Source organism: Schistocerca gregaria, chromosome 1 (assembly GCF_023897955.1).
Source record: "Schistocerca gregaria isolate iqSchGreg1 chromosome 1, iqSchGreg1.2, whole genome shotgun sequence".
In the NCBI taxonomy this organism is placed as follows: domain Eukaryota; kingdom Metazoa; phylum Arthropoda; class Insecta; order Orthoptera; family Acrididae; genus Schistocerca; species Schistocerca gregaria.
Window position 1 is genome coordinate 1,129,994,329 of NC_064920.1, and position 72,089 is coordinate 1,130,066,417.

The 72,089-nt window shown below is 38.9% G+C and overlaps 1 protein-coding gene across 3 annotated transcripts; it reads left to right on the top strand.

Annotated features, from left to right (window-relative positions):
- The first annotated feature begins 908 nt into the window (after positions 1-908).
- On the top strand, positions 909-53,048 carry LOC126283986 (SREBP regulating gene protein-like). Of its 3 annotated transcripts, none has more exons than XR_007551421.1 (5): positions 909-1,140; positions 10,970-11,129; positions 25,127-25,278; positions 46,389-46,765; positions 52,430-53,048. XR_007551421.1 is itself a non-coding variant. In XM_049982499.1 (5 exons), exons 1-4 carry the CDS (start codon positions 1,039-1,041, stop codon positions 46,611-46,613), a joined length of 639 nt encoding a protein of 212 aa, XP_049838456.1. In that variant the 5' UTR covers positions 917-1,038; the 3' UTR covers positions 46,614-46,628; positions 52,430-53,048. The 3 variants fall into 3 exon arrangements, 2 of the variants coding, with proteins under 2 accessions (XP_049838445.1, XP_049838456.1); XM_049982499.1 differs by having other exon boundaries at positions 917-1,140; positions 46,389-46,628; XM_049982488.1 differs by lacking the exon at positions 52,430-53,048 and having other exon boundaries at positions 46,389-48,894.
- Positions 53,049-72,089: the final 19,041 nt, after the last annotated feature.

The following is a 72,089-nucleotide window of genomic DNA, read 5'->3' on the forward strand; positions in this document are numbered from 1 at the left end:
TAAATCGTTTGGGTTTTTCTAGCCTCTCACAAATAATTTATCATAACGAGCGCCACCATTGCACATTCGAAATCTATCGTTTGAAGCTCGCGGTTTCGATGGGCAAACATTCTTGGAAATCACCATAAAGGGTGTCTGCTGTCATGAAGAGAGGTAAGAACATTATGCAACACCGCCTAAATGTCTCTAGGTTATGTACTATGCAAGGAGGTTAGAACCTGCTTGGTACTACGTCATTATGAGCATAGCCTAGAACAATACCGTATTGTTTATTCTTCGATTTCATTTTTATTCGTTGACTTCGTATATTCTGCAGTAAACTCGAGGTGTTCGGATTGTTCGTTCTCGCGTGTATATTAAAATGTTATTAATAAAGTGCTCGTACTAAAACTCAATGGGAAAAAATCTTTCATTTCAGATAGTAACGCATTAACGATTTATTAGCGTTTTAGCAAATTCCAGGTTGTAGTGATTAATAATACCCATAAAATTCGTTCAGACTTACTCCGAAGAACAAGATGCCTTCAATTTTGTGTAAGAAAAGTAGACAGTTTCGTTGTGTTTTAAAAATAGAAATATTAGTATCTGTATACCATTATACGCGTTATTATCGTAGAATAAAGAAGCTTCGAGTCACTGAAAACTAATTAGGAAGATAAACAAATGTACAGTACCTTTTTATTCAAACTGCAATTGCTGTATATCGTCAATGACATTTTTAATCATATTTTCACAACCACTCATAATAGTACTTTTATCCGTAACAAATAGGAAGAGAGAAAAAATCCGCAGTTAACACGCCCATGAATTATTTACGTTTTTGTACATTGTTTATATGCTATTGTGGCCAATAACGTACACGCGTGGAAGAGCAGAGGTCGTGCGTTGCCATTTGAAAAAGGCGCCTTACAAGTACAAGATCGAAAGCGCAAACCGAAGACGCAAAGCGATGCGCGGAATGGAATAACAAAAACATTTCATAATGTAGGCGCTGTTAAGTTTATCTTGCTATTAGAGGTGAGGAATATATGATCGAACATGTGGACAGCATTTTTAATGCGTATAATAAGAAAAAGAATTGTGCTAGGATTGATTTTCGCCGTCTCTTTTACTTACTGCGTGGTAAGCTTCGTGAAAGAGGTACGTTGTTAAAGGTTAGGACATCTGATTCTTGATCAATTTCATTTCCTACAGCGGAAATGTATGTATGTTTCTTGTTTAGTGTTTAATCTATTTGTGAGAGCAGATGGAGGCCGTATGATCAGGGAGAAATTGCTGTTTTCAGTTGTGGTAATGACGCCTCTCAGAAATCAGGAGAACTATGAACCATTGTGACCGGTGCCAACACATGCCGAATACGTCTTCGGAACTTTGTGACGATTGTTACATTAATAAAGAGAAAAGTTTATTTGCAGTTCATTTGCAGAGCTCCGTTGCCTTGCCTCTTGTAAACAAAATAAACGTAATTACTCTGGCAGAAAAGTATGTGGTTTTGTAGTCTTTATTACCACTTTGTATCATTTGTGTACGGCAAGTAGGCTGCATTATGATATTGAACTGGTCATTTTTTATGACATAGGAATAAAGCTGTTCAATTTGCCTTATGCAATAATATGGAATGCATGCAATCATTTCACAGAAGCTATACAAATATTGAGCTATAATTATATTAATCCGATAATAATTTACAGATTTAGGTTTTAACCTTTTGTCAGGTACATAATACTAATACTTTTGGAGTAGTTAGGCCTGAACATCTGTTTTAAATGCTGAAATGCCTTGATAATTTTTGATGTCACAAAGTAAGTACTTGTACAGCTTGTTTCCTGGTTGGAATGGTCCACTTTGTCTTAGTTTTGTATCTGAATATTCGACATGTATATCTTGGTTTCCACTTGTATTACATAAGAGAATATCTTGGTTTTTAACTACAAACCGTTAATCATCCTCTTAAGATTTTCCTAATGAAAATACTTGAAAAAAATGTAAACAAGGTAATGGAAAGACTTGTAAGTCATTAAAAAAGGGGGAGAGAGAGAGAGAGAGAGAGAGAGAGAGAGAGAGAGAGAGAGAGAGAGAGAGCACTTGAAAGAGTTTCTGGAAGCTGCACCTTCGATGTCCCATATTGTGAAACAACTTTTGTTCACTGCCACTTGAGTTTCACCAGATTATTACACTGTATCACATTAGAGATTCTGCTTTGGCAAGAACATCCTTTTGGTTTTCCTTTGAAAGCTTGAAAGAATTTTTATCAGTATTAGATGTCAGTTTATTGGTTGCAATTTATAGTGTAGCTTATGTTTAGTGGGTTACTTAAACATCATTATAAGGTATTTGACACCTACTGTCACATGTATATGTTCATGTTGGTCATGTGTGTTTTCTGAAATTATCTACCCATCTTCTGTCTTATTTTGTGGAATTTAGCAAAGAATTTCTGTCAGCTAGCCACTGTCCATTTGTCTGTCTATGGGTCCTGCCACTTCTTTTTGATTATCATTACAGTTTTGATTATTCCTTCCATGCCATTCTGTTTCCTGGGCCCTATGCTTGTTTTCCTACTTTCCTAGTGATTTCAAACGTGCATCTCCCCCCTACCTGTGGAGCAAACTTCTGCTTTTGAATGGTTTTCATATGTAAAGTCCATTACCTGCTGACAGTGATTCAAAACTGATCATACTCACTTGTTACTAACTTTGCCTTTCAGAACACTGGAAGTTTAATTTAAGGAAATCTAATCAATTCACCCAGCCATATTTACTCCTCTGTTCATTTCCTTTTCTGTCCATCAAGCCATTGTCTTCAACTGCCCAGAATACAAAAGCCTGTCTGCTTTGTTAATTGTTTATTTGTTTTGTTTTATATTCATTGTGTGTGTTTTGTGTTACCTTTCTGTCAGTTAATGCTGTTGAAGTCTTCTGTCCATTATAGAAATTTATCAGAACCCGGTAAACACTAAGAACTAGAATGTTAATGTGTTCCCTTCTTCATTTTTCCCAGTTTAAGGCTCTGAAAGCTTATTGATTTTAAGGTGTGTCCTCTCATATTTAGTTGAAAACATGTCAAAAACATTCTTACAATCTATGAATCTTAGACACAGTGGCTAATTCCTACTAATTTGATCATTGTATTATTTCTTTTTGACTTAGATTATGATTTGGGGCTCAATATTCATTCCCCAAAGAAAATACAAAGAACAGACAAAAAGTTAAAGTGTACAAGCAAGGAAGCAAATTAGTTTGGAACAATGTACAAGAAGAGCAACAGGAAATAATTAGTATGTAACGATGGACTAGAACCAAAGATTCCAATTCTAGTTTGTTTTTTGTGATGAGCAGTTGCTTACCAATGACCAGTACGGAGAGAGATACTGTAAAAGATATAATAAAGAGTAAATGTAAATGAAAGATCTGTTCATTCGATGAACACTGTTCTGTGAATTGCAGAGTAACCGTAATTTATTTGAATGAAATTTTATTGTCTGTTAGCTATTACAGAATTGGAAAAAGTAAAGTTACATATATACAAGTTATACAGCATATGTACATGGGTTGAAGATCAATATGTCACTCTTGGTTTTCCATATAATACAATATTTAAAATCAAATGACATGAAAAACATTGCATCATAAATCACTCAGTTAAAGAAATTATGTTGTACTCTCCAGACCAGTACCACTAAGATATTTTACAGTCATAAAATTCCTGAAGTGAGTAGCAAGGATTTGCAGCTAACCAACTGAATAATTTGTTTTTAAATAAATCAAATGGAGCTTCTACCCATTCTAGTGGCAGTTTGTTAAACATCTTCATACCCACAATTTCGTAGCTGTTCAGTGACTTGGATAATCTGTAGTAAGGTATGTTAAGATGGTTACTATTTCTGGTTCCATGAGAGTGTTCATCTCGTCTACACTGGTATTCTGATAAGTTGCTCTTTATATGCAGTAGGGCAGTGTAAATATACGTGTTTATAACAGTTAATATTTTTAAGTTGATAAACAGTGGTTTGCAGTGGGCCAGTTTATCACCGTTTGTGATAATTCAAATTACTTTCTTCTGGAGTACCAAAATGTTGTGAAGGTGTGAGCTATTGCCCCATATTAAAAGCCCATAAGATATCATGCTTTGAAAAAAAGCAAATTAGGCCGATCTTGCTTAGGCCGCAGGAACATGGTTTTTTAATTTCTTAGCAAATACACCACTGTAGACAGCCTTGCACTAATGTATTTAATATGTGGCTCTCAAGTCAATTTCCTATCTATAACAACACCTAAGAACTTTAAACACTATCCATGAATTCTGCTACTGGCAGAACTCTTAAACTAAATACAATATTTTGAGTTTTACTCTCAATAAGCAGGAACCCATTAGCCTGAAACCAGACTGATTCTTGTGATATTGTGCCATTTGCCACAGTTTGCAGCAGATCCGTGGCTGGGCTGATATTGAAAAAAGTGGTATCATCTGCATGGAGAATGGAGTGAGTATTTATGGAAGATGGTAGATCGTTTGTCATTAGGATAAATAGCAGAGGTCCTAATACTGAGCCTTTTGGCACACCACACTTACCTGCAGCTAGCTGTGATCTGTGTTTACCAATACAAACAATTTTGTTTGCAGCTGCTGAGGAAAGATTCGAAAATGTTGTCAACTTCACTGTTTGTGTTTCCGTAATAAACTTGTTTGTTGAGGAGTGAAATATGCTCCACACAATCGAAGGCTTTGCTAGGATCACTAAAGGTAGCCTGAGCAAATTTTTTTTTCCTTCATAAGAAGTAAGCACTTTTTTAATCAAGGAGTCAATAGCATTGACTGTGGATGTGCCCTACCTAAAGCCAAATTGTACCGCAGTAATAATGTTATTACAAGTCAGATAATCACACAACTGGGAGTTGATGATGGATTCCGAAACTTTAGATAAAATAGGTGTCAGAGATATTGGGCGATAGCTAGATGGGCAATTTTTGTCTCCTTTCTTGTAAATGGGCACTACTCTGGATAATTTTAATACTTCTGGCAATACTCTTTCAATTAGACATCTGTTTGTACATTTATTTATTATCTTTTTTAACATATTACAAGAAATACCATATATATCTTCACTGTCAGAGGGCCTAAAATTATTTACACTGTTAAAACAACATCTGGTGTGATCTCTGTTAAAAGGAATTTATCTTTCAGGTTGTAGTCTACATTATGATATTTAATGAGATCAGCTACAGTTTCGTGCGGCCTCCCAGTGCTTTCCCAAATTTGGTTAACAGATTTTATTCAGTAGTTATTAAATTCATCTGCTGAAATTTCTACCTCAGTTTTGTACTTGCTTTCGGTCACTGAATTTATTATAGTCCGTGCATTTTTGCTTTTATTTTTTGATGCCTCAATGCTGACTAGGTTATGTTGTTTTTTGGCCTCATTTGAAGCATACTTATATTCCTTTTGTGCTCTTGAGTACCTCTGTTTAGTCGTATCAGTTTTCTGAAGTCTGTAAGAATCTCCATACAACAACAATCTCCTTTTCATATTGGCTAGTTGAGTGGTATACCATGGATTCTTATCCCTATGTATATTACTGTTACTTTTAGGATTAACTTTACATTTGTATTGAGGGCAGTTGGTCTCGAATATATTTAAGAAAGAATGAAAAAATCTATCAAACAATGTGTTGTCAGAGCCCTGGGCGTTATTGTTAAACATAGGTGACCAGCCATAATTACTGAGTGAGACCATGAGATTCGACAATTTTTCTTGCATTATTGGTCTTGTGATGACTATTTTAGGCTCTTTAAACTCCTTATATTAGGCCTATCTGTACTTATTTTTACCCAAACTGAGTCATGGTCTGAGAAATCGAAGACAGCTACCTCTGAAGATAGTAACTGCCTATTGACATTTGTAAGTATGTTGTCGAGATAAGCGGACTGTCTTGTGAGTTTGCAGTTCATAAAAATAAAGTTGAATTGTCGTAACAGGTTTTTAAATTCGCCTTTGTTTACATCACATGTGGCATTGATGTCACCACCAATCACTGTGCTATATTTCTTCCACTGAGGACTAAGAATGAAATTTAGTAAAGTATCAAGTTTTTCTAAAAATAGTTATGTAGATAAATAAAAATTGGAGCAAAGTGTGGGGAAAAAGATTTGGGGAGCTCAGGTATTAAAGGAAGAAAAAAAAAGATAATGTACAATATAAATATTGAAGTAGAAGAGTGAAGCCTAATCAAAATACAAAATAGAACTAGATAGCTTAATTAAAACTTGTGGATAGCACAGTTCGAAATTATAGTAGAATATGTATAAACACTTGGACTGCCATTGATTAACTTACATCATTACTAATATTCTGTCTAATAAATATAAATTCCTTGTAAAAGACCTAATTTTATCAGTTCACAGACAGCAGAAATAAAAGAAGTAGGGAAATTAGGTATTCTCAACTTTATCTGCTACTGAGATATTGGCAGTTCTAATATAACAGACCTACAGATAAAACTACAAAATGAAAAGATGTTCAGAAATGTACCTCTCTGATAGTGTTAATAAAAAATATAACTGTCTCGTAGTCTATTTACAAATTACTGAAGCGTGTTTGCCATGCAACACTAAACCACTAAGAAAAAAGGGGGGAAATCTGCCATGGCTAACAAAGGGATTGTTACAGTCCTGTAAAGCTGAAACTTCTTCACGCAATTTGGAAAGTTCCAGATAAGCCTATTCATTTAGTTGAACATTGTTGTTGTTGTTGTTGTTGTGGTCTTCAGCCCGAAGACATTTATTTGATGCAGCTCTCTTTGCTACTTAGTGTCTCACATTCTCATCTGATTCCCTCAGCGTCACCTGATGTGATTTACCACCACTCCATTACCCTCGTTTTGTTTTTGTTGGTGTTCATCGTATATCTTCCTTTCAAGACAATGACCATTCCCTTCAATTACTCTCCCAAGTCCTTTGCTGGCCATGGCAGAATTACAATGCCATCAACAAACTTCAAAGTTTTTATTTCTTCTCCCTGAACTTTAACTCCTAAACCAATTGCTCCTATGCTTTTTCTTTACTGCTTGCTAAATGTTCAGAGTGAATAATGTCTGGGATAAGCTATGGCCATGTCGCATCCCTTTCTCAACCAGTGTTTATGTTTCATGTTCCTCAAGTGTTATAAAAGCCGTCTAGCTTCTGTAAAAGTTGTAAATAGCCTTTTGCTCCCTATATTTTAACCCTGCTACCTTCAGAATTTCAAAGAGAGTATTCTAGTCAACATTGTAAAAAACTTTCCCTTAGTCTACGAATGCTATAATCACAGGTTTGCATTTCCTAATCTGTCTTCCAAGAGAAGTTGCAGGGTCAGTACTGCCCTCGCATGTTTCTGTATTTCTACGGAATTCAAACTGATCTTTTCCGAAGTCAGCTTCTACCACTTTTTCCATTTTCCAGTAAAGAATTCATGTTAACAGCCTTTTAGTAATTGGAATCATAGTATTCTTTTTGAAGTTAGAGAGTATTTCACCTGCCTTATACATCTTGCACACCAGATGGAAGAGTTTTGTTATGGCTGGTTCTTCCAAGTGTATCAGCAGTTTTGACAGAATGTCTTCTACTCCTGGGGCCTTGTTTCGACTTAGATTTTTCAGTGCTCTGTGAAAATCTTCTTGCAGTATCGTATCTCCCATCTTGTCTTCTACGTCCTCTTTTATTTATGTAATAATTCCCTCCCTTGTACAGATCCAACCACCTGTCAGGTTTCCCTTCTTTGCTTAGGACTGATTTTCTGTCTGAGCTCTTGATATTCCTGCAGCTGCTTCTCTTTTTGCCAAAGACCTCTTTAATTCCCTAGTAGGTGTTATCTGTCTCTCCCCTAGTATACAATATTAGAGAAGGAAAGTGGCTAACCACCATATAGCGGAGATGCCGAGTCACGATAGGCACAACAAAAGGATTCACACAATTATAGCTTTCGGCCATTAAGACCTTTGTCAGCAATACACACACACACACACACACGTCTGCAGTATCAGACAACTGAAACTACACTGGCTTGTTTGAGACTGCAGACATATGTACAGGTTGTGTGTGTGTGTGTGTGTGTGTGTGTGTGTGTGTGTGTGTGTGTGTGTGTGTGTGTGTGTGTGTTGTGAGTGAGTGAGTGAGTGAGCGTGTGTGTGTGTATTGCTGACAAAGGCCTTAATGGGTGAAAGCTATAATTGTGTGAATCTTCTTGTTGTGCCTATCGCGACCCAGCATCTCCGCTATATGGTGTGTACCAACTTTCCTTCTCTAATATTGTTACATTCCATCCTGGATTTTCCATTGTTTGATTTTTCCTCTAGTATATATGCTTCTAACTCTTTATATTTGCCCTCTAAGCCATTCTTGATTAGCCATTTTGCAATCTCATTTGTTAGATGTTTGTATTCCTTTTCACCTGCTTCATTTACTGCATTTTTATATTTACTCCTTTCATTAATTAAATATCTCCTGTGTTGTCCAAGGATTTCCACTTGACTTTGTCTTTTTACCTATTTCATCCTCTGCTGCCTTCACTATTTCATATCTCAAAGCTATCCATTTGTCTTTAATGTCTTTCTTTCCCATGTCCTTGTCAGTTGTTGCCTAATGTTCCCACTGAAACTCTCACCAACCTCTGGATCTTTCAACATATCAAAGTCCCATCATCTTAATTTCCTACCTTTTTGCAGTTCTTTATTTTTAATCTACAGTTCATAACCACTAAATTGTGGTCAGAGTCCACATCTGCCCCTGGAAATGTCTTACAATTTAAAATCTGCTTCCAAAATCTTCGTCTTATCATTACATAATCAATCTGGAACCTTCCGGATCTACAGTTCTCTTCCATTTGTACATCCTTCTTTCATGATCCTTAAATCAAGTGTACCAATGGTTAAATTATGCTCTGTGCAAAATTCTACCTGGTGGTTTCCTCCTCCATTTCTTTCCCTCTGTCCATATTCACCTACAGTTTACCCTTTTCTTCCTTTTCCTACTATCATATTCCAGTCCCCCAACTTTATTACATTTTCGTCTTCTTTAACTGTCTAAATAATTTCTTTTATTTCACCACACATTTTTTCAATCTGTTCATCTGTGGAGCTAGTTGGCATATAAACTTTTGCTAGTGTGGTGGGTGTGGGCTTTGTTTCTACCTTGGTTGCAGTAATTCATTCACTGTGCTGTTCATAGCAGTGTACCTACATTTCTATTTTTTTATTTATTACTAAAAATACTCCTGCATTACCTCTACTTGTTTTTTTTTTTAAAAAATTATAACGCTGTATTCACCTGGCCAGAAGTGTATCTAACATTAACCCTTCCATTTCCCTTTTTAAATGTTCTAAACTGCCTCCACGATTCAGGGATCTTAACATTCCACACTCCGATCCATAGAACACCAGTTTTATTTCTCTTGATGTTGATATTCTTCCCACCCAGAGATCCAAATGGGGACTATTTTGCTTCCGGAATATTTTATCCAAGAGGATGCTATCATCATTTAACTGTGCAGTAGAGCTACATGTCTCCAGGAAAAATTATGATTGTAGTTTCCCCTTGCTTTCAGCTGTTTGCAGTACCAGCACAGCAAGACCATTTTGGTCGATGTTACAAGGCCGTATTTAAATCAGTTAATTGATTAAAAATGATGATCAAAGTCATTTCAATGAAGATCTAAAAATTAAAAAAAAATTACTGCTCCTGGTGATATTCAAATCCACAACATCCTGCATATGAACCTTCTGTCCTATCCATTACAGCATGCTATCAGACTATTTCGTGCACACTATTTTAAAGCTATTGAGCATCACACGAAGTTCCGAGTTTTTTTTTTTTTTCGTCAATTACTTGCTAGTGAGGGCCCATCAGGTTGAATGGCTGCAACGTATGACACCTGGGATCTTAAACTACATAACCATATAGATGGTTTCAAAAAATTGATCCCACCACTGGGGACCTCTCCTTGTTAGAATGTGTGTGCCTTATGGCTGTCTTGTGCCTTATATCTAAAATGACTTAACCTTGGTACAGAGTGATTGTTATTAAATTTTCTTTCATTTATGTATTTAAAATATGTGTGCCTCATAAAATCTTTTAGCCTTACTTCTCTAAAATTATGTAAATTTACAGAAGTAGTATCGTGGCAAAAATTTATTAGTTACCTAAGTAAATCTGCAATATGAATCAGTAAAACTAATGTTCTTTTAATGTAAAACTGACAAAGGAAATAAATACTTGTCCCTGCTCCTTAGATATGCTTAATAAATAAAGAAGGTAGGACCCAGTCAAGGGAAGAGACTGCAGTGAATTCAAACCATATGGGCAGATAGATTCATTTAAAACTTTCCCTTTGAATACATTTCCTTTGTTAGCTTGTGATTTATTTCTAAAACCAAATGGTAAATCTGCCAGCAGATTATCAAACAAGTGAGTTATGTTCTACATTGCAACTGCAGGCAGCTGCAAGAACAGCCGTTCAAACACAGTTAGACTTACTGACAACAGGCATATAGTAAATCAGCTCTTCATCTTTGTACATATGGTTGAGTTGAGTTCACAACTTTTTATGACCTTTCTTGACTTATTTTGGGAAGGATATAATCATTGTCCACCTCAGATGTACAAATCATCTTTATTGTGTTTATTTTCCAGTGCTGAAAGGATGTAATGTATTTGGAGCAAATATAACTTTCCATTACTTTATCCTAGATGGAATTTACTTGTGATCTGTAGGTTGTAACAGATAATAATGTTCAATAATAACCTTGTGACAACTCTTTGCCTTGTAGAAGAATTTCTTAGCAAATGGTGTGATATATATATATTATGACAATTATTTTTTGTGTTAGTTTGCAATTCTCAATGCTCCTTTGTGATTCACTTTCTTTTTCTCCCCTTCTATTAAAGGAAATTTAAGGGAACTCTTATGTATGACCATCAGTATCATTTTATTATTACAGAATAGCTCCCAGAATAATGAAATTGAATCCTTGCCTGTGAGAAGATTTCAGCAACCATTTCTGTGGCACTCTCCAAAAGATGATTCAAATGGGACAGATGTCAAAGTTACAACTTGCAGGAATTCTGTGCAAGGGAAGGTGCTTATAGTTGATGACAGAGGTATGTATTTCTGATTTCTATCGTTTGCTTATTATCATTATATGTAGTGATGTAGGAAAGTTGTGTGTAGCTCCTGCCTAAATCTTTTACATGTGGTAACGATAAAATACCAAATCAAATATTGGCTGAAAATATTTTGATATAGAAAAAAGTTAATATATTTATTGTTACTCTTAGAATAACAATCTAAAAATGGATTCCAACTTTGTAATCCTACCTGCCAACAAAGGCTCAGCCACTGTGGTTATGAACTGCAGAGATCACCTTGTGGACTCCACCAGCTATTACAAGCCCTGCCACAGTGACCCCATTCCAGAAATCCAGCAGGTTCTCCAGCCCTTCCTCAGGTCCTTGGGTCCACCCGAGGTCCGTAAAAAAAAAAAAGAAAAAAAAAGAAAAAAAAAAAGGTTGAGCAGTAAGCATTCTGTCCTGCCATTGGCTGAGGCTGTGACGTCACGAAGGAACTGCCGCTGCCTCTGAACAGCGCTACAAGACGCAGCCCGCGTATTTAAGCGATGTATTTGTGAAATGTTTCAGTTTCTACAGAAATAGTAAAAGGTAAATTGTTATTCTGCTATTTCAAGAAAGTTACTGCTATATTCTGTAATTTGTCCAGCTTTTAAACAGACACTGCTGAGTGCTGACTTTAATAAAATCAAGCCTGTATAGATCAAACTATACAAAAATAAGTGCAAAGTACAGTTTGTTTTGCAGTTCTCTGCGAAGTAAACGTTCGAAATGAGCATTCAATTTTCTAACTTTGGCTCTGGGAATAGCCTTAACTTGTAGACAAGCTCTATGTAACGCTCATTTATATTCTGTTTACATCATGTCTACAAAAACACTGTCATTTTCACTCAAGAAATTATGCAATTGCCTTATTTGTAGGAAGCATTTGAATTACCTACCTGAACTGCCACAAACACACACACACACACACACACACATTCTTAATTTTCTCACACCTCAAACCTTTGGCTTATATTTTTATCAAGGTGGCTGTATAATGTTTGCCCTCGTTGTTAAAATTCACTTATATAAAAGGGCACTGAATCCAAAAACGTGCTGCAAAATATGATTTACAAGAAGTAGTGGTAAATTAACTTAGCGAGTCCGCCGTTCAGCAAAGTTGGTATGTAGTGTGGGAAGCAATAAGCCAATCCTTGACACTGTCAGTGTAGAGTCTTGCTAGTTGTGAAACACACAGTTAGAGAACCTTCACTTCTATCACTAAGTTTATATATTATTTAACTTTCACAAATATTGTTTATTTACATTCTAAAGCAATGACAAATACCACTTCCTTGCTTTCCGTTGCTGAGCGGCAACTGCTTTCTTCGACTTGTCCTTTGCAGACAGCCAATGCAGTCGGATAAATGTTCTCATCCTACCGTAAATCTTAATGATTTCTGGGTGAATAATGGGGAATCGCTCGGTAAGTATAGTGCACAGGTTCTTGATGACACCAGTTTCCCTGGACAAACTGTCGTATCCATGGATCTGGGCAAAAATTAATTCAAATCTGCTAATTGTTTCGAGCCACATTTCTGAAGGCACAAGCAAACCCCCACGAGAAACCATGCCCAGCCATCCTCTCGATGTCTCCTCAGGCAGTGTCAGTTAACTCTCCAGTTGGTGTTGCCAGTGATCTGTCATACTGTCTGCATCGATAAGCTACATATCCAGCAAGATATCTCCTTCAACCATTGCCAATGCCTCAGACATATCAGGCAGGATATTGCCAAAAACAGTTGCAGTCACGAATCTTCCTTCTTCATCTGGCTCAACAGACGATGCATTTGAAAGTGGAATATCATGAGCGTTTGCTCCCAACAACAGTCTTATCTGGCTCGTTACCTTGACTGGCGATGGATGATCATAAAAATGTCCAAGGCCTCTTATGAGAGAAAAAAAGTTCTCCAAGCAGTCTTGATTTAATCTTGCTTTGAGAATATATTCAATATTATAAACAGCTAAGTCACTGAACAGACCCAAAAGTGATCGAACAGTTTCCAAAAATCCTTTCTGGAAGGGTAGGAGATGCTTTGAGTTGCCAAGACGCATCTTCTCACAACACTTCGAAAATTTACGTAGGCGCTGTTCTTGGGCTTTAAAATTGACACCAAATCCACAGGCTAGTGATTTATTACTTTCTTTTGTCCTTCAATTAAGTACATCGAAAGTCTCATCCACCATCTGTATGAAATCACTGGCGTGTCCTTCTTCAGGCATCAAATACCTAATCACCTGTGCAGTTGTATTAGATAGCAGCTGAGCTGCTAAGCGTACTCGCTGTCGCTCTCTGCCCTTAACAGTAATGTGTTGCTGAGATAACTTGGGACATATTTTCATCTCGCCACTGTCCAGAACTAACAGTTTCTCGAACACAGTTTTTGTCACAGCCTTGTTTTCCAACATTATTCCCTGATCCAGCAAGTGGTTCCTTAAGAGTTTGAGCAAATGGGGAACATCAGCAAACACCCACACACGTCTCAGAGAATCACCCGGGTGTGGAAAACGTGTTTTCATGAGTAATGCCAAGCTCCTTCCAGACAGAACTATTCTTTGCACCCATGTCTGCTACTGCAGCCACAACATTGTAGCAAATGCTGGCCAGGGAAACAATTACTTCGTTCAAGAGAGCTGCTCTCATCTGAACGTCAAAATTGAAATAGACAGGCTGCTTCCACGTTGCAAACAAGCCTCGGACCATGACAACAAGGACATTACTGTGAGGTCCAAGAATCCTGTCATCTTGCTGATTGTAACAAATTCTACTGTCAATTTTCATTTCATCAAATGACAAAACACAAATACGTTCCCTGTCAGTCAGTGTTGCAGCCTGCATTTTCATCATCACTAAAACATCCTTCAAAATTCCTGGTTGGCAACTGAAACTGCGATTAATCCAAGAACGCAAGGTTGACACTGCAGGTAGAGGATATCCGAGTTTTTCTCTGAGGAAATTGTAACTCTTCTGTGACAGATCACATAAAGTAATAGACTTACAAATGTCTTCTTTGCCCCATGGAACCCGTTTTGAACCATGCAACAAACTTCTAATTTGATTGGGTAAAAATATTTTGCCCAGTATTTGATTAGTTTCACAAGACACAAGTTCCTTTTTATCAAATTCTTCTTCGTGCAGACGTCGTTTCATTGAGGACAGCTGACCTCTAAGATCTTTATTACATGCTCGCAATTTCATGCACATGTTCCTTAGATGAGCATTTCTCCTCTGTAGCGACACTACGGAATTCTGTAAAGTGACTTTATGTGAATCGCTACAAAGAACTTCATCTGTAAATGTATACTTGTCAACATTCCTCTTCAATGGTGAGGGCTTCTTTAAAGTCTCTAGGCTTCTTCTATGAATTTCACGTATGTTAAAACGTTCTTTCCTTTCTTCTGTTGCAATCGGTGTGTTATCACTGGCGCTACTACCACAAGGCAAATTGCGAGACGGATATGCATCACTCTTACGGATTAGTTTCCGCGGTAAATTTAACAGTTCTGAACATAAGTCCCGGATATAATATGTTTCCTTGAAATGACGAGAGCATATTCTAGCGATCCCTATGTTCACAGGATCTTTTCTAAAGCATTTTGAAAGCCAAACCTTTTGCAGACTTTCATCACGTGGGAAACAATGCAACACTATTTCAGTCCCTTTTGTATTGTGATTGTGAGAGTTACAGCCAACAACAGCACAACCTGGCATTGCTTCCACACACTCAAATACTTCAGACAAACACTCACTGCACAAAGATAACCAAACGGAAACGACAAAACGCACGAAACACAACATGGACGAACCACGATAACACAAAGCTCAGACGTACACTTCGCGTGTGCCAAGAGCTGTTCCTCAGTGACGTCATGCGCAGAACATCAGAAATTGGTTTGCTTCTGCGCAGCAGTAACTGCTCCCTCGTGGGTCCACCCTAGAACTTCCCCCTTGAGTCTCTCTCTCTCCTCATCCCAAACACTCACTTTACACCTATCTTCTAATTGTTTCTGAAGTTTATAAACCCAACCACTGGGATGTCCCAATTGTGGCTGATAACTGTGCCCTCACAGATTCTCTACTCTTGTGGTAACATCTTCAGCCTATTACCCACACCTGTACAAAAAACCCAAACATTTCCTCCACTGACTCATCACAGTTCTTTTTCCTTTATCACCCAACACCCACCCAGACACCGTCAGTGACACCTCACATCCCCAATGTCCTTGGCCTTGCCTACTCTACCTTTCCTAGTGCCTGACTGATGCCAAACCTATAGCCTCCTTCCTCGTCACTATGTCCAACTATATCCCCACCCATAATTACTTCTCCTTTGAAGGCAAAACTCACAAATGAACCCAAACGGTACAGCAATGGGCTCCCCCATGGCACCATCCTTTGCTAACATATCCATGGACCATCTAGAGGAATACTTACTAACCACCATGTATCCCAAAATCCTCACTTGTTTCAAATTCATTGATGATGCCTTCATGATCTGGACCAAGGGTGGGCATAACTTATTTACATTCCTCCACAACAATTTCTCTCCATTTGCTTCACCTGTTCTTCCTCATCTACCTTCTTCTATTTTGACCTCCATCTCAGTACCTCTGTCCACATCAAACCAACCAAGGAACCACCAATAATACCTCCACTTCGATACCTGCCACACATTTCAAGTCCCTTCCATACAGCCTAGCCACCCGTGGTCATCACATCTGTAGTGATTAGCAATTGGGAAACTGAGATGGAGTCTATGCGATATGTACATGAGAAAGCTATGGATGCCATTACAGCTGTGCATGCCATTTGTCCACCACTGAGGAAGCTCCAGACTAATGTGCAAACTGGAGCAGTGCCATTGCAAGCTGCCATGGCTGTGAGAAGTTTAAGGCCATGGTAGCTCATCCTGAAATGAGAAATATTCTCCGTACTGTCATTACCACCCCTCCCAGTGTGGTATTCTGTTACCCACCCAACCTATTCATTATCAGTGCCCTCCCCTCCCCCCCCCCCCCCCCCTCCCTCCCACTGCTGCCACCCTTGCCTCATCGCTCATATCCTGCAATAGATCCAGGTGCAAGATCTGCCACTGCCACCTACTCCAGTCCTGTTACAGGCACTCCTACGCCATCAAAGGCAGGGCCACCTGTGAAAGCACCCGTGTGATCTCCAGACTTAGCTGTAACCACTGTGCCGCATTCTAAGTGGGCTTGGCTACTACCGGGCACAGCTACTGTCCACTTGAATGACCACCACCAAATTGTGGCCATGAGACAGACGGATCGTCCAGTTACTAACGAGATGCTTCACTTTAATGACTGTTTCACGGCCTGTGTTATCTGAGTTCTTCCCACCAACACCAACTTTACTGAACTGTGTGGGTGGGAACAGTCTGTGTAACATATCCTTCATTCCCATAACTCACTGGCCTCGACCGTTGAGGATGATCAAATGTCGAGAAGGTTCTAGTGCAGGCTCTTCCAACTCGTCGGCTCCGTTGTGAGCTGTGGAAGCGCTCCCTGCTCCAGGGGGCTGTGTTGCTCGCTGTGACCATTCAAGTGGGCCGGCACGCTAGCACGTTGCACGGCTGGCTGAGGCAGCTGGCAAGGCAAGCGTTTTGATGTGCCAGCTGCGTCTTACAGGATCGACAACCTCATACTCTTAGCTGCTAAGACGTGGTTACATGCTACATAAGGAAACACGATGTTCAGGAAATAAATAAGAAACAACTGTTTTACAAGAAATTGCATACTAAATTTATTGGTCCTCTGTAGCTTGAAATTTTCTTTTCATTACAAGTTCGGAAATATCAGTTGTCAAAATGTTTGCAGTGTTAATGCGGAGGATGGCCTTCATTGTTGCATCCTGAAGAAACGATCGTTCCTTACTTTTTACTCTTTTCATTGCTGAGAAATGCTGCTCACAACAATACGTAGATCCAAACGTGCACATGATATGAGCCGCAGTGTTGTGTAGCTTGGGAAAAGTTTTTTGCTGTAATGAACGATACAATCGTGGCAAATGCAACGTGTTGTAGTACCTCAATTTCAACAAAGTTGAATTTTGTAAATCAATAATCTTCAATTGAACTGACGATGACAAGTCATCGGAGGAAACTGAAAAAGGAATGCTGAACGCCTTAAGTTCCATTTCCACACTAGTGAGGTCTCGGAATCATGTTTCAAACGATGTGATGAGCTGCTTTAACTTTGCTTGGTAATCGCTGAAAGTAATACCTTCATGTAGTTTTAAAGAAGCAAGACTATTGGAGAACGTTAAATGTCCATTACTCATCTGCCTCTCAAAATAACGTAACTTTCCCATGAACGCTTTGATCTGGTCATGCATGTCAACGATTAGCTGCCCTTTGCCCTGCAATGACAGATATAAATTCTTCAGATGCAGAGTTATGTCAGCTAGGAACGCCAGGTCTGATATCCATTTTATATCTTTCAGACAACGCATTTCTTCCTCTTTCATTCCGAGAAAAAGGGATACTTCCTCACAAATGGCAAAGAAAACACCAAGAACTTTTCCCGTCTCAGTCAACGAACTGTACTGTGGTAAGGTATATCCCCATACTCTGCTTCCATATCTTTCGGGAATCCTTTGAATTGGCGATGATTTATACCGTGACGCCGCACAAAATTCACACACTTCATGACATCTTTCATTACGCCACCTAGCTCTACGGTTTCAGCACACAGTGCCTCTTGATAAATAAAACATTAAAGAGTGAAAATGTCTTTCCCGAATTCGACCCTGAGTTTATTTTTCAAACGAGAAGCAAGACTTTGGTGACACCCGATCATTTGTGGTGCACCGTCTGTCACCACAGAATGGTGCTTATCCCACGGCAAATTCATATTGTACACTGATTCACAAACAGCTTCAAAAATGTCACGTTCTGTTGCGGTGTAATCAAGTGGTACCACATCCAAGAGTTCTTCATTTACTTGAAGACATGTATATTGTCGTTGCATATTGTACCTCTTTGCAGATTTAAATACTTTATGACATACAACACACTGCGGACGACCATCCCTCTCAATCAACTGAAAGGTATCCTCCAGTAGAAGTACAGGGCTCCCGCGGCTAGTCATTGAACACAGATTATTGCGTCAGTTGTGGCTGCATGCGGCCACGGGGCAGTGAGTTCGTTTTCCACCTCCACGCGGGCTCCAAGCTGCCGCAGTGAGTGCTCCGGCTCCCTGGAGCTTGGTTGGAGCAGCCTGTTCTAGTGTGAATTGTGTTCCAGAAATTTCGTGTAAGTGGTGCTGTCTATAGAGTATATATATGAGTACAGGAGAATAGTTGACATGTTAGTTTCATGAGAGTATTCTCTGTGTAAAGATCAATGTGTCCGCTGTAAGAGCAGTAAAATCTGGACATGGTAGTGTTGAGTGGTTGTTAACGAAATAGAAGATTGTTATTTGATAAAGCCGGCCGCGGTGGTCTCGCGGTTCTAGGTGCTCAGTCCGGAGCCTCACGACTGCTACTGTCGCAGGTTCGAATCCTGCCTCGGGCATGGATGTGTGTGATGTCCTTAGGTTAGTTAGGTTCAAGTAGTTCTAAGTTCTAGGGGACTGATGACCACAGATGTTGAGTCCCATAGTGCCCAGAGCCATTTGATAAAGTATTGATTTGTGAAATTGATCATGACTGTTGTTAAGATAACTGATGGTTGGTGGAGAGGACCATGGGAACTGAGAAAAGCAAATGGATGTGTATCTGAAAATGAATAAATCTCTGACAGTAGCTTCAAGAGCAAAAATGAGCATTGAGAAGGCGGATACTTGGAACAAAGAAAATCTGAACACAATGAACTACAGATATTGGTTGAGTGATTACCAAAAAGCAGCTGAGATTTGTGAGTAATAACAGGGTGTATACACCCCAGGAGATCCGGGAAAAACCCAGGAATTTTTTCATCCGGGGGAAAACTGGGAAAAATACGGGAATTTTTCGAAGTTTTTGTTTTCAATTAATTTTTTGTAATTTTGGTTGCTAACAACTAATAGTCTAACTAAGAATATTACTCTACCTCGCCGCTGCAGAATTATATTGCAGCTATAAAACATAAACAAGAGAAAAAAATTAAGTAAAACTTAAGTTGCAAAGGAAATGCACCATTCACAACAAAACAAGCTGCACACACAAACTTTTGCCAACGACAAAACGTTTTAAAGGCATTAGGACGAAAGATTATGCAGTACTTCATAACAGCAAACAGCTTGCGATGAGCGTGACGTCACAATTGTTTATGTTAACTTCGTTATAGAAGAAGCCAGTCGCGTATGAACAGTACAGTCTCCCGCTTCTGGCTACTTGGAAGTGTGGCTGTAGCAAGCAGCCAGATGCTACCCGTAAATTTTTTTCTGGCACACAGTGTTTACATTTAGTTTTTTTGCTGTTTCCTCTTCATTTACAGATCTCACATCATGAAAACAAAACAGACTTCTGTGGCCGGGAGCCACCAATTCATAGATTTCACAGATAAAATAGATTCACATGATTATGGAAGACTGAAATACATTATTCGTTTCAGTTTTTTGATTTTATTTTATTTCCAGGTTTTTAACAGTCAAGCATTAATCGCCTTGCAGAACGGTGAAGTTATTTTCGTCTGTTTGCTAAAGAAATTTGTCTGTTTTTAATCTTTTCCGCTGAGGCAGTCAGTTTATTTGAAACGAAGTGCTTCATTCCATACTTTTGGCTAGTTTCAACTGTTTGCGATTTCAAGTGTACGTTTTCATCTTCTGGCACGTATGGAATTATCGATATAATGAAATGAGAGTATGGCATGGTTGGCTGGGAGGCCCCTATTCAGGGAAGTTCGGCCTCCAGGTGCAAGTCTTTATTTCATTCGACGCTACGATAATAAAGAACCAAACACGGGATGATGCAGTATTGGTACTCCAAGAAAATTTACATCCAGAAAACCACACTGAAAAGCTTAATATCAGATTTGGACCTACTTCATTGTGAATCTGGACATACGAATGTACACTATAAGGGGAATTGGGTATTTTAGTATGGTTTACGAAATTCTGATGCTCTTGGATTATCGTGTGATGTTCTGTTTCTTTTACTACGTTAATGCTTTAAACGTACGGACATACAGGCTGCTCACGGGCAGTAACAACTGTTTTCTGGTGGCCAATGGCAGCTGAAGAGATGAACCTGTTTCTAATAGCTTGCGGGAAAATATCACGAATGGTGGTTTGAAAAGCGTCAATGTAAATATCCTTTTAAGCAAGATGAATTATGTTGCATATGAGAATATTCGATGAATTTCTTGAATCATAGACTGTTTGTCTGTCGTTTAAAACCTAAAATTTTACTGGCGGATTTGTGTGATCTATCTTAAAGTGCAACACATGTAAAAAAAAAGACCAGTTGAAATCTTAGCTTTTCTGGTGGCTAATTAATCTTAGAGTCCAGTATTATATGTGAAAGCATATCTTTCCTTGCAGCCACACTTGTATATTAATTTAAACCATTAACTTTTTCTTCTCGTGTGTTCACGCTATTTAACAGCGATACTGCTGTTGATTGACTACATCACGTGTTCTATGCTCTGAATACCTGCTTTCATTGGCTGGCGAGATCTTGTGACATGAGCTTTGATTGACTTACAAAAGTGCATTGCAATCTCGATTTCAGTGCTTCGGAAAGTAACTTGCTGAGTTTGGTGGAAATTCGAATTTATACTTTTGTAATATGAAAATATGCAGCATACTTGTTGCTGCATATAATTTTTTTTTTACCCCACTCACAGTCGTTAGCTAATATGGCGGGAATTTCAGGCTGGTGTATGAAGCCTTAACCCTTCAAAGGATTGATAAGTTTTACAGCTCTGAGGGAACGTATCCTGTCATTTAACACGGAAAAAGTTTGTTTTCGTCTGGGAGAAAGTGTATTTTAACCGGAAATTTTTTTTCCTTGTCTGCGTATACACCGTGAATAAGGAAACTGTGTTTGAGGCAGTGAAGCAGTTTGACGAATAATACTCCAAGGAACCTACAGCACTACAAATTGTTTGCAGAAAATTTTAGGCAAACTGATGTTAAAATTTAGCAGGTGTGAAGGTGAAAGAAAAAGAGAAGCATGTTGATAACTTTTCAGCAACCTTTTAGCTATTGGAGGGTTGTCAGCATGGGCAAAGCAGTCGACATGGTCACGTGGTTGAGGTGAGCAATATGGTTTAAGAGGTAGTTGGTGTCATGAAGGCTTAGGCTATCAACAGAATGGAACTGGTGTGAGCAGATCTGTTGCGGAGGTACAATCCACTGCAGCAAACAATAATGTTGAGTCAGTTAATAACATACAGATGGATTGAATTATTTAATTGTATAGATAAAAAATCTACTCACGAAGCGGCGGCAGAACACACACGTAAAGGATGGTTGTAATTGGCAAGCTTTAGAAGCTAGTAGCTCCTTCTTCAGGCAGAAAGGTTGTAGGGCAAGGAAGAGGAGTGAAGGAAAAGGACTGTAGAGGTCTAGGAAAAGTGGTAGATTTCGGGAAAGTCACCCAGAACCGTGGGTCAGGGGAGACTTACTGTACGGCATAGAAGGAAAGACTGATTGTTGGAGATTGTTGGCAGTCATCTGGCAAATTATGCCTCTCACTTGCTTATGTTGTATTTGCTGCTTATCACCACCACCATCACTGACAACAAATGCAGTAAAAATTTAATTAAAAACTCACTATGATCACGTTTAATTCTTGCATTGGCTATGACATCCACAGCATAGCGCCCAGGACACCAGTGCACACTCATTGGCTGTCGGTGAATGGATGATGTAGGTGCGCAGAAAAAGCCTAAACTCAATTGCCGTTGTTCATGAGTCCAACTAAGCAGAGAGAAGAAAAAGGTGTGCGTGTGTGTACTCATGCCGGCGTGTGCCTGCGTGCATGCATGCATTAGTACAAGTGAGAGAGAGAGGGAGAGAGAGAGAGAGAGAGAGAGAGAGAGAGAGAGAGAGAGAGAGAGAGAGAGAGAGAGCAGATATCCATAGAGTATTTAGAGAAAATGTGTAATTTTTGTAAGACAGATGAGAAGCTCCACATGGTAACAATATATTTTGGAAATACTGTAGAGGTAAAGGAAGGCCACTCACCAAAAAGCAGAAGTGTTGAATCGTCAACAGGCACACACAAAAATAAAGAAAATTTGTGATATGATTTATTCCACATATGCATTAATAACTGACTTCGTGATGCATGCATTTAAATATTGTACCATAGATAATATTTCACTACTTTTTCTGCATCATACACTAGGAAGTTGTTCACACATAGCTTTCATCCATTAAATCATTATTTATTCTGTAACCAATAAGTTCTTCTGTCTCTATGCTGACACTGCTCTCTTATTTAATACAAGGCATTAAATTTGCTATTACAGCTATCTTTTGAAGATAGCACAAGTCCACCTGTCTGAAAGAAGAGCAGAAGAAATGACCCAGAAAATGTCCACGAAATATCATTGACATCAATCTGTTTTAGAATTTTAGAACAAACTTGGAACTCTGTGTTATGAAGTACCTTGAACACAATTACCATTTCGATCTCAACTAGCATGAATTACATAAATAAAGATCATATGAAACCCAGCTCATGCTTTTCTCATATGACATCCTGAAAGTTATGGATCTTAGGGAATCAGGTGGACACAGTGTTATCTTATGTGGAGATTCAATGGCAGAATTAGAATTGGAATTGGAATTAATGCCAGGGATGCCCCAGGGAAATATGTTGAGACCCTTGCCGCTCGTGTTGTATTAATAGCCTAGCAGAAGATAGTGATAGTTCAGACTTCTTGCAGAGATTGCCATTATCTATAATGAAGTAGTTTCTGAAAAAAGCTGTACAAATATTCAGTTAGCTTTTGATAAGACTTCAGAATGGTGCAGATATTGGCAATTTATTTAAAATGCTCAGAAATGTAAAAACTGTGCCTTCGCAAAAGAACAATGCGTTAAGCTCAGTTGGCTGGATGATGAGACTTTATGAGGTGGTGAGTGACTGGAGAGATAAAGCATGGGAGATCTGTTTCTGGACTAGGTTGGGAGAGTAATTTTAGTATGTTTAGGTCTCAGTGAGACCCTTGGTATATTTGGCGAGGGACTGGTCATCACTACAGATGTGGTGGTCATATGTGGCTAGGCTGTATGGAAGGGCCTTCCTGGTATAGAATGAGTGTCGGTTGACATGGAGGGATTGCTGCTGGTTGGTAGGTTTGGTATGAATGAAGTACTGATGTCGCCATCTTTATGGTGGAGCTCAACATTGAGGAAGGTGGCTTGTTGGGTTGAGTAGGACCAGGTGAAGCAAATGGGGGAGAGGGTGTTGAGGTTTTGGAGGAATGTGGATAGGGTGTTCTCATCCTTGATCCAGATCACGATGTCATCACTGAATCTGAACCAGGCGAGGGGTGTGGGATTCTGAGTGGTTAGGATGAATTCCTCTAAATGACCCAAGAATAGGTTGGCATAGGATGGTGCCATGCAGGTACCCATTGCCATACCATGGATTTGTTTGAATGTGGTTCCTTCAAAGGAGAAGTAGTTGTGGGTGAGGATACAGTAGGTTATGGTGATCAGGATGGGAGTTGTAAGAATTACACTTGCTTGTATTTTTCTTAATTTAGTCGTACATGTGCTCCTAACTCAATAAATCTTGCGCTGCAACTCAGATATTGTCAATCCATCTATGTTATGATCGCACATGACAGTTTCAGTGGCTGCAATATGTTGCTTATTTTTGTAATCAGCATCACTGAAATCCCACAAATATCTATGCACAGCATACATATCCAAAAAGCGAACATTATGCTCCATACCCCACTTCATATTTCAGTTTGTCTACACTCTACAAACAAACATAACCTCAAAACTCGTGCAACTAGTGTCGCCAAAGTTGGAACATGCCGTAAGTGTTTAGTTTCACGAACAAGCTGCGCAAATGCATGGCGCACATGCACAGTGGCCGGTAGCACAGTTGCCTGCAACCTAGTGTCATAATGTAAACTAGGCTTAAATGTATGAGAGTTCATTTAAGGGGAAGGACTTTTTTTTAAAGCAGAAATGTTATGTCTGTCTGTGATCAGTGCCTCCTGTATGCGGTAAGTAACAAAATTTATCATTTCCATCATGAAATTTCCAATTTATGAATTGGCACATACTTAAAGGTAGACATCAACTGTTCCTATAAAGCTACCTCCTCCTGAGCTGCCAGCCACTCACCCCAAACCGTCTCCATGCCTCCTGCCTCTCTCTCCCTCTATCCATCCCATTGGACACATTCCCCCCCCCCCCCCCCCCCCCCCCCAAACTGGCCCAACTGCTGAAATGCAGCACTGGCATTGTGTGTCCTGTCTGCGTCATGTAATGACATAGGCTGCACCACTTTGTGTATGTAAGTGTGTGTGGGGGGAGGGGGGGAGTCTCTTTTACTCCTGAAGTATTTACATTCTGCCCAAACTTTCCAGAAAATTATTCCTCAAAAATATACTTACTATGTTTCAAAACAAGTATTAAGTGAGGAATTGAGGAGTTCATTATATCCCTCCCTTTATCACTGCTTTAACAATTGCAATACAGGGCTAAATGTCCACATAGGCGTTTAAGCTGTCATTCTTCCCACACTCCATATGTGAATTGTTTGGGAAGAAGCTCTAATATGAGGTAAAATGGAAAATTCCTTCTGTTAGGCACTTCTCAGTGATTTGCAGAGTATATATGCTGATGTAGATGACTGCTAAGGGGCTATGATATGGTATATTTTTTTGGGCAGCAGGTATTGAAATGGGAGTGACTTGTGAATGGGGTAAAATTTATTTTGTTAATTGTTACCTATTTCTTTAAGCTCGGAGGAAAACCAGAAACAAAATACAGTGACTTGATTATGATGTCACATATTGCCTCTGTGTTATAAAAAAATATATATTTAAAAAAATTTCATTTCACCCTTTTAGGCTATATATGTTCACGGACTGATGTTTTATCAACTGGATGTTGCAACACAGATATAGATACTACAAAGCAATATTCATGTGAAACCTGCAAAGACAATGGATGCTGTAGTATTTATGAATATTGTATATCATGCTGCTTACACCCAGATAAGGTAAGCTGATAGAAGAACTTTTTATTCTGTCATCTTTTACGTTGTCTTACATTGTATTCTGCACTTGGTAGCTGCTCTGGCACTGTGTGTTCACGATCCTCCTGTCATGAAAGTATTTTTCAAACCTGTGGCAAACAGTGTACAGTGCAGTGCAATATTTAATTGTCGATTTCTTCTTGTTAACCAATGTCACTGATGACAAGCTTTGTCACAAGCAATAGTTTGAACATATAAACTATGTTAGCAGTTACATTCATAGGCACAGTGTAACACTGTTTACTGGTGGTAACTTAATGCGTCTATTCACATTATTTTGATTCAAATTTTACATTTTTGGTGACTAAATCGTGCATTAGTTAAGTTTTTGATAATTAAAAACAAACCATCCAACAACTCAATCATTGTCTCAAATGCCTACATCTATACACACTTAAGATTAGAAATCAAACTTTGTTGTTAAATGTTAAGTGTTAACACAAAAGATAGCAAAATTAGAGGGCACAAAATTACAGTAGGCAAAAGAGCAATCTGTTTCACCATGAGCTATTTAACCATAACAAAGGCAAAATATTATGTATTGTTTAATGGAAATGATTTCTACTTCCACAGTCATTCCCAAAGCCCTTCTGAAACTTGCTAAAATGGTTATTATGCAAATTGAATGATTAACAAACTAGTAAGTTATTAGAGTGAAAGTGGTTATTTTTGGAATCAGAAAAATATGGGCTACAGAACTAGGGTACTATATTTTGCAATCACTATTTAAGATTTGAACTTTCATAAACACAATTTTTGAAAATGAGTAACTTTTTAAATAGTTTTAAAATGTTTGCTGAAACGAAAAGAATGAGGGCTTCTAAAATAAGCTCTGACAAGTTAGAAATAAGCAGCCATTTGCTCAGTTAAAATTGCATCTCTGTATGTTTTTATCAATATTAAATTGTGGATATTTCTTTAGAAAAAAACTATTTCCTGGTGAAGTACCTAATAATATTGTCAGCAATTGAGAAACTATACAGTGAATAAGAAAGTTTAATATAATAAGGCATGCATAAGAAACTAGCTATTTGTATAATTGCTGCGTGTGTACTCTTAACAAAATGAGTTCAAATAAAGGAAACAAATATATATACTGGTGTCAGGAGTGGTATAAGAAAAACTAGGATGGTCCACCTCTCTCATATCCATTGTTATAATTTTTCATTGTGCCATAAAAACTCCAGAAACCACCCACCATGTACAAAAAATTCAAGGAACGAACTAAAGGAAATTTGGTGAATTATTGTGTGGGTGCAGTCTTTCTCAGCAAATTTCATATAAGAAGTCTTCACGGGTTGTCAGCTGAGTAGCGTTGTTGTCTCGTAGCAACGTTTCAATGGAATGTGTCTCCATCATCTTCACTCGAAGATGATGGTGACGCATTCCATCGAAACGTTGCTACGAGATGACGATGCTACTCTGCTGACAACCTGTGAAGACTTCATATATGGTAAATTATTGTGTGTAAAATGAATCAATTTAGGAAGGCAAAACAGCTGGAGACAGCAGCAAAGGCACAGGTGATGCTAATTTCAATTCACTGAATTATTCTTGAAAGTAGCTGAAAACACAGGGACAAAAAATGGACTATTGAAAACAGACCCATTAAATTTACTTTGACAGGCATTGCTTACTTCACTTGTGGACACTGATGTAACCAGATAAACTGTTGACAAGATAAGAAAAATCATTTGGTCACTGACAAACAGTAACTCTTCTGATTATGATGGTTGAATGTGTAGGATGCTGATACTTCTGTAGTTAACAGATGTTTTGTTTCGTGCAGTGGGTGGCTATTGCTGATGTGTGGTATTTTTTGTTATTTTGAGCTGCCATGTGTTCTTTGAAAATAATCTCAAATGATGTGCCTGTCTGGCCTATGTAGGAGCAGTCACAGTCCAAACATTCAATTTTGTACACACCTGTGTGATGATGTGGGTTTCGTGTGCTGATGTTGTGGGGTAACTTCTGTCCAATCTTTTTTTCTGTGGTAATGGATATGTTTATGCCATTTCATATGAAGACATTGGCAATCTGATATGAAATGTTACTAAGAAATTGGATTGTATGGAAAATGTTTTCTTTTTGTTTTTTTGTGATGCGATTGCTTTGCCACTGTAGAGTGTTTTAGGGTATCTACTATGGAGCTGTTTTAACCATTTGCAATTTCAATTTCTTGTTTATATTTGTCTTCAGAGAGTGGTAGTTGGATACCTGTATTGATCTTGTACTGGAATGCTGCCATTTTGTGGGCTATAGTGTGACAAGCAGGGAAAGCAGAAATGTGGAAGGAGTATGTAGAGGGTCTATACAAGACCGGTATTCTTGAGGCCAGTATTATGGGAATGGAAGAGGACTTAGATGAAGATGAAATGGGAGATGACACTGCGCGAAGAGTTTGACAGAGCACTGAAAATCCTAAGTTGAAACAAGGCCCCAGGAGGAGACAGCATTCCATTAGAACTACTAACAGCCTTGGGAGAGCCAGCCCTGACAAAACTCTACCATCTGGCGAGCAAGATGTATGAGACAAGTGGAATGTTCAAGAAGAATACAATAATTCCAATCCCAATGAAAATAGGTGTTGACAGATGTGAAAATTATTGAACTATCTGTTTATTAAACCACGGCTGCAAAATACTAACACAAATTCTTTACAGGAAAATAGAAAAACTGGTAGAAGCTGACCTCGGGGAAGATCAGTTTGGATTCCGTAGGAATGTTGGAACACGTGAGGCAATACTGACCCTTTGACAAATCTTAGAAAATAGATTAAGGAAAGGCAAACCTATGTTTCTAGCATTTGTAGACTTTCGACAATGTTGACTGGAATACTCTCTTTAAAATTCTGAAGGTGGCAGGGGTAAAAAACACAGAGTGAAAGGCTATTTACAATTTGTCCAGAAACCAGATGGCAGTTACAACATCTACATCTATACCTACATCCATACTCCGAGGGCCACCTGACAGTGTGTGGCGGAGGGTACCTTGAGTACCTCTATCAGTTCTCCCTTCTATTCCAGTCTCGTATTGTTCGTGGAAAGGAGGATTGTCGGTATGCTTCTGTGTGGGCTCTAATCTCTCTGATTTTATCCTCATGTTCTCTTCGTGAGATATACGTAGGAGGGAGCAATATACTGCTTGACTCTTTGGTGAAGGTATGTTCTCGAAATTTCAACAAAAGCCCGTAGCGAGCTACTGAGCGTCTCTCGTGCAGAGTCTTCCACTGGAGTTTATCTATCATCTCTGTAATGCTTTCGCGATTACTAAATGATCCAGCTCTCTGTAGGATCGTCTCTCTCTCTTCTATCAACCCTATCTGGTACGGATCCCACACTGCTAAGCAGTATTCAAGCAGTGGGCGAAAAAGCGTATTGTAACCTACTACCTTTGTTTTCGGATTGCATTTCCTTAAGATTCTTCCAATGAATCTCAGTCTGGCATCTGCTTTATCGACGATCATTCCATTTTAAATCACTCCTAATGCGTACACCCAGATAATTTATGGAATTAACTGCTTCCAGTTGGTGACCAGCTATATTGTAGGTAAATGATAAGGGATCTTTCTTTCTTTGTATTCGCAGCGCATTACACTTGTCTACATTGAGATTCAATTGCCATTCCCTGCACCATGTGTCAATTTGCTGCAGTACAGTTTTTCCATTGTTACAACCTCTCGATACACCACTGCATCATCTGCAAAAAACTTCAGTGAACTTCCGATGTCATCCACAAGGTCATTTATGTATATTGTGAATAGCAACGGTCCTATGACGCTCCCCTGCGGCACACCTGAAATCACTCTTACTTCGGGAGACTTCTCTCCATTGAGAATGACATGCTGCATTCTGTTATCTAGGAACTCTTCAATCCAATCACACAATTGGTCTGATAGTCCATATGCTCTTACTTTGTTCATTAAATGACTGTGGGGAACTGTAACAAACACCTTGCGGAAGTCGAGGAACACGGCATCTACCTGTGAACCTGTGTCTATGGCCCTCTGAGTCTTGTGGATGAATAGCGCGAGCTGGGTTTCACACGACCGTCTTTTTCGAAACCCATGCTGATTCCTACAGAGTAGATTTCTAGTCTCAAGAAAAGTCATTATACTCAAACATAATACGTGTTCCAAAATTCTGCAACTGATTGACGTTAGAGATATAGGTCTATAGTTCTGCACATCTGTTCAATGTCCCTTCTTGAAAGCGCGGATGATCTGTGCCGTTTTCCAATCCTTTGTAACGCCACGCTCTTCTAGAGACCTACTGTACACCGGTGCAAGAAGGGGGGCAAGTTCCTTCGCATACTCTGTGTAAAATCAAACTGGTAGCCCATAAGAGTCGAGGGGCATGAAAGGGAAGCAGTGGTTGGGAAGGGAGTGAGGCAGGGTTGTAGCCTATCCCTGATGTTATTCAATCTGTATATTGAGCAAGCAGTAAAGGAAACAAAAGAAAATTTCGGAGTAGGAATTAAAATCCATGGAGCAGAAATAAAAACTTTGAGGTTTGCCGATGACATTGTAATTCTGTCAGAGACAGCAAAGGACCTGGAAGAGCAATGGAACGGATTGGACAGTGTCTTGAAAGGAGGATATAAGATGAACATCAACAAAAGAAAAACAAGGATAATGGAATGTAGTCAAATTAAATTGGGTCATACTGAGGGAACTAGATTAGGAAACGAGACGCTTAAAGTGGTAAATGAGTTTTGCTATTTGGGGAGCAAATAACTGATGATGGTCGAAGTAGAGAGGACATAAAATGTAGACTGGCAATGGCAAGGAAAGCGTTCCTGAAGAAGAGAAATTTGTTAACATTGAATATAGATTTAAGTGTCAGGAAGTCATTTCTGAAAGTATTTGCTTGGAGTGTAGCCATGTATGGAAGTGAAACATGGATGATTTATAGTTTGGACAAGAAGAGACCAGAAGAAAGTAGAAGCTTTTGAAATGTGGTGCTACAGAAGAATGCTGAAGATTAGATGGGTAGATCACATAACTAATGAGGAGGTTTTGAATGGAATTTGGGAGAAGAGAAATTTGTGGCACAACTTGTCTAGAAGAAGGGTTCAGTTGGTAGGACGTATTCTGAAGGAATCACCAGTGTAGTCTTGGAGAGCAGCATGAAGGGTAAAAATGATTGAGGGAGACCAAGAGATGAATACACTAAACAGATTCAGAAGGATGTAGGTTGCAGTAGGTACTGGGAGATGAAGAAGCTTGCACAGGATAGAGTAGCATTGAGAGCTGCATAAACCAGTCTCTGGACTGAAGACCACAACAACAGTGTGACAAGAGGAGCTGCGGATTGTAATATGTTTTGTGGTAGGCTTCCAGTAGATCTGTTATTCCGCATTCTTTATTCTAATAAGGTCTAAAAAATTTATACTGTCATCTGCTTCGTGTTCAACTGCAATTTTTTTTCATTTTCTCAAAGAAGCATACACATTCAATAATTAGAGAACACTTCACCCCAAAAACACTGCTGAATTTACACAACATGTCACAAACATAGAAGTTTCTGATGGAGCCACACTTGCCTCATTTGTCATAGAAAATCTTTATTCCAATGTGCCAATAGTTCTGACACTACAGATAATTAATGCCAACCTACAAAAGCAAAAAAAAATCCCTTCAACTCACATTATTGAACTAATGGACCTGCTCGAATTCACACTTTCACACAAATATTTTAAACTGAACAATAACATCTAAAAACAAATACGGCCTGATAGCCTGATAGTGGGCTAAAGCCTTTCTGGATTGCTAGCTGAATTATTTATAAGTAATATGGATGACAAAATCTTTAATTCAATCACCACCTCCTCAAAACTATCATCTATTACTGCAGATATGTAGAGGATATCATAATTTTAATCAGTGGCAGAAAAGATGACATCAGTGAGTTGAACCAGTTATTCAAAACTTCTCAGGAAAATAAAACTTGACAAAATTGGATTTATATACCACCTGAAATATTTATTACAATGCATGTATTCAACACCTTGAAACAGAGATCTCCAAAATCCTTTAAAATTTATTCTGTAAAATCCTTTAAAATTTATTCTGTAATAATGTTGTTATGATATGCACTCTTTGACCTTAGTGGTAATGTTTCTCTTCTGCTATATGATCCTTGCACCAAATAGTTTCCTGACACTATATTTGTTTACAAAATATGACATTATACATGTGATATGTTACGGCAGTGAAAGAAACCTATGGCCTCTGGAGGTACTCTTATTTTTCTTGTTTTATTTTTACCGTTAGATGTATGTTTAGTTTTTTGTCAAAAGAATCCCAAAACCATATTCTGAAATAGCGTTTTGTTTCTCCCATTAGGCAGTGCCACAATACATCCGAAAAATTGTAACACAACCCATAGACACATGTCATATTAACAAATGTAAATCCACCTGATGATGGAGGTTTAAACATTTGAAACGTGTCATGGAGGTAAATAAACAGTGACTGATAATAGAAAACTTGTTGTTTCATTTAATCTCCATAACAGTCATGGTAAAGCCTAATCAAAAATGTTCACATTTAAAATTTCGGAACTTTGTCCACAAAATTTTTCTGCACTTGATTTTAACTTACTGTACATGGTGTCCTTTGAAATACTCTCTTCCACAATTGGTACACCGCTCCCACTGCTGTTTCCACTTCCTGAAGCAGTCTTGGTATATCTGTTGCTGGATCGCACGAAGCGCCACCTGTGAATTTTCTTTTATCTTATCTATTGTTGCAAATCTTCCTCCTTTCAACAGGGTTTTCAACTTTGAAAATAAAAAAAGTTCGTAGGGGCCAGATCTGGAGAGTACAGAGGATGAGGCAGCACAGTGATTTTGTTTTTTGTGCAATAGATTGTGAGGCGAAATTTTTTCTATTCTTGACTCATGACCCATGGGACGGACTTGGTAGCAACACGATGCATTCCAAGATGCTGTGGCAGGATTTCATGGCATGATCAACTGAAATTTTACATTCATCTGTAAACTCCTGGACAGTCATTCTTCAATTGTCATGCACAATTTTGTTGATGTTCCTGAAATGAGTGTCTACGGTAGACATCGGAAGCGTCCTAATGAAGGTCAGCTTTAACTTCCATCCAGCAATTTTTAAAGTGTGTGTACCATTCATAACACTGAGTATAACTTAAGCATTCATCACCGCAGGCTTCCTGCGTCATTTGGTACGTGTATGTAAAGGTTTTCTTAAGTTTCGTGCTCATGGACTGTGCGGCTGATCCTGGCGGAGGTTCGAGTCCTTCCTCAGGCATAGGTATGAGTGTTTGTTCTTAGGATAATTTAGGTTAAGTAGTGTGTAAGCTTAGGGACTGATGACCTTAGCAGTTGAGTTCCATAAGATTTCACACACATTTAAACTATTTTTTTTTTAATTCACAAACCAATGTGACATAACATTCTGCTCAATATAGCGCTGAACAATAAGTAAAAGACATACAATGATAAAACGTCTGGCAGTTACATATTAAACACAGGCATATGCTGGTATGCCAACTGCATTTTGTTCCAATGCACCATTGGTGTGAAATTACGAATGTTTTGGAATTTTTTGAACAGATCTCATACATCTTAAAAACTTCACAGAAAAATTAAAATTTTAGGTCGCGAAAGGCCAAGGAAATAGAAGCATATCTTAACAAAGAAAACACTGTCACATTAACAGAAGTTATCACAGGAATAAGACTAAATTCAGAGTTGGCAGACATTAAATCTGGCATTTTACAAGATCTGCTGCTTGTCCTGCTCCTATCTTTGTCCTACATAACTGATTTACATGGTGCTTTCGAGGACTCTCAAAAAACTGTGATGTGTACTTACAAGACTAGTATCCTGATCAACAACACAAACATATTCATATTAGACAGAGCCTGGACAATAATGGAACAGGCTTACAACAGATTCACAGCAACAGCTTTATCATTAATTTTACAGACACATGCAAATGAGGCTCCATATGTGAAGTTCCATACCTACTTAGTACTATCATACAACATAGTCTACTGGGGCAATGTTCCTAAGCCGAAAGAAGTATTTATTCTATGGAATCCTACAGTAAGAATGTTATCTAAATTTGATAGCTGAACACCATGCAGCCATTTATTCAGAGACCTAGAGGTGCTTACAATAATAAGATAAAACAGTTATTTCCTAATGGTATTTGAGTTAATAACAAATGTAATTTAGGATAACTGTGAAATTTAGTACCAGAGTAGCAGAAGTAAAAATATTTTCCACAGAGACTATGTATCCCCATCTAGGTGTCAGAATGGAGTTCTATGTTCTGATTTAAAAGCCTGTGTGATTGATAGTAGGCATCAGCCAGGAAACTGAAAAATCTCCATGTGCTCAAAAACAAAGTAAAACAATGCCATATTGGCCACCTTTGTATAATTTATCATAAAATGATGATGATGCAATATTCTTTTGGACATGCAAGTGCGTCCAAAGGAACATTGCATTGTAATTCTTAACAAAAAAAGACTGTAATGTCATTTTTATCTGCTGATACTGGCCAAGTATTTATACATATAAGAGCAGGATACATAAAAAAGTGTGTTCACACTTTGAAGTAAAATGTAAAATTTGTTTTTGTTTTTGGACATGTACTTTCCACTTAAAGTAAGAATTCCAGTTGCAGGTTAAAGTAAATGTTCATATTGTTGACCTTCACTATCAATATATTCCATAGTATGCATCACAACAAATTCACCAAAGTGTCCAATGCGACTTCTGCACACACCATTTGAATTGTATCCTAAATTCTTCACATTATGTAGTGTATGTCTGTGTACTTTCTCTTTTTCTGTGTGTCTCAACAAAAAATTGAGCTCTTTGAAGTTTGGGAAGCATGTAGGAAACTCAGTTGGTCCCCTGCATCCTATTAACTGGTGTGGTACATTTTCATCCAGATATACTCCCACTCCCTGTGGTAGTGTGGTGGGATGCCATATTATTGGAATAAAATCTGTCATCGCCATACACCAAATGGATTCAGAAATGTACTGCCAGGACTGTAAAAGATAGGTATAGCACCTATGGATGTAACAGAAATACTCAGGGAACTTGAATGGGAATCCATCGATGAAAGACAGTGTAGTTGTCACAAATCCTGTTGGCTAAATCTAGAGAATTTGTATTTCAATAAGATGGTGCAACCATTATGCTGCCACCTTCCTATATCTCCTGTAAGCATCATGAGAATAAGATAAGAGAGATTAGGGCATATGGACTCAGTTTTCCCTTGTGATGCAAATGGAATAGAAAAAAAGGAGGTAATGTTGTTATGATGTACTCCATGCCATGCACAGTACAATGGCATGCATGTTATATATGGAGGTGTTCATAGCTTCAAAATGGAAAGGGTCAGTGAGTGTCTTGGGAGACAGGCTGCACCATACATTCACACCCGTAAAATTCAAAATCTTTTCAGCAGTAATACAATATTGTTTTCAGCTCAGTATATATATTTATGCCAATGAAAATTCCATTAAGTTTGAAATGTGCTTCATCTGGCCAAACAATGCTACAAATAAATACTGGTTCATGTGTGACCATCCCCTGATCCCAATCACAAAATATTGTATTATCCTGTGATCATGTTGTCATCATTTAGCTCTCACAGCAGCTTCAGGATTAAGTTATGCATTTACTTCTTCATCTCCATCTAAAACTGCATCTGTACTATGCAAACCACTTAGAAGTCCACCGTAGAGGGTACAACCCATTGCACTTTTTCCCATTCCGTTCACATATGGAGCAGAAGAATGATTGATTAAACGCCTCTGTGTGTGCTGTAATTATTCTAATTTTGTCTTTGCAATCCCTATGGGAGCAATACTGAGAGTGTTGGAATATATTCCTAGATTCATCACTGAAAGTTAGTTCTAAAAATTTTCCAAGTAGATTTTCACAGTATAGTTTGCATCTCTCTTCAAGCATCTTGCAGGTTCATTTCTTTCAGAATCTTTCTGACACACACCCATGGGTCAAACAGACCTGTGACCATTCATGATTCCCTTCTTTGTATTCGTTCAATATTCCCTGACAGTTCTGTGTGGTGTGGGTTACACACACGTGAGCAATATTCTAGGTTGGGTCGAAACAGTGTTTTGTATGCAGTCTCCTTTGTAGACTAGTTGAATTTTCCTAGTATTCTACTAAGAATCACAGTATGCCACCAGCTTTACCTACTACTGAGACTATATGATTGTTCCATCTCATAACCCCACAAAGCTTTACAGCGAGGTATTTGTATGAGTTGAATCCAACTATGACACCATTACACTGATCATGTCACAGTTGAACATTCGTAAACTTTTTCTTCCTGTGATTCATTGATGTTATATATTTCTTCTTATTGACAAGTGCACAATTTTACTTTGCTTAACATTTAAAGCAAGTTCTCAGTCTTTACACTATTTGAAATGTTATCAAAATCAGACTGATTGGAGGATGAATCTCAAGAGAACAGCACAGGAGAGAGGAAGGTGGAAGCCATATAGAACTCGTCGCTAATTGACGTCCAAGGGACACATGGTTTCCTCAACAGTATGACCACAGGCCATGTTCGAAAAGGGAAGATTGGGTAGCGTAGTGCTGGTATAACAGGAAGTTCAGTTTACGGGCTAGGAAGTGTGGACAGCCATGTGGGTACCAAATGCCAAGAGCAGCTGTGAAGGTACATTATTGATCAACAGCAACAATTTTATTACCCCACAAACCCCAGTGAGAGACAGGAGCAACACAACATAACTGTAGTATGAAGTACTAATCAACAAACCAGCAATATCAAAGATGCATATTTTTGTCAAGGACACCTTGAATGATAAAGAATACTTTGTCGACAGCAGATCAGATATTAGCATTCTGCCCCAACAGTGCATTGCGATGATGCACCCCAAGCAAATGTGTACGCTGAAAGCAGTGATTGAGCCAATGCTATGTACGTCTGGAACAACTTGAATGTTAATGATACTGAGTCCAGAGATTCAGGGAACATGGAATTTCATCCCCATGAGGATAGACTTCCTAGGACATTCACTTACTAATTGATATACATCAAGTTACTAATTAATATAAATAATCAACAACTAATTACTAGCAACTTCTCACACAAGATTCCAGCCATTAAACTGGTGGAATTTCAAACAACAACAAGCATAGCTAAGGATGATGACCCATTTCAACAGATAATGCACTACCCAGAGTTAAACATGGCAGAAGCAGAGTCAGTGTGCAACGTTGCAGAACATCAGAACTGTACCTGGTCTGCAAATCTACGCCTGGGCCTGCTGTCTAGCACCAGAGAAGTGTGCAGCAGTCAAACAACACTTCGATAGATGGTTAGACATAGGGATTTACGTCATTGAGACAGCTCCTTGGCATCGCCTCTACATCTGGTGAGTAAGAAAGATGGTACCTTAGGACCTTGTGATGATTTCAGGGTGTTTAACACCTTAACAGTTGGACAGTGCTAGACCATTAATGCAAACCCAAACATTCGAGACTTTACGGGTACATTATATGGGTCAACAGTATTCAGTGCCACAGATTGTGGTAAGATGTACCCCTGGATCCCAAGGGCTCCCCATGATATTCCAAAAACATAACACCTTTCAAGCTCTCTGAATTTCAGTTTATGCTGTTTGGGGTATGGAATGCTGCACAAACATGGAGTGATTCATAGATGAGGTCTTAAGATGGATTAAATATTTTTGTAGCCTATATTGATTATATTTCTGGTGATTTCACAAGGCAGGGAAGAACACAAGAGACACTCATGACAATTATTGAGTCACTTACAAAAATTTGGCATGCTTTTAAACCTTGATAAATGTACATTAGGAAAAAGGAAGATCAAATTTCTGGGGTACGAGGTAACAGTAGAAGGTCTAAAGCCTCTTCCGGAGCATATACCGGGTGGTTAAAAAGTCAGTATAAATTTGAAAACTGAATAAATCACGGAATAATGTAGACAGAGAGGTACAAATTGACACTCATGCTTGGAATGACATGGGGTTTTATTAGAACCAAAAAAATACAAAAGTTCAATAAAGTCTGACGGGTGACGCTTCATCTGATCAGAATAGCAATGATTAGCATAAAAAAAGTAAGACGAAGCAAAGATGATGTTCTTTACAGGAAATGCTCAATATGTCCACCATCATTCCTCAACAATAGCTTAGTTGAGGAATAATGTTGTTAACAGCACTGTAAAGCATATCCGGAGTTATGGTGAGGCATTGGCGTCGGATGTTGTCTTTCAGCATACCTAGAGATGTCGATACACTTGCGACTTCCGGTAACCGCAAAGCCAATATTCCCATGGACTGAGGTCTGGGGACCTGGGTGGTAAGTGACAGCTGAGCACACGATTATCACCAAACGACGTGTGCAAGAGATCTTTCATGTGCCATCTGTCAGACATTTTGTGAACTTTGTTTGTTTCTGGTTCTAATAGAACCCCATGTCATTCCTAGCATGTGTGTCAATTTTTACCTCTTCGTCTACATTATTCTGTGGTTTATTAAGTTTTCAAATTTATACTGACTTTTTGATCACCCTGTATATGCAATAGTACATATGCACCAATCAGAAACATAGCAAGAGTTATGTTGTTTCTTGGAACTGATAAATTTTTACAGAAGTCACTTATCACATGTTGCAGGAATTGAAGAGCCACTTAATGCAGTGCTATCAGGGAAACATACCAGTGGTAAATGTCAAGTGCCATGGTCACAGCAGATGACAGGAGCTTTCTTTAAACTCAAGGATTCTTTGGTGTCGGCTGCTTATGTCATCCAAGTCATACTGCAGAAGTAGTTGTAAGGTTGACACATGCTTGACCGCCGTTGGTGCAGCAGTGCAGCAACGGACGGCAGGGATATGGCAGCTGTTGGCATTCTATTCAAGAAAGACTCTGTGGCCAGCTGTCAATAGGGAGTTCTTGGCAGTGTGTAAAGCAGTAAAATATTTCCATGCAGATTTAGAGGCTAGACCCTTCCCTGTTTATACAGACCACCGTCCGCTATTCAATGCCTTTGAGAGGATTCACCAAGAGAGTTCCCCACATCACATCAGACATTTAGAATTCATAGGACAATTTACAACGGACATACGTCACATCGGTGGTTATGATAACATTGTGACATACTGTCTATCAGCAGAGTGTACAGTGATTCAAGGAGTTTCATGGTCAGCTATTGTGTTGGCACAAAAAATGGACAAAAAAGAGCAGAGATTAAAAGAAGACAAAAATTCGAGTTATGAATTGAAAGAAATTTGTGTGGTGGCCACACAAACATCATTGTAGTGCTACACAGTTCGTGGTCAGATTTGCCCTTACATTCCTGAACAATGCTGTAAGACTATATTTCACATGGTTCACAACCTCTCACATCCAGGAATTCAAGTGTTGGCACATGCAGTTACTCCGTGTTTTACTTGGACGAAAGCAGACAAGAATTGTTGACAGCTGGCAAGAGAATGTTTACAATGTCAACAATCTTAAGGTCGGATGGCACAAGAAGGCCGTGGGTACTGGCTGTGGTACCTAGCAAGACACCTCGATCAACAACAGGACAGTGCAGCAGAGTGTTCTCCTGAGCTGGATGTCACAGTTAACCTACATGTCCAGAGGTTCCAGGTGCACCACGGTTCCAGAAGAACATTTTTACAGTGGAATAGAAGAAACAGCAGCCATATTCTCCAGAGTGTTGCCTCATATTGGTACCTAAATTCCCAAAATTCAAAAAGGGGGAGCTACTGCAGCAAAGTATTACAGTGACAGTAGTCCAGAGATGATAGTTGATGTGGCTGAGAAGTTCCAGCTGTTGTTTATTCTTTGTAAATTACTGCTGGTAACATCGTTAGGCAAATAAGTAGAATGATGAAACTTCCTGGCAGATTAAAACTGTGCGCCAGACCGAGACTCGAACTTGGGATCTTTGCCTTTTATGGGAAAGTGCTTTACCAACTGAACACGACCCAAGACCCGTCTCCACAGTTTTACTTTCAGTGGTACCTTGTCTCCTACCTTTCAAACTTCACAGTTTCAATCTGCCAGAAAATTTCATATCAGAGCACACTCTGCTGCAGAGTGAAAATTTCATTCTGGAAAGTAGATGTCATGGCTTTATTTCACTCCTTAGAAGGTGTCTGTGTTTTTTCAGTGTTCATACTAATTTATCCTATAGCTTATCTTGCTGTTTGTAATGATGTCAGTTTGTGCTACGTTTCTGATACGGTTATTCATCATCATCATCAGTTTTCCACTCCAATTGTCCAGTTGGGGTTTATGGGTGCTCTCCACCTGTGTCTGCCCATGCACCATTCTTCTCTAAGGACCTGTATGTACACTAGAATGAGATTTTCACTCTGCAGCGGAGTGTGCACTGATATGAAACTGCCTGGCAGATTAAAACTGTGTGCCCGACCGAGACTTGAACTCGGGACCTTTGCCTTTCGTGGGCAAGTGCTCTACCAACTGAGCTACTGATGCACGACTCACGCCCGGTCCTCACAGCTTTACTTCTGCCAGTATCTACACTGCACTTGTGTTCCAATGTCCTTCACCTGATCCAGCCATCTCTTCCTTGATCATCTACCAATTGCATCTACACTATGTGATCAAAAGTATCTGCACATGTACAAAAACATGTTTTTCATATTATGTGCATTGTGCTGCCACCTACTTCCAGGTACTCCATATTAGCGACCTCAGTAGTCATTAGACATCGTGAAAGAGCAGAATGGGGGAGCTCTGCAGAACTCACGGACTTTGAATGTGGTCGGCTGATTGGGTGTCACTTGTGTCTTATGTCTGTACGCGAGATTTACACACTCCTAAACATCCCTACACCCACTGTTTCCAATCTGATAGTGAAGTGAAAACATGAAGGGACCTGTAGAGCACAAAAGCGTACAGGCCGACCTCGTTTGTTGACTGAAATAGACCACCAACAATTGAAGAGAGTTGTAATGTGTAGTGCCAAGAGTAAAATTCGGAGGCGGTGGTGTTATGGTGTGGTTGTGTTTTTCGTGGTGGGGGCTTGCACCTCTTGTTGTTTTGTGTGGCACTATCACAACACAGGCCTACATTGGTGTTTTAAGCATCTTCTTTCTTCCCACTGATGAAGAGCAATCCGAGGATGGCAATTGCATCTTTCAGCACGATCGAGTGCCTGTTCATAATGCACAGCATGGGGTGGAGTGGTTACATGACAATAACATCCCTGTAATGGACTGGCCTGGACAGAGTCCTGATCTGGATCCTATAGAACATTTTGGGATGTTTTGGAAAGCCAACTTAATGCCTGGCCTCACCGACCAACATCAATACCTCTCCTCAGCACTCCATGAAGAATGGGCTGCCATTCCCCAAGAGACCTTCCAGCACCTGATTGAATGTATGGTTGCAAGAGTGGAAGCTGTCATCAAGGTTACGGGTGGGCCAGCACCATATTGAATTTCAACATTACCGGTGGGGGCCGCCACGAACTTGTATGTCATTTTCAGCCAGGTATCCAGATACTTTTGATAACATATTGTTTATGTACCCCGCCCCCCTTTTTTTTTTTTACTTTACTCTCCAGCCTCTTCCATTTTTTTTTTTTTATTTCCTGTCCTGTCGTCTCTAGTTTTCTGGACTACAGTCTACGAGGACTTCATTTATGTGGCTTGCAGTATGTTTTTGTCTTGTTTAGTTATTGTCCAAGTTTTTAGGCCATAAGTTATGACTTTCATCATTTCACTTCACCTTTTCATCAGAGCTAACTTCTGGTTTGGAGCCGAGTGGAAGGCTTAAACCAGAGGCTCAGACTATTCTGCGGAGAGCTCGGGTGCAAATTTCTCGACCTCCGCTATCGGGTGGAGAAATGTAGGGTCCCCCTGAATAGGTCAGGCGTGCACTACACGCCGGAAGCGGCTACGAGGGTAGCGGAGTACGTGTGGAGTGCACATGGTTTTTTTTTTAGGTTAGAGAATTCCCTCCCTAGGCCCGACAAGACGCCTCCTGAGACGCGGCAAGGCAGGAGTAGGCAAAATGCAACAAGGAATAACAATATTAATGTGCTAATAGTAAACTGCAGGAGCGTCTATAGAAAGGTCCCAGAACTGCTCTCATTAATAAACGGTCACAACACCCATATAGTACTAGGAACAGAAAGTTGGCTGAAACCAGACGTAAACAGTAATGAAATCCTAAACTCTGATTGGAATGTATACCGCAGAGATAGGCTGGACAGTGAAGGGGGAGGCGTGTTTATAGCGATAAGAAGTGCAATAGTATCGAAGGAAATTGACGGAGATTCGAATTGTGAAATGATATGGGTGAAGGTCACGGTTAAAGCAGGCTCAGACATGGTAATTGGATGTCTCTATAGGCCCCCGGGCTCAGCAGCTGTTGTGGCTCAGCACCTGAAGAATAATTTGGAAAATATTTCGAGTAGATTTCCCCACCATGTTATAGTTCTGGGTGGAGATTTTAATTTGCCGGATATAGACTGGGAGACTCAAACGTTCATAACGGGTGGCAGGGAGAAAGAATCCAGTGAAATATTTTTAAGTGCTTTATCTGAAAACTACCTTGAGCAGTTAAACAGAAAACCGACTTGTGGCGATAACATATTAAACCTTCTGGTGACAAACAGACCCGAACTATTTGAAATGCAGAACAGGGAATCAGCGATCATAAAGCGGTTACTGCATCGATGATTTCAGCCGTAAATAGAAATATTAAAAAAGGTAGGAAGATTTCTCTGTTTAGCAAAAGTGACAAAAAGCAGATTACAGAGTACCTGACGGCTCAACACAAAAGTTTTGTCTCAAGTGCAGATAGTGTTGTGGATCAGTGGACAAAGTTCAAAACCATGGTACAATATGCGTTAGATGAGTATGTGCCAAGCAAGATCGTAAGAGATGGGAAAGAGCCACCGTGGTACAACAACCGAGTTAGAAAACTGCTGCGGAAGCAAAGGGAACTTCACAGCAAACATAAACATAGCCAAAGCCTTGCAGACAAACAAAAATTACATGAAGCGAAATGTAGTGTGAGGAGGGCTATGCGAGAGGCTTTCAATGAATTCGAAAGTAAAGTTCTATGTACTGACTTGGCAGAAAATCCTAAGAAATTTTGGTCCTATGTCAAAGCGGTAGGTGGATCAAAACAAAATGTCCAGACACTCTGTGACCAAAATGGTACTGAAACAGAGGATGACAGACTAAAGGTCGAAACACTAAATGTCTTCTTCCAAAGCTGTTTCACAGAAGAAGACTGCACTGTGCTTCCTTCTCTAGATTGTCGCACAGTTGACAAAATGGTAGATATCGAAGTAGACGACAGAGGGATAGAGAAACAATTAAAATCGCTCAAAAGAGGAAAGGCCGCTGGTCCTGATGGGATACCAGTTCGATTTTACACAGAGTACGCGAAGGAACTTGCCCCCCTTCTTTCAGCGGTGTACCGTAGGTCTCTAGAAGAGCGAAGCGTTCCAAAGGATTGGAAAAGGGCACAGGTCATCCCCGTTTTCAAGAAGGGACGTCGAACAGATGTGCAGAACTATAGATCTATGTCTCTAACGTCGATCAGTTGTAGAATTTTGGAACACGTATTATGTTTGAGTATAAAGTCTTTTCTGGAGACTAGAAATCTACTCTGTAGGAATCAGCATGGGTTTCGAAAGAAACGGTCGTGTGAAACCCAGCTCGCGTTATTCGTCCACGAGACTCAGAGGGTCTTAGACACGGGTTCACAGGTAGATGCCGCGTTCCTTGACTTCCACAAGGCGTTTGACACAGTTCCCCACAGTCGTTTAATGAACAAAGTAAGAGCATACGGACTATCAGATCAATTGTGTGATTGGATTGAGGAGTTCCTAGATAACAGAACGCAGCATGTCATTCTCAATGGAGAGAAGTCTTCCGAAGTAAGAGTGATTTCAGGTGTGCCGCAGGGGAGTGTCATAGGACCGTTGCTATTCACAATATACATAAATGACCTGGTGGATGACATCGGAAGTTCACTGAGGCTTTTTGCAGATGATGCTGTGGTGTATCGAGAGGTTGCAACAATGGAAAATTGTACTGAAATGCAGGAGGATCTGCAGCGAATTGACGCATGGTGCACGGAATGGCAATTGAATCTCAATGTAGACAAGTGTAATGTGATGCGAATACATAGAAAGATAGGTCCCTTATCATATACCTACAAAATAGCAGGTCAGCAACTGGAAGCAGTTAATTCCATAAATTATCTGGGAGTACGCATTAGGATTGATTTAAAATGGAATGATCATATAAAGTTGATCGTCGGTAAAGCAGATGCCAGACTTAGATTCATTGGAAGAATCCTAAGGAAATGCAATCCGACAACAAAGGAAGTAGGTTACAGTACGTTTGTTCGCCCAATGCTTGAATACTGCTCAGCAGTGTGGGATCCGGACCAGGTAGGGTTGATAGAAGAGATAGAGAAGATCCAACGGAGAGCAGCGCGCTTCGTTACAGGATCATTTAGTAATTGCGAAAGCGTTACGGAGATGATAGATAAACTCCAGTGGAAGACTCTGCAGGAGAGACGCTCAGTAGCTCGGTATGGGCTTTTGTTAAAGTTTCGAGAACATACTTTCACCGAAGAGTCAAGCAGTATATTGCTCCCTCCTACGTATATCTCGCGAAGAGACCATGAGGATAAAATGAGAGAGATTAGAGCCCACACAGAAGCATACCAACAATCCTTCTTTCCACCTACAATACGAGACTGGAGTAGAAGGGAAAACCGATAGAGGTACTCAGGGTACCCTCCGCCACACACCGTCAGGTGGCTTGCGGAGTATGGATGTAGATGTAGATGTAGAACTTCAGGCTTTAATCTCTATCTTACAATTTTCTAATTTTCACAGAATATTCAAACTTGTAATACTTCGCATTGCAGTTTGCTCAGTTGATCCTCACCAGCCCCCATCTGAAGACTAGAATGGGGTATTTGACCTTGGGAGGTAGTGTTGTCTTTTTTTGGGCAAAGGTACGGGCCAGAGTGAGATTATACAGTGAAAGCCCGCATTTACACTTTTCAATGCACTTTAAAAAAAGTGTAAAATATAGGTAAATGTAAAATGAGCTGTAAAAGTTATGTGTATGATATCCCCTTGCTTTATATATGATATATATACAAATAGGCTACAAAATGCTTGTCGGGGTCTTATTTATTATGTAATAAAAATCGGTGATGTAACTGGAACTGATAACAGTCTGGGAAGTAGAGATGTTTGATTCATTTTCATACATCATGCTCGACATTTTTGGAAAGCATGCAACTGTCATTCATCATTTAAACAATGAAAAACTGTACCAGTTACGTATTTTTTCATGTGTAGCACATTACGCTTAGAGAATTTTTCCTCTACAGAGTAATTGGGTTGGTGTTTGCGTATGTGGTGTTCTTCGTCTCTTGCACTTTTGCCATCTTTTTGAGTTTATAAGGTACTGTGCTTTCTCAGTTATGTAGAAAACCACACACATGCAAACCATAACTCACATTGTTTGTTTGTGTAACACTACAAAAAATACATACATAAATACAGCACTTGACAATGAGATTAAATTCTTTAAATATGATTTGCTCATCACAAAAAATTGTAATTGAAACTGCTTAAACCAAAAACATTTGAGCAACACAGAGTGAGTGAACATGTCAACTTGCACTACAAGTGGCCAAACAGTGAAACACGCTAAATATGGTTCGACAGAGGTGTCAATACGATCACAACAATGACGAAACTGAGCATGTGCAGTAGACGCAGTTTGGAAATGGTTGCGGTTGGTGTGTGTGTGTGTGTGTGTGTGTGTGAAATCTTATGGGACTTAACTGCTTAGGTCATCAGTCCCTAAGCTTACGCACTACTTAATCTAAATTATCCTAAGGACAAACACATACACCCATGCCTGAGGGAGGACTCGAACCTCTCGCCGGGACCAGCCGCACAGTTGCTGCGGTTGGTCATTATATGTTTATTCGAATGAAAATAGTTACTCCCATCAGGCACCATGCCGAGTAGACCTCAGCGGCGGCAGGAGATAGGACACGAATTGCTCCCACTTTTACGCTTTTACTGGTTCAGATCTGCTGAGTAGGGTGCCCTGGTGTAAAGAAATTTAACCACATAATGTTTGTAAACACTACTTGACAGCCAACATCATTCCAGTGTCATTTTACGTCAGATTTTTTCCCACAAACATTTTTTCATAAAGCATATACCGCGGGAAAATTATAAATATGTTGACACAAAGTCGGGTGCGAATCAACATTGTGGACCTAAGAAATTTGACAAGAGTGATAAAAAAATGTCATAAAAGGAGGGAAAAAATTTATTTCAGGAATGGAAAAGTGGGGTTATATTTCATTTCAGTAAACTTTACACCCCATGAACAAACATCTTATGTCTGTAATTCAGTTGTTTTCATAGCCTTCGGCATCCCAAATGCCGTCTTCAGGTGTAGAGTACCACCCCAAGGTAGCAGGGTGTTCCAAACTTAAATAATCCCTTTCATTTTTTTAAATTAATTTTTTTTGTTGGCCATTGTGGAAATGAGGGTGCCATCATATGACTTTTATCTAAAGCTTTGGCATTGGTGGAAATGAAATTCAAGATCCTAATCAAAGATGTTACCTCCTAGACTACAGTTGTATAATTTGTGACTTAGTCATACAGGGGGCCTGCAACCATTGTGTGCACTCTGAGTGTGTCTTACATCTCTTTTTTTATTGATCTGTTGATTTTAGTGACCTAATAAGCAGTGACGTGAGAGATGCTCGGAATAGACTACAGTGGCCACCATTCTGACTGCACAGTTTAATAATTTGAGTTCACTATTATTTGATATGGTAAATGATTTTATTTATTGTGCACTATGTTGTATTCTGTAAAATTACTGATGTTTACACATTGAGCCTAGCACAAAAGCTAAGGCCATATAATCCCTTGTTATTTTTAAACTGTGGCAAACTATTTATTGATGATCATTTTATTTTTTCCTTTCTATTACAGAAAAATGTTTTGCAGAATGTCTTGGGAAAAGCATCAGAAACTTTCAATGTGCTATTCGCCTCTGTCACAGACCATTTTGAGCTTTGTCTAGCGAAATGTCGAACTAGCTCTCAGAGTGTGCAGCACGAGAATTCTTACCGTGATCCACGTGCGAAACACTGCTACGGTGAGACACCTGCTGCTCCAGCAGGACCAGCTGGTGAAGGTGGCACTGCACCATCATGAGACTGTCAGAGCAGTGTGAGTGCATCTCTTTAATATGTGTGTGGGCTCAGTGAATGACTCGGTGCTCGTGTTGTCTTTTCCCCGGTGAGTGCTCTGGACTGACCCCTAATGACTGCAGGGAAATAAGAAACTATCCTGCTGTTCATTGAAAGGTGAGATGAAATCAACATTGTCAAACTATTTTTATCCGTATTGAAATTATTCCCAAATTAATGTTTAGTTTTTGACCTTGTTTCTTTCTGTAAAGAATTCTTTTGCAGATTGTAAGAAAGGAGGCATAATATCAGTGTAATTTCAGTTGCTGTCTGATTAAATTAGCTTGCATTGAAAGGAAAATTCATTTGAGATAACTGTAAAATTACAAGGAGACAGAATGGCTGGAAGATGCTTTGCTCCCTTTCATGAGGAAAAGCAAAATTACTAAATACTGCAAACACACATAAAAAAATGTATACATAAGTCTAAGAATTTGTAAGTTGAAGTGTGATAAGTTGTGGAAAGTTTCAAGGAGGGCCTGTGCCTGGGACAAATCACTCAGACTGCAGTTTGAGAGGGACTCATCTGTTGCGGACAAGCAGAGACAAAAATCAACAGGGAGATGTAAGAGAGAATAGGAATCAAAGATCACATATTGGTAAGCACTGTGCCAGCTTTTGTCCAGATATGATAGAAGGATTGAGTGAGCAGTATAATGAATGGAAGAGAAATAAATAGTGTAATCGAGACCAGGAGGACAGTAGAAAAGGTGGCGAGGAAAATCAAAGAGGAGAAGGGGAGTGAAGGTGATGGTAAAAAAATGATAAAAGTAATAGAGCAAATAATTAAGGAAATATAGAGCAAATAATTAAGGAAATAATAAGATCCAAACTATGAAAATAAAACAAAAAAGAGAGAAAAAAGGGGGAGAGGTGTTATTAATAGAAGTTAGATTTAAGGGTGGGTTGGGGGGAGGGGGGGGATGAGGATATGTTTGGAGAGCACGTTCCCATCACTGGAGTTCAGGTAAGTTAATGCCGGGTGGTCCTTGTAAAGTAGCAGGCATTCATGTCCCTTAGGTCACACTGTAGAATGGGCTTAGTAACTTGATAATTTGTGTTCATGAGGTGGCCAGTTTTTCTATGTCTATTCATGCACTCGACCATTTCATGGCCATAACTTTCAAATTACAGATGACACTGGTGAAGGAATGCACTGCATGTTGGCAGGCATCAGGCCATGTACTTTTGTATTTGCTGGTTGAAAGGGAATTGCAAAAAGAAACAAAAATGTGTATTTCGAATTATTTGCTGAGAGGGTAATGGTGGTGGTTATTTTGGTGACAGCAGTAGAAAACAGAAGAGATTGTCTTATATATATTGACACTGTAATTACTTGTTTAAAGTTAGTGGAAATTAAAAGAAGTTACACACAGTAGATGTTGTGAATCTTACCAACTTAACTCCATACAACTAATGCAAGTACATTTTATAAGAGCAAAATGTGAGTCTATTTATATACAGTATGAAGCTTGAGTTTCCCCCAGCATATAAAATGTGTGAAAAAATTTATGGGAATCCATCCGAAAGATGTCCTCAACAATTGCCAGAATTTTTGACAGGTGTGTGCCCTGTCATTTTCAATGTAGAAGTCATCATCCTGTAAACTGTTTGAATATTTGCTAATATTTTATTAGAAAAATCAGTCAACTGTCTGTGAAAGTAATTTATTAGAATTATTATATATTTTAGACAGCTTCATCTTCAGATTTCTAGAACTGCTGTAATGAAATAATAAATTACTGTTTGTTAGTTTGGTTCTTGTACTCATTCATTTTCCCAGGGTGTTCTACTTCTGGTGAACATTTTTTTTCCATTGTTTGCAACACAGCTCTAATCTTAATTTGTGCTATTGAGAGAAACATAATAATCTAGGCATTCCAGAGATCCATGCCAGTATTTCTTAGACAGGTACACTTATAAATAGAGAGACAATATTAATCTGATCCATGAGATCCAACAATTTGTCCTTTCTACAGCCAACTGGTATGGAAATATTCTTCACTTCAGATTTTGAGTAATATCGTTTCTCTGGAGGCAACTGTTGGTGACATGAGTAGAGCTGATGAGCGGATCTGATTAAGTGACGAGTAAGTCAGATTTTTGAAGTGGTGGTGTGCCCCCTCCAACCATCTCTGGTGCTGCCATAGGAGATGATGTACAATTGTCTGGAGCAAACAGAGCAGGTGGTTATTTAACCCTAGGATGCATATACAGGACCTCCGAGGCCCTTGTATGTCTTCATTTTTTAAAAAATGATGTAATTTTTTGTTTGATTTCAAACTGCTTTCCATTACTCTTTTACTAACACTGTGACATTCCTCCTATCAAGTCTGAATGAGATACCTTTTTAAGTTTTTTGTATAATTCAATATGTTTACCCATACACCATGAATGCATAAGCAGGGCTTCAGAAGCCCTCACACATTTATAAATGTTCTTTAGCCTATATTGTCTTCAACATTGGTTTGGGAGCAGTTATTAATTCAACAATAACAATAGTGGTATTTCCAACAACAGGAGTGCCAACAACAGTCTTAGCTGTAGAAGTAATAGTATAACTAAAAATAATACACACTACTACACTATTGGCGATGTTGGTGTATTATTGATCTTTTTGCTATCGAATGTTTTATTATTGCATAGTATTGTTATCCTGTGCTGCTCTTATCAGCCTCATTGTTACTATAGTTTGTTTGTTGTTGCAAGGCCCATATTGTTAAGAGTATGACTCGTTTAGTGCTGCACAAACTGCTGTTTGAGAGACACGCCTTTTGCTATGGCTTCCACGGGCAAATCAAGAGTGTCAGTATGTGAAAATGCAGCTAATTTTGAAAGTGTTGTGGCTCAGTGGTTTGAAGAAGATGATTCTTGAGGGGAAGGAAATATTTTTGAATATGCAAGTAGTGAAGAATCAGCCAATGAACCTGCAGATGTTAATATTGAGGCAGACGAAAGTCCTTCCGATAATATTACTTCATCAGAGTATGAAAAAGAAGAACCACCACAAAAAGGTGTAGAAGACCACACATAAATTAGTCGGAATGGAGCGATTTGGAAATTAGATCCTCCTGCAACTTTTCGTACGCCTGTCCATAATATCGGAAATAAGGCACTTGGTCCAGCCCATGGTTTGAAAACCTGTAAACCTAAGGATGCCTGGGGCTATATCATATCCAAGGAAATAGTAGACGAAATCATCAACTGCACAAATATTGAAGGCAGAAGAGTGGCTGCTTTATGTGGTAAAAGGTGGAAAAACGTTTCGCTTGCTGAAATGAAGGGTTTTCTTGGTCTTTTACTGCTTTCTGGTGTTAAGAAGAGTTGGGATGTCCCTATTAGACAATTATTCTTGGATGAAAAGGCAAATCCTACATATAATGCCACCATGTCAGTAATCGAGGATATAAGGAGAATGATTAGATTTGATGACAGGCGTACCCGTGAAGCTCGATCTGCAGATGACAAACTTGCAGCTGTTCGCTATATATTGGAACTATTTCTTGAGAATTGCAGAAATAGAGTGAGTCCCAATGATTCGCTCACAGTTGACGAACAGCTAGTCTCATTCCCTGGAAGATGTAGCTTCACCCAGCGTATGCACTCTAAGACAGCCAATTATGGCATAAAAATATTTTGGTTATGTGATGCTACATCTGCACATGCTTTAGACGGAATTGTTTACACGGGAAGGAAGCCCCATGAACCTATTCAGAAAAATCTTGGATTGAATGTGGTTAAAGATCTTGCTAACTGCACTGAAGGATCATCAAAAGATATTACTGTTGACAACTTCTTTACTAGTGTGCAGCTAGCAGAAGAAATGCTCCAGAAACAAATTACAGTGGTGGGAACAATCAAACAAAATAAACCAGAAATTTGGTGACATTACAATGGTGAGTTATGTTCCCAAAAAGAAAAAGTCTGTAGTTCTCATTAGCACAATGCATCACAACAGAAACATTGATGAAACTCACGCAAAAAAGAAACCAGATATAATGAAGTTCTATAACTCTACGAAGGGTGGTGTAGATCAAATTGACCAGAAAATTCGTTATTACTCTTGCAAGAGACAAACAAGAAGATGGCCATTTGTATTATGGATGAATATGATGGACGTCGCAACAATTAATGGTGAAATTTTATTTTCTGCCCAACATGTGACATACCATAGTGGAAGAAGTGATAAAAGGTGTTTGTTCCCAAGAGATTTAGCAGAGGAAATGGTAAGATCACTAATGGAACTTCGTATTCAGATCCCTAATCTTCCAAAGAAAATCGTTGATGCCATGCAAAGATGTGGTGTTCAAAAAGATGTCGTATTGCTGAACCAACTACCTGTTTCAGGAAAAAGAAGAAGATGCAATTATTGCCCATATAATAAACACATGAATAGTGCTATGACATGCATTAAGTGTAAAACCAACATTTGTAAGGAACATAGTGGCGTTCTTTGTGCTTCTTGTTTGTCACATATTGAAAACTAAAAAAAAGTGCAATTTTATGTGAACAATGAATAATAACTTTTGTCAAAATATTACCTATATAAATTATATTGTGAATAATGAGTATCTTTTAATTGAAGAAATTGGTTGTAATAAATGTCATAAAATGTGAACTACAACTTATAAGTGAATTAATAAAATTATTTGTATATTTTGTATGTAAATGGATATAACTAATAAAAATTAACTGTTAGAGTTTTTTAAAAGAAATTAATGAAATGTTAATCAGGCCCATCAGATCCTGTTACGGTATCTCAGGAATCTTTCAATATGACAATAAATTTGAGAGAAATAAATTTAACTCCAAAGAATGATTATATGAAAAGAGGAAAATTTTTAATTAGGGCAGGGCCTTGGAGGCCCTGCATATGCATTCATGTGTGTTTTTGGCACCATGCATAGGGTTAGCAAGAGCAGAGCCAGTCAGTAGATGCAAAGTTACTGGGTAGTGCACTCTGAGTGGGCATCAATAAATAAAAGTAAAAATGTTCACTTTCATGTAATGGAAGACACAGTGAACTTTTGCGATGTGCTGTGGTACATTTTGCAGGCCACACAGAGCAGCAGTTTCTCTGAAAGTACTACTGCATTTGTAATCACAAAACATACTATGTTCTGTTTAGGTACAGCCAAGCAGCTTGGCACTGTGGCTCTGTTAGGTGCCATGCTTCAAATCCATAGGGCTAGGGTTCACTCCAAAGTTGATCCTAGATGGTTTTTTTTCTGTCACTTATTGCATCTTTCACTTCTGGTAATAATTTTTAGTGTGAAAAATGCCAAGTTACCCCATGGTACAAAGTCCATATCTGTCTCGCTCCATCATCATCATCTAATTTATGTCTGTGGCTTCTGTGTCTCCTTCCTTTATCCCTAACTTTTCTCTCTTCTCTTAAGCCCCATGCTTTCTAACCTCAGCCATTGCTGACATTTTGTTGCCGTCGTCACTTTTGTCCCATTTTGCAGTTTTGCATGGGAATCTAAGCAGTTTTCACTTATTGTATTTCTCCCATCTCATTCTTTTCTTGTGTCAAAGAACAAGTCTCATTTTCCAAAAGCTTGAAATTTTCTCTCTTTTTTGTGTGTTACTTTTCTATCAGTTTGCTGTTGTCTGGTAAGTAGTTATTATTTAAATAATTAATAGTTTGAGCTGTTATTTTTCACATTAAAAGAACATTTTTCACCAGTGAAGAGCTCGTAACACATGGATTATAAATATCAAATTTATATATTTGGATAAGGAAGGCAGAAACTAATAAAAAATAATTTTCTTCTTTAGGTTTTGGCGGTGCTCGTTGTGAGAAGATATTCGTAATTGTTACTGGTATTGTAGTCATTACAAAAGAGTTGTGATTCCTGTATCACCGACATTGTGATACATCAGTGTGATAACCGCTATATTACATGAAACTCTGCAGTTTCACCCTAGCACTTGTCATTTCCCATTAACTGTGATTGTATTGTTTTGCAAAAGTAATCTCGTACATTGCAAAGCTGCGTAATATAATGATTTTTGTATACTTAGGGTTTTAGTAGTATATTTGGAATTGTGGTATGTTCAAGTTGGCATGTGATTGGAAGTTGTTGTCGAATGTGGTTAAGAACTGTGCTCCTTTTAGACTCAAATTTGACTAAGTCATAAAATATGCAATTTGTTTTATATATATGCTGTTATTTATGACAGCTGTTAGATTTTGATGTAATGACATGACAGTATTTTATTTTATTGAAACAGATTGTATTCTGTTAATAAGTTTCAAGCATATACCAGAATTTTTTGTTCAGAATTGGGTGTTCCTTTAATCTGCTGGTGCTTAATAGAAAATTTCTGTAAGAAATGAACTATGTATGTTTTCAGTCCTTTGTGTAATCATAGAAAAAATAATTTAAAGTTTTAATACCTTGTTTGCTTACCATAAATACCTCACATGAGAGCCTATTATCTAATTGAGGTGTGTAACCTATATACCAGATCATAACTTATCTCCATTGTCACATTGAATGTTTCACACAATAACATATGAGGGTTGTGCAGAAAGTAATACACTGCATTTTTTCTTCAACAGTTCTGTATTGACCATAGTGAGAATTACACACACGAAAGAATGGTGTTTTATCTACACACCCTATTTTTTCACTTAATCTCCAACCTGTTATATGGCCTTCTTCCAGTTCGAAACAAAGGTGTGTATGCCCTGTCAGTGCTTATCCTTGTCCAGGTGGCAAAGCCAGTGCTTCACTGTGGGAATCACCTCCTCAATATCCTCAAGATATTTTTCATGAATGCCTCTGTCCTCGTGAATGGCATTATCAGCTCACTGCAACATGTCATGTGTGACACGTGGATGATCTCCCCAACCGCTGGAAACGGTGGAGCTCCACCAAACCGTCTTCTGGTGACCCACCCTCCGTGCCCAGCAACTAACTGTACTGTCGACAGCAGATGCTCCATAGCCTTTGCACAAGCGTTTGTGAATATTCCCCATGTTTTCTTTCGGTGCAGTGAGAGATTCAATGATGAGACATTGTGTGTAACTCACATCACCTACAGTAAGTCATTTTGAAACTGTCCTGCAGCTGCACTATCTGTTGGAAGTGATGGAATCGTGGCAGGCTCACTCAGGAGACTTCAAATAATACAGACATAACAATTCACATTAGTAGAATTGTTTTCAGTTGAGGAAAAAAATGTGGTGCATTACTTTCTGGGTAATCCTAATATATTGTGAGTTATAACATTACTTAGTGACTGAAAATGTTAATCGCAAGTTGAGATGCAAATGATTACTTCATTAAGCGACATAATACATTCATATTGTGCTCTGTAGCAAACTGAAAAGGAAATAACCAGAGTGACAAGTCATTGTGCAAGTCCTCATCAAATCTTTTGAACTCTAAAAGTATAAACATTTTTTTTTTTCTGTTTGTGATTTAATATTTTATAGATCTATATATTCTCTTGCCCCTCCCCCTGCGCCATAGCCAGATTTTATTTGAAAGTTTTACAGCCATATAAAATGATAGTTTTCCACATTGTTTACCAATGACTAGGTTCTGTCTAGTTCAGTACAGATGTTCAGAGGAGTTGCCCTCAAAATGTTCTAAATTTTGATGGATATTATGGATCTATTGTTTTTTAAGTAGCCACTCTCTCTCTCTCTCTCTCTCTCTCTCTCTCTCTCTCTCTCTTTCTCTCTCTCCCTCCCCCCCCTCCCCCCTCACCCCTCCCCTTCCTCTGTCCCTCCCTATCCCCATCCCTCTTCATTTCTGTCCCCCTGGTTACGATGCAGTTAAATCTGGTGACACTTAAATATTCCAGTTGCTTTGTGACATAATATGTTCATCTTTAAATGAAATGACTTTATGTCAAGTTATTGCAGTTAGAAATTTGATGAAACATAAGCAGTATGAATGGGAGGAGTAATCCAGCATACATCTCAAGATCTGCTCATTGTCCTGGAAATCTTGCCAAGAACTGGATTCATGTTTGAAATTCAATCTGCACGTAATGTGAAATAAGAAACAGATATTCCTTTTTTCTTCTCATTGTAGATTTATTGTACACAGTGATACAGATGGCATGTCACAAAACCTCCAGTCAACAATGACCACCAGCAAGCTGGCTTTCTTGCTTAAATATATCACTCCAAACAATATTTTCATTGTAAATGAGGTTTTTTTTATATTAAAATAACAACATTCAATTGAACTGACTTGCATGCATTATAGTTCCGATATTCTCTTTAGTTTTAGACATACACTTTTCCAAATTGCAATGTTATTACAGAAATTTGCATTAAATATCTAGAACAAACAGTGAACTTATTAGTTTTCTTAATTTCATCAAGGTGAAAGTACATTCAAAGTCTTGCCACGTTTTTTGAGTTACATATGACTAGGTCTTTTTATTAAGTATGAGCAATTGGTCTATCCTCTTGTACAGAAGTCCTGTTTGTTAGTTTGTTGACATTATTACATTGCATTATTTAGTGCATTAGTTTAATTTGATTGATAAATACATTCATTATGTACATTAACAAACCACATGCTATTTCAGGTATTTAGACCAACAAATGAAAATTAAATAGCACTACATTATATCATTTCACTATTCAATAATTAGAACAGAATGGTATAATTTCAGACTTTCCTATCAATCAGCTGGGTTCTGTAGGTTTGACTGTTAATTTGAATTGGGTTGAATACATGGCCTAAATGAACTAAGAGTTGAGAGCTTTTGTATCAATCTGTGCAGTAAACCCCCTAAACTGATGTACGTATCAGTAACAGCCCTCCCCCCCCCCCCCCCCCCCTCCAAAGTGTGTTTTATATTGGCAGGCCGTGAAAGGCTCTTCCAGGCAATCTGTGCAACAGAGAACTAGTAAAAGTACAAATTAAACATTTGACAACAAAAATGAGTACAGTAAATAAGAGAAAAATACAATTACATAGGTATATTACATTATATTAAAAACAAAGATTCCAAGACTTACCAAGCGGGAAAGCGCCGGTAGATAGGCACAATGAATAAAACACAAACACACACACACAGAATTTGAGCTTTTGCAACCGGCGGCTGCTTCGTGAGGAAAGAGAGAAGGAATAGGAAAGATGAAAGGATTTGGGTTTTAAGAGAGGGTAAGGAGTCATTCCAATCCCGTGTGTGTGTGTGTGTGTGTGTGTGTGTGTGTGTGTGTGTGTGTGTGTGTGTGTGTGTGTGTGTGCGCGTGTGTGTGTGTGTGCGTGCGCGAGCATATACCTATCCTTTTTCCCCCTAAGGTAAGTCTGTCCGCTCCCAGGATTGGAATGACTCCTTACCCTCTCCCTTAAAACCCACATCCTTTCATCTTTCCTTTTCCTTCCCTCTTTCCTGACGAAGCAGCCGCCGGTTGCGAAAGCTCAAATTCTGTGTGTGTGTTTGTGTTTTATTCATTGTGCCTATCTGCCGGCGCTTTCCCGCTTGGTAAGTCTTGGAATCTTTGTTTTTAATATATTTTTCCCATGTGGAAGTTTCTTTCTATTTTATTTACATCATCATTAATTTGAACCCAACAATTAGGTATATTACATTAGCTGTTTTAACATTACATGAATTCTGTGAGAAGGAAATAATTCAGTCAGGTATCCAAGCCATTAAGCCTTCATAATCTGTCAGCCTTCTTTTGCACTGTAGTAAGTAATAATCTCTCCTGAACTATCATGTCATTTTGTTGTAGGAAAATCACATAAACTGATCTCTTTTTTTGTAAACCAGAGCACTTACATAGAACAACATATCTCTTTGTAGGTGATTGACAACACAATAAAAGAAATCAGTTAGAGAACATACAAAGAAATACATAAAAATAAAAATGAACCTCAGTATCAACTACACTCTTGTACAGAAGGAGATAAGGCTAACCCATTAATACTGATCCATTCCTTTCTAAAGAATTATGTATCACTGTTATAATTCTTATATTCATCTTTATCATAATGGTTATTGGTCTTATGCTTTGTGCAGCATCATGTCCTGTGGTATCTAATACAATGATGTTTCTTATACTCAGTGTTAATGATTCAGTATTATCCCATGTAGCCCCTCTTTCTATAACATAAAATATCTTTTTTGTCGTTAATCATTTTCAGCAAATGTGCTAATTAAACAGTAGTGCAGTGGCACATTAGTGCTGTGACGTGCTATGCACAGTGCCAATGAATCGTTTATATGTCGTCATGCCTTTCATTCTACACTGTAATAGGCTTTTCACCATCAATCATTACCAGTAAGTTAAAAAACAGTGTAGTGTTGCATTATTGCAATGATGTGCTACACAAGATTAATTTAAAACTTAAACTAAATTAATTATATACTAATTGTTGAAGCAGTCACAGTAAAATTACACTTGATTCTCATTGCAGGATAATGACAAATTTTTATTGTTAAATGAGTACAAAATGTTTCACATAGTGCACACAGTCAGATACACACAACAGTATATAGAAAAGGTGATCATTTTACCATTAAGTTCAGTGTGCAAGTTCCAGGTGGCAGCACGGTATACATACCTGAACAGTGTGCCAAATACAAACTGACAGTCTAGCACTGTTTATGACTATAGGAGAAACAAACAAAACTGAACATTTTTAATTGATTACAACTGTCCTACTTCAGTTAATAATAATACTTTATCTCTAACATCTTCAGTGGTTGCAGCAGAGAGTAGCTGTCTTAGTTGCTTCTAGTGAGTGGCTTGGTGAGAACAACTGCTTACTGATCATCAGAGGTGATTCGTTCCAGGTGGAAATTGCCCAAGCTGAATTTTTCTTGTACAAAATGATACTTCACATCTATGTCTTTTGTTCACTTCTGATGCTCAGAGTTCTTGGTCAACTGTATAGCACTCTGACAATCCATAAACAAGGTGGCAGATATTTCTTTTAGCTTCATAATATTTCTCGAAATTGACTGGAATCACATGATTTCCATTACAGTTTGACACAAAAATAAAAATTCTGCTTCTGTTCTTGATAAGACTACCACTTTCTTCCTCTGAGAGTGCTTTCATATGTTGGCTTTACCAAGTTTGATGACAAAACCTATCGTTTACTTTCAGGTAGGGAAATCTCCTACATAGCTCAAGTCATTAAAAACAGACAAACGAATATCCCCTCTTCTTAGATAGTATGAGTCGTAAAGGACGGTTCACTTTAGGTATTTTAAGATTCTCTTCACAGCATTCCACTGTGTCTTGTCAGATTTTTCGATGTACTGACTAGCATTGTCCCCCCCCCCCCCCCCCCGCCCCCCTTGAACCATGGACCTTGCCATCGGTGGAGAAGCTTGCGTGCCTCAACGACACAGTTAGCCGTACCGTAGGTGCAATCACAACGGAGGGGTATCTGTTGAGAGGCCAGACAAATGTGTGGTTCCTGAAGAGGGGCAGCAGCTTTTTCAGTAGTTGCAGGGGCAACAGTCTGGATGATTAACTGATCTGGCCCTGTAACACTAACCAAAACTGCCTTGTTGTTGTGGTACTGCGAACGGTTGAAAGCAAGGGGAAACTACAGCCATAATTTTTCCCGAGTGCATGCAGCTTTACTGTATGATTAAATGATGATGGCGTCCTCTTGGGTAAAATATTCCAGAGGTAAAATAGTCCTCCATTCGGATCTCCGTGTGGGGACTACTCAGGAGGATGTCGTTATCAGAAGAAAGAAACCTGGCATTCCACGGATTGGAGTGTGGAATGTCAGATCCCTTAATTGGGCAGGTAGGTTAGAAAATTTAAAAAGGGGACTGGATAGGTTAAAGTTATATATAGTGGCAATTAGTGAAGTTTGGTGGCAGGAGGAACAAGACTTTTGGTCAGGTGAATACAGGGTTATAAATAAAAAATCAAATAGGGGTAATGTAGGAGTAGGTTTAATAATAAATAAAAAAAATAGGAGTGCGGGTAAGCTACTACAAACAGCATAGAGAACGCATTATTGTGGCCAAGAGACATGAAGCCCACACTTACTACAGTAATAGAAGTTAACATGTCAACTAGCTCTGCAGATGATGAAGAAATTGATGACATACATGATGAGATAAAAGAAATTATTCAGGTAGTGAAGGGAGATGAAAATTTAATAGTCATGGGTGACTGGAATTTGACAGTAGGAAAAGGGAGAGAAGGAAACGTAGTAGGTGAATATGGACTGGGGCTAAGAAATGAAAGAGGAAGCTGCCTTGTAGAATTTTGCACAGAGTATAACTTAATCGTAGCTAACGCTTGGCTCAAGAATCATAAAAGAAGATTGTATACATGGAAGAAGCCTGAAGATGCTGACAGGATTCAGATAGATTATAGAACGGTAAGACAGAGATTTAGGAACCAGGTTTTAAATTGTAAGACATTTCCAGGGGCAGATGTGGACTCTGACCACAATCTATTGGTTATGAACTGTAGATTAAAACTGAAGAAACTGAAAAAAGGTGGGAATTTAAGGAGATGGGGCCTGGAAAAAATGAAAGAACCAGAGGCTGTACAGAGTTTCAGGGAGAGCATAAGGGAACAATTAAAAGGGATGGGGGAAAGAAATACAGTAGAAGAAGAATGAATGAAATAGTGAAGGCAGCAGAGGATCAAGTAGGTAAAAAGACTAAAGCTAGCAGAAATCTTTGGGTAACATAAGAGATACTGAATTTAATTGATGAAAGGAGAAAAAAAATGAAGTAAGTGAAGCAGGCAAAAAGAAATACAAACATCTCAAAAAAGAGATCGACAGGAAGTGCAAAATGGCTAAGCAGGGATGGCTTGAGGACAAATTTAAGGATGTAGAGGCTTATCTCACTAAGGGTTAAATAGATACTGCCTACAGGAAAATTAAAGAGACGTTTGGAGAAAAGTGAACCACGTGCATGAATATCAAGAGCTCAGAGGGAAACACACTTCTAAGCAAAGAAGTGAAAGCAGAAAGGTGAAAGGAGTATATAGAGGGTCTGTACAGGGGCGATGTTATTGAGGACAATATTATGGAAATAAAACGAGGATGTAGATGAAGATGAAATGGGAGATATGATACTGCGTGAAGAGTTTGACAGAGCACTGAAAAACCTGAGTCGAAACAAGGCCCCGGGAGTAGACAACATTCCATTAGAACTACTGACAGCCTTGGGAGAGCCAGTCCTGACAAACCTCTACCATCTGGTAAGCAAGATGTATGAGACAGGCGAAATACCCTCAGACTTCAAGAAGAATATGAATCCAATCCAAAAGAAAGCAGGTGTTAACAGATGGGAAAATTACCGAACTATCAGTTTAATAAGTCACAGCTGCAAAATACTAACATGAATTCTTTACAGACGAGTGGAAAAGCTGTTAGAAGCCAAACTCGGAGAATATCAGTTTGGATTTCGTAGAAATATTGGGACACGTGAGGCAATACTGACCCTACGACTTGTCTTAGAAGAAAGATTAAGGAAAGGCAAACCTACGTTTCTAACATTTGTAGACTTAGAGAAAGCTTTTGACAATGTTGACTGGAATACTCTTTCAAATCCTGAAGTTGGCAGGGGTAAAATACTGGGAGCAAAAGTCTGTTTACAATTTTTACAGAAATCAGATGGCAGTTATAAGAGTCGAGGGACATGAAAGGGAAGCAGTGGTTGGGAAGGGAGTGAGACGGTTGTAGCCTCACCCTGATGTTATTCAATCTGTATATTGAGCAAGCAGTAAAGGAAACAAAAGAAAAATTTGGAGTAGGAATTAAAATCCATGGAGAAGAAATAAATATTTGAGTTTTGCCGATGACATTGTAATTCTGTCAGAGACAGCAGAGGACTTGGATGAGCAGTTGAACGGAATGGACACTGTTTTGAAAGGAGGGTATAAGATGAACATCAACAAAAGCAAAACGAGGATAATGGAGTGTAGTTGAATTAAGTCGGGTGATACTGAGGGAGTTGGATTAGGAAATGAGACACTTTAAAGTAGTAAAGGAGTTTTGCTATTTGGGGAGAAAATAACTGATGATGGTCGAAGTAGAGAGGACATAAAATGTAGACTGGCAATGGCAAGGAAAGCGTTTCTGAAGAAGACAAATTTGTTAACATTGAATATAGATTTAAGTGTCAGGAAGTCATTTCTGAAAGTATTTGCATGGAGTGTGGCCATGTATGGAAGTGAAACATAGATGATTAATAGTTTGGACAAGAAGAGACCAGAAGAAAGTAGAAGCTTTCGAAATGTGGTGCTACAGAAGAATGCTGAAGATTAGATGGGTAGATCACATAACTAATGAGGAGGTATTGAATAGAATTGAGGAGAAGAGGAGTTTGTGGCACACCTTGACTAGAAGAAGGGATTGGCTGGCAGGACATGTTCTGAGGCATCAAGGGATCACCAATTTAGTACTGGAGTGTAGCGTAGGGTAAAAATCGTAGAGGGAGACCAAGAGATGAATACACTAAGCAGATTCAGAAGGATGTAGGCTGCAGTAGGTACTGGGAAATGAAGAAGCTTGCACAGGATAGAGTAGCATGGAGTGCTGCATCAAACCAGTCTCAGGACTGAAGACCACAACAACAACAACAGCGACTAGCATTGTGCTCTGCAAAGGTGATGTCAGGTCTAGTGATCACTGATAGAGAGAGCAAGCTTCCAATAGCTTGTCAGTATGGAGCATGACAATTTCTGAACGTAGGCCCAACTCAGGTTACACTTGACCACGATCAGCAGGTATTGCGACAGCATTGCAGTCCTCCATGTTGTACCATTCTGACAGCATTGCAGTTCTCCATGTTGTACCATTCCATTAAAGCACTTGCATATGCCTCTTGACTTAAGATGCTCTATTTGCAAACCTAGTTAACAACTATCACTGCTTGTAGTCACATCAAATTTCTGCCCGTAGCTCGTAGTCGTGCGGCAGCGTTCTTGCTTCCCACGCCCGGATTCGATTCCAGCGGGGTCAGGGATTTTCTCTGCCTCGTGATGGCTGGTTGTTGTGTGCTGTCCTTAGGTTAGTTAGGTTTAAGTAGTTCTAAGTTCTAGGGGATTGATGACCATAGATGTTAAGTCGCATAGTGCTCAGAGCCATTTGAACCATCAAATTTCTGTTCTAAATCATTCAGCAACAAATTAATAATTTCTTCAGACTTTGATACAACCAGACCCTCGTCATTGTGAATAGCTAGGATGGTAAAGAGCCCACCCTTGATAGTTACAAAACCGCAAGGATCTGCGCCTGTTGGTATCAGACCACATTTGTTTAGCACTCTGGTGAATCATCAGTTCCGTAGTTTAGAAGCTTGTTTTAGACCATAGGTTTATTTATTTATTTTCTGTCCATATAAAAAAAAGTTTTCGGACATTGCCAGGAAAATTTAGATTACATTACACATATACAGTAAAATATTTACATTCTTTCATAACAACATATGGATCAGACATGTCTGTACAAATTATTTTTCAAAAGGGTACTACAAGTAGATTCCTCTATAGTGTAACACAATTGAGCTTATATTTATAATAGTACAGTACACATAATACAGTGTATAATTATGTTCTTTCATACCACTGACAGATCGGAGACATTGTCTATATACACTGTTTTCCAAGATGGCACTAGAACTTAAAGTCCTCTATGGAGTAACAACACTTCTCTATTAATAATTGCTTCAGTCTACTCTTTAGCATGTTTAGATTTATTTTCTTGAGTTCACAGGGTAGTGTATTGTAGAAAATTGCTCCCATTCTGTGTGGGCTGTGGTCTGTTGCCTTTTTATTGGTCACAATTCTATGAAAATTTTCCCTTCCCCGTGTATCATAGTTGTGTACATTACTGTTTCTCATATTAAATTCAGGATTTTGTTTATATTAAAAACAAAGATTCCAAGACTTACCAAGCGGGAAAGCGCCGGTAGATAGGCACAATGAATAAAACACACAAACACACACACAGAATTTCGAGCTTTCGCAACCGGCGGCTGCTTCGTCAGGAAAGAGGGAAGGAAAAGGAAAGATGAAAGGATGTGGGTTTTAAGGGAGAGGGTAAGAAGTCATTCCAATCCCGGGAGCGGAAAGACCTACCTTATTTTCTTTCCGCTCCCGGGATTGGAATGACTCCTTACCCTCTCCCTTAAAATCCACATCCTTTCATCTTTCCTTTTCCTTCCCTCTTTCCTGACGAAGCAGCCGCCGGTTGCGAAAGCTCGAAATTCTGTGTGTGTGTGTTTGTGTGTTTTATTCATTGTGCCTATCTACCGGCGCTTTCCCGCTTGGTAAGTCTTGGAATCTTTGTTTTTAATATATTTTTCCCATGTGGAAGTTTCTTTCTATTTTATTTACATCAGGATTTTGTTTCACGCACATGACTGTCTGCAGTATATACGTGGAGTACACCATAAGAATTTTATATTTTCTAAAGATGTCTCTACAAGGCTCTCTCTTCTTTGCCTTGGCTACCATTCTTACTGCCTTTTTTTTTTTTTTTTTTTTTTTTTTTTTTTTTTTTTTTTTTTTGTGTAATCTAAAAAGTCTATCTATATGAAGTGCTGATGCCTCACCCCATATCTCAATACCATACTGAAGGTGCAGATGAATGAACCCAAAATATATTTGCCTTCGAGTATCATGGTCCAAAAAGGCTGAGACTGTTTCAGTAGATATACATTTCTACTTATTTTCTTGCAAATATTATCTACATGTTCTTTCCATGATAAGTGCTCATCAACAATGATGCCCAAAAATGTATGGGAATTTGCATATTCAAGACACGATGGGGATGTAAATACAGTATCAGTTATGGCAGCATTATAACTCTCGATGAACTTCATTACTACCGTTTTGTCTTTATTTACAAGAAGCTTGTTTGCTGTAAGGTATGCGGACAGAGTATTGAAACTGATCTCGGTACTGTTAGCTGCAGACTGCATATCACTGCCACAGCTGATGAAGGATATGTCATCAGCATAGCTTACAACCATGCAATAATGGGGTTCAAATAAATTATTTACATATACATGGAACAGAAAAGGCCCTAGTACGCTTCCTAGAGGCACGCCACATTGAAGTGTCCTGAAGTTTGATTTGGTTGTTAGGAGCTGCTCATTATTTTGATAAGTTTGTTTTACACACTGTTTCCTGTCTTTCAAATAGGAGGTAAGTAGTTTCAAGGCTAGTCCTCTCAACCCGTACTCTTCTGGCTTGCACAGAAGAATGGTATGATTCACAGTATCAAAGGCTTTAGTCATATCTAGGAAAGTGCCTATTACCTTGTCACTTTTATCCAGCTTATTTAACATTTCATGTATAAAAGATGTTACTGCTGTTGTAGATCTCCCTGTTGTAGGTTGTTTAACAGATTATGTTTGGTGAAATATGATTAAGCTTGATTTAGTATTACTCTCTCTAACAATTTGCCTAGTTCTGAGGTTAATGATATTGGCCTGTAGTTTTTAGTGTCAGTTTTCCCTTTTTATGCACTGGTATAATTTCAGTAATTTTCAAAAGGCCTCCTGAGAGAGGTATTTATCAAGTGAGTCAGGGGTTTCACTAATTCATCCCTGCATTCCTTTAGCAGTTTAGGTGAAATGTCATCCCCAGCCACAAGACATTTTTGGTCAAAGTGCTGCTATGATTGCTAGGACGTCCCGGTCAGTAATGCTGTGGATATAAAAGGACTTGCTGGATTGGGCCTTGACAGGAACTTCATTTGTACCAACTGTACTGAACTTTTGTATAAATTTCTCACACACTTTTTTTGAGTCATTTATTTCTTCACCATTTTCTTTTAATGTTATGTTGCTGTGTTCATAGGAATTCTGTTTCTGACTTTCTTTATGCAAAAACCACGACAGAGGGGTATCTGTTGACAGGTCAGACAAATGTGTTGTTCCTGAAGATGGGCAGCAGCCTATGCAGTAGTTGCAGGTGCAACAGACTGGATGATTAACTGATCTGGCCCTGTAACACTAACCAAAATGGCCTTGCTGTTGTGGTACTGCAAATGGCTGAAAGCAAGGGGAAACTACAGCCATAATTTTTCCCATGCACATGCAGCTTTACTGTATGGTTAAATGATGGGTAAAATATTCTGGAGATAAAATAGTCCCTCATTTGGATCACCGGGCAGGGACTACTCAGGACGACATCGTTATCAGAAGAAAGAAACCTGGCATTTTACGGATTGGAGCGTGGAATGTCAGATCCCTTAATTGGGCAGGTAGGTTAGAAAATTTAAAAAGGGAACTGGCTAGGTTAAAGTTAGATATAGCGGGAATTAATGAAGTTCTGTGTCAGGAGGAACAAGACTTCTTGTCAGGTGAATACAGGGCTATAAATACAAAACCAAATAGGGGTAATGCAGGAGCAGGTTTAGTAAAGAATATTTAAAAAAAAAAAAAAAAAGAAATAGGAATGCGGCAACCTATTACAAACAGCATTGTGAATGCATTATTGTGGCCAGGATAGATACGCAGCCCACGCCAACCACAGTAGTACAAGTTTATATGCCAACTAGGCTGCAGATGACGAAGAGATTGATGAAATGTATGATGAGATAAAAAGAAATTATTCAGATAGTGAAGGGAGATGAAAATTTAATAGTCATGGGTGACTGGAATTCGATAGTAGGAAAAGGAAGAGAAGGAAACGTAGTAGGTAAATATGAACATGGGTTAAGGAATGAAAGAGGAAGCTGCCTGGTAGAATTTTGCACAGCTAACACTTGGTTCAAGAATCATGAAAGAAGGTTGTATACACTGAAGAGGCCTGGAGGTAATGGAAGGTTTCAGATAGACTGTATAATGGTAAGACAGAGATTTAGGAACCAGGTTTTAAATTGTAAGACATTTCCAGGGGCAGATGTGGACTCTGGCCACAATCTATTGGTCATGAACTGCAGATTAAAACTGAAGAAATTGCAAAAAGGTGGGAATTTAAGGAGATGGGACCTGTGTAAAATGACAGAATCATAGGTTGTAGAGAGTTTCAGAGAGAGCATCAGGGAACAATTGACAGAAATGGTGGGAAAAATACAGTAGAAGAAGAATGGGTAGCTTTGAGAGATTTGTGAAGGCAGCAGAGGATCAAGTAGGAAAAAAGACGAGGGCCAGTAGAAATCCGTGGGTAACAGACGATATATTGAATTTAATTGACTAAAGGAGAAAATAATAAACTGCAGTAAATGAAGCAGGCAAAAAAGAATACGAATGTCTCAAAAATGAGATTGACAGGAAGTGCAAGACTGCTAAGCATGGATGGCTAGAGGACAAATGTAGGGATGTAGAGGCTTATATCACGAGGAGGAAGATAGATACTGCCTACAGGAAAATTAAAGAGACATTTGGAGAAAAGAGAACCACTTGTATGAAAATCAAGACCTCAGATGCAAACCCAGTTCTAAGCAAAGAAGAGAAAGTAGAAAGGTGGTAGGAGTATATAGAGGGGCTATACAAGGGCGATGTACTTAAGGACAATATTATGGAAATGGAAGAGTATGTAGACGAAGAAAAAATGGGAGATATGATACTGTGTGAAGAGGTTGACAGATCACTGAAAGACCTAAATCGAAACAAGGCCCTGGGAGTAGACACAGTTCCATTAGAACTACTGATAGCCTTCAGAGAGCCAGTCCTGACAAACCTCTACCATCTGGTGAGCAAGATGTATGAGACAGGCGAAATACCCTCAGACTTCAAGAAGAATATGAATCCAATCCAAAAGAAAGCAGGGTTGACAGATGGGAAAATTACCGAACTATCAGTTTAATAAGTCACGGCTGTAAAATACTAATATGAATTCTTTACAGAAGATTGGAAAAACTGATAGAAGCCGACCTCAGTTTGATTTCAGTAGAAATGTTGGAACACATGAACCTATACTGACCCTACGACTTAGATTAAGGAAAGGCAAATCTACATTTCTAGCATTTGTAGACTTAGAGAAAGCTTTTGACTATGTTGACTAGAATACTCTCATTCAAATTCTGAAGGTGGCAGGGAGCGAAAGGCTATTTACAATTTGTACAGAAAGCAGATGGCAGTTAAGAGTCAAGGGGCATGAAAGGGAAGCAGTAGTTGGGAAGGGAGTGAGACAGGGTTGTAGCCTCTCCCCGATGCTATTCAATCTGTATATTGAGCAAGCAGTAAAGGAAACAAAAGAAAAATTTGGAGTAGGAATTAAAATCCATGGAGAAGAAATAAAAACTTTGAGGATCACCGATGACATTGTAATGCTGTCAGAGACAGCAAAGGACCTGGAAGAGCAATGGAACAGAATGGACAGTGTGTTGAAAGAAGGATAAAAGATGAACATCAACAAAAGCAAAACGAGGGTAATGGAATGTAGTCGAATTAACTTGGGTGATGCTGGGGGAATTAGAAAATGAGACTCTTAAAGTAGTATAGACATTTTGCTATTTGGGGAGCAAAATAACTGATGATGGTTGAAGTAGAGAGGATATAAAATGTAGACTGGCAATGACAAGGAAAGTGTTTCTGAAGAAGAGAGATTTCTTAACATCAGGTATACATTGAAGTGTCAGGAAGTAGTTTCTGAACGTATTTGTATGGAGTGTAGCCACGTATGGAAGTGAAACGTGGACGATAAATAGTTTGGACAAGAAGAGAATAGAAGCTTTCGAAATATGGTGCTACAGAAGAATACTGAAGATTAAATGGGTAGATCACATAACTAATGAGGAGGTATTGAATAGAACTAGAGAGAAGATAAATTTGTGGCTCAACTTGACTAGAAGAAGGGATTGGTTGGTCAGACACGTTTTGAGGCATCAAGGGATCACCAATTTAGTATCGGAGGGCAGCTTGGACACCAAGAGAGGAACACAGATTCAGAAGGATGTATGTTGCAGTACGTTCTGGGAGAGGATGACACTTGCACAGGATAGAGTAGCATGGAGAACTGCATCAAACCAGTCTCGGGACTGAAGACCACAATAACAACATCTGTCCAGTGAATAGTCATCTGTTCTAAACTTGAGTCACATTTCGTCCTGAGCTAAAAGTTTCAGGTTCTTCATTCAGGTATGACACTACAGGTTCCTTGCCTAGTTTGCAAAACATGTGCAAGGGACAATAAAAATTTTCTGTCTGAGGGTGATGCTGCAACGTCTATGGAACACAGTAGGACTTCTGGGTGGGTATATAAGGACCGAAATGTAGGCAAGGGGTTAGTGTGGCATTCGTGTCTTTCTGACATTTGTGTGGTTAATGCAGAATTGTGAACTATGGTGACATTATTACCAAATGCATCCATACAGAAGAAACCTGCTGTTATTCTTTAATTGCCTGCTGAAGGACAGACACCAGTAAATACCCGTGGAAGAAAGAAGAACTTGAATGGGGGCAGCAGGTCCATCAAAAACCACCACTATTGGAGTTGTGCGCCAAGTTCTGCACTGATTGCAGTTTGACACAAGATGCAAGTTGATATGGGAGGTCAGCCTGATCCATTACAGGCAACAACAAGCACGCAGTTGATGATGCAATTAGGGTGGGCTGATGCATAGATATTCATGTATTAGGTGATGAAAGCCGATGGCATCACTGAGAACCGGAGTCAAAAGTATCAATGATGCAGTGGTGTCATCCATTGTCCCCTCTTCCCAAGACGTTCTGCTGGAAAGGTGATGCTCACCCTGTTCTTTAATTTCTGAGGCCCATTACTTATTGATTTCAAAGGCCCTGCTGTCTCCAACACTACGGAATAGTACTGCGCAATGTTGGAGAAATTACAGCGTGCAGTTAAGTGGAAATGCCCTGGAAAAATACTGTTTCATGATAACACACATCCCAATATTGCAAATGTCAGTTATTTCAATTCAAGTGGTACCCACTTGAGCAGCCAACCTGTAGTCCTGCAATCTCTCCTTGCTTTGATCATGTTTTCGGTCCCTTAAAAAAGACCTTGAATGTTGACGATTCTTGTTGGATGATGATGTTTGGTTTTTGGGGTGCTCAACTGCGCCATCATCAGCACCTGTACAAAGTCTCCATTTTTTCACAGCCCAATTTTTACACAGTCCGATCTAGCCATTGTCACAAATGATGATGATGGTAATGATGATGATGATGATGGGGGAAAACACAAACACCCAGTCCCCGGCCAGAGAAAATCCCCAACCCAGCACTCGGGATCCTGTTATCCAGAGGCAGCAATGCTAGCCATTAGACCTGTTCCAAGATGGCGTCACGTATTGATGTAGTGGTAAATCACTCCAGTTCAAATTACGAAAATAATGGTGTTAAGTGTTATGAATGTGGAGAAAATGTAACGCAGGGACTCTGTATGTGTGGAGAAGCTCAACAGTAGGGTCATTCAAATTGTGTTGTCGCACTCAGTTTAAATTATACTGCAATCAATAAAATGTGTTTGTGTAGTGATCAGTGCAATGCCATTAACGAACTTTTCGTGGCTTATGATGCGGGCATTGAACAATGTGTTGTTACAACATTAATGAATGATGTGTGCCAGCTAAAAGCTGAAGTAAACAAACTAAAAAATGCTTTCTCAATAGAAGAAATCAAGTCGGCAAATGTAAAAGCAGCGGACACTCACTTGGACCTGCTTTGTAATATGTCTTACACACCTAAAAAGGCTCATCAGGCGAAATTATACAGATAATTTTCATATCAAATTAAGTAATAGATATCAGGTATTATCAGACAATACTGTAGTGCAAAAAGAGTAAGTCATTGCGAATTATCGTGACTACCTTACGGCAAAAGGTCTCAATCAAAAACATTTAACTCGTTCTGGCAGCAAAAAAAATAACTACTGGATTATATATTAGAAACAAATGTGATGATAAGGTGAACACTTTATTGCTCGGGAAAAATGACAGGGCTGAAAATCGGAAAATAAATCAAGAAAATATTTACTTATTCTCAGACAGTCATGGAAGATGGCTAGCTGAAACACTGAAAGCAAAAATGGAAAAGGTAAATGTTACGGGTCTAGTGAAACCAGGTGTGCCTGTGCATGTTGTTACGAAAGATATCCACAAATAGAAACATCCGGTTTCAAATAACTCATTTATAATAATAGCTGGAGCAAATGATGTTTACAAAAACAAAGCGAAACATGCAGTAAGAGATCTGAAGGAAATGCTAGTGTGTGTGCCAGCACTCAAAATAACTGTTGTTGGTATTCCTGAGTGACATGACCTAACAAAAACATCTTGTGTAAATAAAGAAATAGAAAATACAAATTGTAAAATTGAGAAAATGTGCAAACTGTTCTGCAATGTGAGATTTCTTAAAGCTGCCAATCTAAGAGAAGACTTCACAACGCATGGTATACACAGGAACAGCAGTGGCAAATCTAGATTGTGTGGCTTAATACTGAAAAACCTAAATCAATTCAATGAATCACAGTATCCACCAATAGCAGTAAGTATGGTGGAGCCTAATCTAGGATCACAGAGTGGTACAACTGCAGTGACTTCGGATAAATTGAGAAACAATTTAAGTAAAGAAATCGACATAGATGATTTGCCAAGCTGAGTTTCTACTACATCAACTGTCCTGTCATCAGTGGAAGTGTCATTAACTCCAGCTACAGCACCAGAAACATTAACATTAACTGCAGCAGGATCAACAACTAGATTGCAGTGCTCCATCAAAGCTACTGTAGTGTCACCAAGGCCTGCAGCAATCTACAATCAAAAGAGTGGAAGTGTCAACCACTCAGTGGAAGTGTCATCAACTTCAGATAAATCAAATAGAGCACCTGAAACATTAACTGCAGAAGGATCAACAATTAGATCAGTGTTCCATCAAAACTACTGTAGTGTCACCAAGGCCTGCAGCAGTCTACAATCAAAAGAGGAGCTTGAGGCCTAGAAAACCTGCTCTACTAAATCAAGATTTTTTATGGTTACGCAACAAAAAGGGGAAAACCGTGACTCGGGTAAGTCAGTCAGAAATGACACTCAGCAAAAGATCAATTATCTAACGAGCGTTTGCAAAAACTCGCCCATCTTGAAACCTAGCAACTCACTTCCTCAAAAAGTCAGTACTAAATGTGACAAACTGTGTATTTTCCATCAAAATATAAGGGGGCTAAGAAGTAAACTAGAACTGTTGACAATGAATGTTAGTGACAGTAATACTATTGATAATGCCGATATCCTTTGTTTTACCAAACACCATGTTAAGGAGGGAATCAATATGCTGAATCTAGATGACTATCACTTTTGTAGAAACAGTGTGCAGAAGGGTGGTGTAATTATATATGTAAAAAAAGAATATAGTGTATAGATCTCTAGAGCTCACAAAATACTGTTTTGATCAGCATTTTGAAGCTTGTGGTATAGAAATTAGCACCAAGACCCTGTCACTCATTGTAGTAACAGTGTATAAGGGCCCATCAGGGAAGCAATGTATGTTCTTTTAAGCAACTCGAATCTCTTCCATCCCATATATATTCAAAAATTAAAAATACTGTAGTCTTAGGAGACTTAAACATTAGCTTTCTAGATTATGATAGTAGTAGAGCTGACATGCTACATATATTGTACACATACAACGTCACACCTATGGTAGACTTCCCCACAAGGGTTACGAACTACTGTTCAAGTCTTATAGATAATATTTTCATTGATGAGAATAGAAACACCAATGCAACAGTAAAACAAGTCCTTTAATCTGCCAGGAAGTTTCATATCAGCGCACACTCCGCTGCAGAGTGAAAATCTCATTCTGGAAACATCCCCCAGGCTGTGGCTAAGCCATGTCTCCGCAATATCCTTTCTTTCAGGAGTGCTAGTTCTGCAAGGTTCGCAGAAGAGCTTCTGTAAAGTTTGGAAGGTAGGAGATGGATACTGGCAGAAGTAAAGCTGTGAGTACCGGACGTGAGTCGTGCTTCGGTAGCTCAGTTGGTAGAGCACTTGCCCGCGAAAGGCAAAGGTCCCGAGTTCGAGTCTCGGTCGGGCACACAGTTTTAATCTGCCAGGAAGTTTCAAGTCCTTAATGGTCTTTCAGACCATGGTGGCCAATTGCTAACTGTCAATTACATATGCCCACACAAGAAGGACAAAGACTGTAAAAGGTCATTTAGGGTAATTAATAATGAAAATCTCATGATCTTCAACAGTTATCTTCAGCTCATTAACTGGAGTCCAATTTATAGAGCACTGAAAGTCAATGACAAATTTAACCTGTTTATAAATGAATTTATGTGCCACTTTGAAGCTATCTTCCCTCTAAGAACTGCAAAGAACAAGTACCAGAGCCATACCAGCAAACAGTGGCTCACAAAAGGAATAAAAATATCATGAAGGACTAAAAGACTGCTTTATGTTTCTCTCAAAAATACTAATGACCCTGAAATAAGAGCTCATTATAAAAGGTACTGCAAGATCTTAAATGCAATTCTGATAAAGGCAAAAAGTATGTTCATCAAATCAGAAATAGATCATTCTGGCAACGAAATAAAAACCATCTGGGG

Bases quoted from the DNA above. Each gene is read 5' to 3' on its own strand.
- LOC126283986 (XM_049982488.1), top strand. From the start codon at position 1,039: ATGTGGACAGCATTTTTAATGCGTATAATAAGAAAAAGAATTGTGCTA. The intron at 1,141-10,969 runs GTACGTTGTTAA...TTATTATTACAG, and splicing joins TGGTAAGCTTCGTGAAAGAG to AATAGCTCCCAGAATAATGA. The intron at 11,130-25,126 runs GTATGTATTTCT...TCACCCTTTTAG, and splicing joins GCTTATAGTTGATGACAGAG to GCTATATATGTTCACGGACT.